This window comes from Orbicella franksi, chromosome 8, assembly GCF_964199315.1.
Source record: "Orbicella franksi chromosome 8, jaOrbFran1.1, whole genome shotgun sequence".
Classification (NCBI taxonomy): domain Eukaryota; kingdom Metazoa; phylum Cnidaria; class Anthozoa; order Scleractinia; family Merulinidae; genus Orbicella; species Orbicella franksi.
Genome location: NC_138152.1, coordinates 20,543,914 through 20,614,471, shown reverse-complemented (window position 1 = coordinate 20,614,471; position 70,558 = coordinate 20,543,914). Strand labels below are relative to the sequence as shown.

The following is a 70,558-nucleotide window of genomic DNA, read 5'->3' as shown; positions in this document are numbered from 1 at the left end:
ATGCTGCTAGCACTGTTCTAAATTTTTGGAAAATTATGCCCGAATTATGCTAGCAAAATCGACAAAAGCCTACAGGTATACATGATTATTAAAAAAAGGATCATTGGATAAAACAATTGGAGAGTTTTCATTGGCTTAGCCATCATAGCATATGAGCCATTATACTATGCTCTACAAATATGGTAAGCGCGCGCGTAGTTTTTGGAGGCGTTTTAATTTTTATTTTATCTTAGTTTTCTACTGGGGGCATTTTCAATAAACGAATTATTCGACTCGCGTTTGTTGGATATCAGATGATCGATAGCCAACTCGGCGCTACGCGTCCAGTTAGCTATTGATCATCTAATATCCAACGCGTGCTCGTGGAATAATTGTTACTTACCAAATAGACATAAAAAAATATATATATTTCCTATTTGTTTTTAGCGGAGCTCCGGCGGCCCCAAGGGCCGCCAATCGGAGCCCCGTACTCATATGGGAAAGAAAAGGAAACCCATGAGTTGATTTTCTCATGGTTATCATAGCTAGCGGTATTGCTCGTGGGCGCGTACGCACGACGACGACGACGACGACGACGACGGCGACGGCGGAGTTGCCCAACATGGCGGCCATTCTCCAAATAATAGGTTGACAGAGACATGCAGTCGTGGTTTACCGTGTACTTCCTTGATATTGGACATCCATGTTATGATCAATTGACACCTGTCAATACAAGGTATCCGCTGACCAGTATCACGTGACCATATCGCGGGCTCAGGTTTACAGCTCCTCGAGGTCACGTGTTTTCTTGAAGTTGACCGCTGACGAAGCGCTGGTTATCGATTGGATCGCGGGCTCATATTGGGTTAGTTTGTTGGAAACAGGGCAGGATTGCTCGGAAGCCAGTTTACGCTAACCCAGGATTAAAAGTTAATCGAATTATAACTTTTTCTTCTATGCAAATGTGTTTTGCTGTTTTGTTTTGTGTATATGGTGATTATTAAAACTCAAAACAGAAGGCCAAACAATATACAGAAACCTCACCGCGAAGTTACAAAACTCAAATCAAAATTCTACCTTTTTCTGGGTTAGCTTAATCGGGCTTTGAACAACCCGGCCCAGGAGCTACGCTTTTAGGCTGGCCTAAATCTATATATTATTTTATCTTATTTTGTTTTACTTTAAAACTTACGGTCAAGGCTTCCCTGACGAGTATGTTGAGGAGACGTCTTTACAAAAATTGCAGCTGCCGAAAAAAGAGACACATCTTTCTTGAGTTAAATGCCATGCGCAAAGGGAATTCGTTTGCTTAAAAAACCCTTACATACGGTGGTTGCGCCCGCAGCATGAGCGGCAGTGAAAACTGAGTTGTCCTATTGAAACAACAAAATAGTCTCTTTCTTCGCAGTTAAAAAAAAAACAATGTCATGCTCGCTTTGGCCTCTGATCTATTGCTTAAATCGAGAATTCTGGGTTTAGTTTGGCGAGCAACAATATATTTTGTTCAAAACGACACAGTTCTTATCCCACCTGGCGACAGACGTCGAAGAGTGAGTGGCCGAACACAAACGACTCATTTTGGCGTCAAATTAAAAGCACAAAATGTTTCATATTTTTCACGTTTAAAATCTGATTAGCTTTTTTGCATTAGAAATCCCTTTTCACAAATATCTAGCGCCGTTTTTATAGAGAAAAGTTGCCGGACTGCAATGTCTTTCATGTTAACAAGCACTTGGCGTAAGGACAGTACAGTTTTTCCTTCTGCTGAATCCTGATTGGTCAAATGAAATTGCAGGCGCACCAGCCAAATGCAAGGAAACTGAAAAATGTCCCCAGGGCCCGCGTTCCCCTTGACTAGTGACCGCTAGACGTGTTCCCGACCACTGGTAAGGAGAATTTGGGCTCTGCAAACAAAATTGAAACATGTATGGTGACCGCCATAGCCTTCCCTCGTCATTTCAAGCTTAAATTCAACTCAGTGCCTTTAAATAGAGTAAAACAAATAATGAAAACACAAACACTTACTTAGCACAAGGACAGCAGCCCACACACTTTTCCTGGGAGACATTTTCATGTCCGTAATGACTCTAAAATTGTTCAGATATGTTGTTGTATTAGAACACAATTTATTTAATGCATATTGAATGCATGCCTTTTAGAATGGAACTCACTTAAAACCCAGTCCAAGTTCGAAATGACACTAGTAAAAAAAGATTTACACCTAGCATTTGGAAATGGACTAAAGTTTCGTACAATGCATTACTTAAGGCAGTCAATATTTCCATGGAAACGATAAACAAAAAAAAAATAAAATAAAAATCAGAAAGCTGTATTTTGCGCGAACCAAATATGATGCAAAAAACTAATAGCAATGTCCCAAACTATGGTATATGGCATATAGAATATACAATAATAAAATCATTCTGTATGTTTGATCTCGAGTAAATCCCAAGAATAATTCAAATTATACTTTTTGCATCACAATAGTGAATAAACCGAGAGACACTATTTTTATTACGTTGCTTAAATAACCCCCAAAAGAGTCTTGAAGATAAGTTTTGAAGCCATAAAAGTTTGGTTGCTTTTGTATTTGTAATTTTCGGGCAATTTTTGTTTTGTTTTGTTTTGTTTTGTTTTGTTTTGTTTTTTAAACCCTCCATTTTACCCTCAAAGCAGGATTTGATTTTCCCTCTTAAAAAATTATTCGTCTTTTTCGCTGAAAAACAGTGGCACCGTTTTTTTCCTTTTTTTTTTTTTTTTTCACATGCACACGTATTCTAATATATTAAAACTCAGAGAAATGAAAAGTGTTTCCGTCTCTAAGATCGTGTAGCCACGCAGGTTAAAATAATAAAATTGTTATTATATTATTAAGAATGTATTAATATTTGCGCTATTATTTTATTATTGAGACAATAATATTATTTTAATAATATAATATTCTAATAATAATAATAATAATAATAATATAAAGTAATATTATTATTAGAGATTTATTTTGTTTCTGTAATCTTAGCGACCACAAGATCTTTACGATCATTCTCGTACGATATATAACCTTAACTCTTATTATGCGAGGATTTCAGATCTGCGCTTATTGAAACTGCGAGCTATTCTTCATCTGAAGATACAAATTGGCTGCTTCATCTTGAATAATTTCGTTACTCTTATCAATTGTTTGCTTGCCAACATAGTGGCATGGAAGAAGAAATTATAGTTTTTGCCCCCGCAGGGTTTTGGCCCGGACAGCCAAAACCCGAGGAGGCACCCTAGAGGTCCCCGCGTAAAAGGCGCGAAAATTTCGCCGACGCAGAAAAAATTCTCGATTTTTCAGAACACGGCTCGCAAAGGATTGCCGAAAGTTTGCTGGGGGTCAAATAAACATACCGCAATAAAGTAAATTCTCTTCGAAATGTCGGAGATCCTGATATAGAACAAATTGAAAACGATTTCAAAGATCCTGAAGATGGATTTTGCGATAAAAACAACTCAGAAGGTATCGTAAGTAATTCTGAAGTACCGGTAAATCACGATATTCGAGGTGAGTGTCGCTTCGCTCGTGTTCAATTGTGACAAAGATACTTCCGATCGCCAGTATTTTGGCATGCCGTTTATTGAGATCGCTCAATATTGTTGAGTAATCTTACGTGACGTAGAGCTCATGTCACGGCTAGATGACTTGGCAGGAATCCAAAAGTAAATGTAAATGTTTTGCAGCGTTTTCGTTGAGGACAAAGAACTTGACTCTAATTTGCATTTATAGATTAGAGGTGACAGTAACGCGATACTTGTTACCTGAGTATCAGGCCTTTCTTAGCAAGAGGGTAGGGGAAGGGGGAATTGCAGAGAAAGGCTTTTTCTTTGCCGGGTGCTTCCTCCTCCTACCCGTCTCAGAAAAAAAATCGTGACAACAAGTTCCAGATGATTTTCTCAACTGCTGTTCTGCTTTCGAGATACGTTTGGTCTTTGTTTCATCATCAAATTGAAACAGCAGTTTGTTTCTCTATAATTTTTTAACCATTTTTTCTTAAGTTCTACTGAGTGAAATCTTTGTAACAGGAGTATTAGTTCCCATGAGGGGAACTTTTTTTTTTCAGAAATTACTTTGTGTGATCTTTCAAAGGAAAACTCACGGCTGTTTGGAATGGAATGAGTTAACTAGAAAGTGTTGGTTTAGTTTACTTAGTTGAATGTTTGGATAATAACCATGATAAGATGCCTAAGTCATAGGAACATGAGTGATTAAGTTTACAAAAAAATATATAGAAGTTTTAGTTCATATAATAATGTTCAATTGTTTTCAATCGGTAGAAATAAAAAAAACCGGGGGGCAACTTTAGTGATAACTATTACTAGTGTTAATATATTCTCGGAAGACTATAAAAAAAATAACTGTTTATTGATACCGTCTTCGTTTAATTAGAAGTAGCATTGTTTGTTTTGGGAACTAAAATGACAGTTTAGAAGTCTCTGAAATATATTCCTTTCAGTGCAAAGCAATAAAGGATGCTCTGAAAGTTTTTTTTTATGTACCTTTCCTTGGCCCCGAGCTCACAATCCGAACTCTCCACACATATCTGAGCACATTTCTTTCGATTTTAGTTCAGAGAATGTGGTTGTCTGTAAAGACGTTTTATCCACACTGTACTGATGATTATCTTTGTTCCAACAGCAGTCAGTTGACAACATTTTAATGTCCCTCTTTCAGTTGAAGGAAGAGGAATCACGATCAACGAACAGCAATTTTTAACTTTTAATGATCTCTAAAATGTTTCTCGCTAGAACTTTACTTTTTTAAGTTATTTACGGTACACGTTGCAGTGTGTTCCATTCTTTAAGCCGTAATTAATATTGGTGGCAAAATAATATTTATGAACAGGATGTTGAATACTCACCGCATATTAAACGAAAGGAAGTTATTTCTACTGCATGAAGGTAGAATTTCTTATCGCTTTTCAAATACCAATTTGTGGTGACTAAAAGGTTAAAGGAAAATAAATAAGTTAAGTAATTCACCTGAAAGTCTTCTCTCTGCTGCTAGCAACTGGTCATGTCAAACGATAAGCAAAAGAAGCAATGAATTAATCATCGTACAGAAAAGTAAAGCCATTCACAGCTGTTGCCATTTTTAATAAAAATACGCTACAGGCTAGGAGCATGAACTATAATTTTACCATATAGATATTGATGAAACATCGGGACTTTTATTGTTCCTGAAATTTAATTTCTTGTCGCGTGCCGTGAAGATACTATTTTTAAGCTTTCACGTGTAAGGATATCGATGTTGTCATTGTTACGGTCATGTATAATTTCTCTTTCGACATCTAAAATTTTCTCGGGAAGCAAACGTTCTTTATCTTTATTTTCGTTTAAATGGTTTTCATTTAAATCTAAACATTTTCGCTCACGATCCCTACCTCAGTTAATCTGACCGCTGCTTTCGGTGCTTTTGAAATGAATAAAAACCTGAGACGTCTATTTCATAAAAATTGGATGTTTCATCAATATTCATACGTAATAAACAGAGCATTATCTGGCGTCTTGGAATAAGAATTTCATCTTCGCTGAGTTCATTCGCGAGAGATACCTAAGCACGACATGACAAAATTTGTATTCCCCGTGAGGCCATGCAATATCCTCTATATTTTACCAATGTGATTTTTACAATGGACTTGTTTAACACTAGGAATTTCAATTTTGTTTGTTGATAGGGGTATTCGGTATTTAAAATAACTGGTCAGTATACAAATTGTAAACAAGTAAAACAGAATATTTTTCTTCTTGTCACAGATGTTATCTTCTTCGATATCACCCATGGTATCTTCTACGTTCTACTATCATTTGACGTTTAAAGTCAATAAACAGAATTACGTTTTCCAGCTTTACGATTTCCTCGCTAATAATTCCGTCTTTAACTGCGGGTACAAAAATGCTTGCATTTCATATAGCTGTTGATTCCTCCTAAAGACACCACAACCGATTTGACCAATTTCTATATTCTCTAAGACTATTTGCTTGGCAATAAGGTGCACAGAGCATAGTACATGGAATATAAATACTGGAAAATGTTAATGAGTACAATAGCGGGAAGAAGAGTATAAAATATTACAATAAAGGAAAGCGTGAGAATTACAATAAAAAGTTTAGATTGATGATTGAGTGGGCGAATGAAAACTTCCAAACAAATTTAGAAGAGTACGAGAGCGATGTACTCGACCAAACACTGTCGCAGTTTTATGCCGAGTTACGAAAATACATCGGGGATGACTACGAGTCCGATTGCCTGAAAGTAATGCAGGTATCACTGGAGAGATATCTAAAATCAAAAGCCTATCCAAAGTCCATCATCCGAGATAGAGAGTTTCTTAGCTCCAGAAAAGTCCTGGAAGGGAAGGCCAGAAAACTGCGAGAGCAGGGCAGAGGAAAGCGACCAAACCGATCCAGAAGTTTGACAAAAGAAGAGAAAGAAGTCCTCTAGCAGAACGGCCCGTCGACCGGGATGAAATTTAAGAAACAAAACCAAAATGGTGGAACATAAACTTGTATCGTTCGCGGCTGTCATAGCTTTGTGGACTCTTGTAACTTTACTAATAAAAATAATTCGCATACTTTAGAAGTGAAAATACATACATAGCAAAAATTAGGTCATTTTGGACGCTATGTTGCGAATGCGAAGTTATTTTGTCAAAAAAGTTTCGTCCTGCCCACCCGGGCTGGGGTGTTCATATGGGAAAATTTCATCCAGGCTACCGAGATCTCGGTCGCAAAAACCGAGACTTGGGAAGCGACCAACCCGGATTCTCATTTGAACACATCGAAATATTTACGAAGGAAAGAGTGGCGAGGCGAGATCCAGTCAGAAAGCGAGCTAGCGCGGTTGACCGAACTCATATGAAGGGGCCCTAAGACAGAGACAAGAAGGAATTAGCGTGAAAACCAGACTAGTCATGTGTAAAGTGTTTGCCACAGGGAATGAGGAAAGTTGCCCCGTCATGTTGTTCAAACCATATCTGGAGAAGCAAAATGATGGAAAGCGGTCCGTTTTACCTCACTGTCTTTGACAAGTCATGCAGTTTTAAGCGTTTGGTACAAGAAAACCCCAATGGGAAAGAACGCCTGAAACACAACTATGAAAAACATGAAAGAAATCTCACCGCTGAAGGATCTGTGTCGCGAGAAGAATTTGACCAACCATAGTGTAGGAAAAACCATGATGAAGAAGCTGAAAAGTTCTGGTATCCCGAAGTGTGAAATAAAGAATACCACAGGCCGGCCACGCACCTGCCAACGGGCTTGACGATTATGACTGAGGAGAAGAACAAGAGCAGCAGATCATTTCACGAGCCATTGACAACTTTACCCGGCAAATTTCACTGCATCTTTGTGTGCTCCCGGCCATGCTTACATTTTCAGTCACTTCCGGCGTCACCTTGAACACCCCCGAGAATGATGTAGTTCAGAAGAGCACAAGTGATATAAGGCAAGAATACAAGCGTATCTTCATGGAAGAATCAGATTCTGAGTGATCTGAAAGCGTTTTGAACGTTGTAACTTTGTTTGAAAATGAACTATAACTTTATGTTGTCAAAGTTTAAAGTTTGTTAGCAGGCCTCGTTGTCCTGGTATCTTTGTGCAAAAATAAAAATTTCATTCAGCTCATTCCTGCGTTTGCGGTGATTGATTCTTTGTTATTATTATATGGCTTTGGCTTGTGGCCGATTTAACGCGCGCTCTGATTGGCTAAGAGCGAGATCTGAACCGTCATTATGCAGCCGTAATGCCCACGGGCCGATTACGGATTATGCAAATTAGGAAGAGCCCGGCTCTGAAAATTCAAGCGCATTGAAACGATGAAAGCCAATTTAAGTTTAGAGATTTTTCCTTAATAAAATTTATATAGAAGTCGTTTTTGACTTACCAGCCGGTAACCTTGGCGGGCACTAGTGAAAAACAATCAAAGTTTGCCGAGTCTTAAGTAAAGCTAAAATCGCTAAGTGAAAAACATCATTGGCAGATCTGTCATGCATCCTGAGCAGAACACAACAAAGAAACTTAAAAGATATCATCTTAGTCACATCAATTACTGAAATATTAAACTCCGTCACAGTTCTCATCAAATATATTCCCTCGCTTTACACAAGCCAGGGTAAATCAACTTCCAGGATCATCAGATGTAAACAATCGGGCGGTTTCTGTCGGTAGCAGTGTTTCTAATAACTGCAGGAAGTTTTAGACGTTCACAAGGCTTGAAAAGTTCATCCGTAAATTCCAGAATGAAGAAGGCGAAGATATGTTGTCGAAAGCGAATGCGAAGATCGAGTTATTCTGAGCAGTGCATTCTGAAGCATTAGTATTTTCTTTCACCGAAAGACCGTTGGTTTGGACTATTTTGAAGCACTTTCTGTCTTTTCCATGTGCGTTGACGTTTCGCACAAAAGTCGGAAAAACTCCCCCATCAACTTGAGGCACCACGATACTAAAACACCTTTTTGAGGCTGTGACAATCACTTTTCCCGTAAAGAAATGTGTATTTTTACGGAATACGTAATACAGTGGTGAAGTTTACTGACTGTGTAGTTTTGCCCTGGGTTTGAGACGATGAATTAATCGGTAAACGCGCACATCGCCGGATGTAAACTGACGACTTCCACTCGAATAATTTTTTTCTTTTCTTTAATTCATGGGCCATATAATACCTCGACCGTTCGGTCGTTACGGGAAAATCTCAAACCTCGGCCTACCGTATTGAACTCACTCTCGGTTATTAAGTAGCTAACATTAAATGGCTTCCTATACACCGAATGCAAAGACGGCGGACCACTCGGTCGGCGCCCGGGACGAGTCGCATGAACGCGAGGCTAGTCAGGCTTTGATGTTTTGTTTTGATGATGCTTTCCCAGAAAAGTCTTGCTTCCTCGTCGATTCGGTCCGTTTTGTTTCGCCCTCCCTACGCGTTTTTGTGTTCCTGAATGCCACCAGAAGGGAGTGAAATCTTCCACAGCAGAGAAAGTGTTTTTTTTTTTCTTTTTTTTTTTTTTTTCAGTTTCCCTGTTCGCCTCTGAGAGGAAAACAGACGAAGGAAAGAAATTCATGATCGCCGAAGGTACTGTTTGAGTTTGTTTGTTACATTTCAGGCCGGAAGATCTTAGAAAATGGGTAAGCGATCGCAATTTAGCTCCAAGTCGTTGTTATTTGGCTCAATGTTTGCACTGGTTTCAACGACGGGGCAGTTGAAGTTCATTCGCTTGGTTATTACACTGTAGTATTTGTTTCGTGCGATTCCGTGCGAGTGGACGCAGACGTAAACAACTTCTTCTTTTGAGACAGGATGTTTTTTCAAGACGAGCTTTCCTTTACCTTGGGGAAGGTACTGGCCGTGCAAATCGTGTCGGAACATCACCAGACACAACACAAGATCGTCATTTAAAGAGTTTTTTGAGATCATCTAAACTGAAATGTAGCAAACAAAGTTTATAGTTCAAACGGCGATCGTGAACTACTTTCCTTCGTCTCAACGAATTGCATTGATCGACTATTTTCCCTTAGAGGCGAACAGTGGGAGATTTCTATCCCTTCTCGTGGCATTCAAAAACACAGCAACTCGTAGGCACAGCGAAATAAAACAGATCAGATCGACGACGAAGCAAGACTTTTCTGGGGAAGCACAGTCAAAACAAAACATCAAAGCCTGACTAGCCTCGCTTTCATGCAGCTCGTCCCGGGCGGCAACCGAGTGGTCTGTCATATTTGCATTCGGTGTATGACTGATTACTCAGGAGCGCATTCGGAAATTCAGTAGTTTTTCCCTATATTTCATTAACAAGTGATCACGATGGGTCCCCGGAGGGGGGGAGTACTTCCAGAAAAATTGAGTGGAGGTGTGCGGCCCGCTTCCCAAAACCCTTACCCTATTTATGACCAAAATCTGCGATATTCCATACCCTATTTATTACCTAACCAAAAAATCGAAACCCTATTTATGACCTGACCCTTAAATCAAACCCGGTTTCAGACCTGCGTTATGATTGATTCCCTAGTTCAGATCAATGTTAAGTTACCATAAACATAATTTGTGAAGGACTTTTGTTGTTTTTCTTTTAGATAATGATATGAAGGCTAGAGTGCAAAAAGCATACCCTATTTATGACCAAATTAAGCTAAAATCTATACTGTATTTATGACCAAAACGGCTGAAAAACCATACCCTTTGGGGCCGCACATACCTGTATGGCCCATATAAGGGAGTACCTCCCGGGGATGGGTCTCGTAAAAATAAGAATTAATATCACTTGTGTTTTCAGAAGTTGCTGAAATTAAAAACACGCTGGTATTAATCCTTAATTTTACTCGGCCCCATGCGATTAACTATACAAATAAGCAGTTTTGTAATCCAGTCCGCGTTCGTAGATTCACGAACACTTCATCTTTTCACGGCGGACATTAACTACAGTTTCTCCAATGGTTCTATACAGAATACCGTAAATGTCCCACACACTCCAGGAAAGGGGTATTTTGCCTAGTATTTTGGCGTTTTGCAATTATTTCTCGAGTTCCAAGAAGACTTCCCGCAGGCTTCCAGCAATTGAGCCAGGATTTGATAGAAACCAGCGGTGCAAACGAATGTCCACGTACGAACATGCTCACCTTTTTCTTCACGTAATACTCTACAAAACATCAATTAGCTTTCAATCAATTCCCTGAGATTTTTGCCAGTTTTGTCTTTTGTCTACATTTTGTTTAGACTGTTTGTCGCTGGACGAAAACAGTTACACTCACTTGGCACAAAGCTTTCCAGTGTTATACCGTGGAATATCACACGAGTCACTTTTATTTTCTCGGCAATGCGACAAACTAGAAATTACAATGAGGTGCCTGTCCGGAGTGTTTGCCTTTATTTTTGCCATAACAGTCACAATCCTTTTTTTTAATTTTTTTCCTGTTTTGCTTCTCCAAACGGGGGGTGGCTAGATGTCTTCTTTTTAAATTGGGAAAAGAGATAGTAATAAAGACATGACGTAAGGGACTGTACAATAATTACCTGGAAGGGGGGGGAGTTGGAAAATTAGAGAGGGGGCATAGGAGAAAATGACAAAAAGAGAGAGGGGGGTTGGATGTAACATTTAATACATACAGGAGGGGGGCATTACTTTTTCATTCCTTTTTGCAAACTGGAAAAGTAGTGGAAGGGTTATTAGAGTTCAAATATAAATACTAACTTTGGAGTAAAACTGACAAATTTATCAATTCTAAGGTGTTCTGATCTATGAACTGTTGTTTTCCTATCTGTCATGCAGTAGGAAAGGAATGCCTTTGCTATATATGTTAAAACAGTGCTACTTTATTTGCACTAGGATTTAATAAAACAGGAAACTTTAACTAAAAGTTGCTAAAGTAGAACTATAATGTTACTCAATGAAAAAGAAAAATGCCGATGTTATAACACACGGCATCATAATTTAGCAGAATGAAAAACCCAACTGTTGAAATTTTAATAGCAATACAAATTTAAAGTATGGTAAATAAAACAAAGTATTATTAAATTGAGCTCTTCTAAAGAAAGGTCTTTGCAAGGGGTATGTTCCCAGTACAACGTGGACGAGACTGCATGTAAAAGTTATATACAGCACCTTCAGTTCCTCGATGCCAAAGCCAAAAAAAGAGTAAGAGAAAGGAACACTCTTCCGCTTATTTCTTGGACAATTGAAAAAAAAAATGTAAAAGCGCTTAACAACAAGCATCTGAAAATGTATCTAAAGCAATAAGGTTTTAAGATAAGTGGAAGCAAGGCAGAGTTGATTGATCGAGTTCTCACCCACGCACGTGGGACCCTTAGTGCCAGAGATGCTGTAGAAGATGAGGAATCTCCCAATTCATGCGAAGACGACACAAGCTCAGAGTCCAGTGATTCTGATGATTCTTCAAATGACTCTTATGGCATACTAGGTATGAGGGAATCAATGTGAGGAAACTTTTTCAATGGTGGGTGGGGGGGGGGGGTAGCCTTAACATTATCATCATCTAAGAGGGGATTGAAATTAATTTTTGCTTAATGAGAGGGGGGTATGACTTAGGTTTGGGGCATATTTCACCCAATTCCCGGCCCTCCCCGCCACTCCAGATAATTATTGCACAGTCCCTAACTTCCCGCGTGCTTACAAAGCACCAAAGACCGAAGAAAATAATGTGAGCATGATTTTCAGCGGTTGGCTTTTATTTTGACGCGTACACACATAGACGTGAAGAGAAAAAAAGCCATGCGAAGTCATTGAAATGAAAATCACCTGTCAAATGTCAAAAGTGAGTGTACGACGCTGCAACTGTTAAAAAACTCCGAATGGCTAAAAATATCGATCGAATATTCAATGAATATGGATAAACGACGCGAACACGGCAAAGTTTACCGTTCCTATCGACTTAAAACTTGTTTTACCGGCGATGGATTTGACAAATCTAACTGTCATGAGGAATCTTCGCCTTGATCTGAATCAGTCATATGAAATATTAACGTGGCGTTTTCGCGGCTTTGACTGATGGATGTTTTCTCCACTGTTACAAGGTACATCGTTGAATTAAAAATTAAACGTGCATGCCTCGATGCTTCTTATATTGGAACCACTGAAAAAGCCAGAGAAGCCTTGCTCTTCGCCCAAAAGAAGCTTGCTTGTTTTGCTGTCTGCATGGCTCTAGCTCCCAGGCTTTGACTACTGGTTTAACTGATGCAGCATTTGAGAAGATGGGAGATTCCGTCTTGCCGCTGCTCAGAACCAAAGACATCTTGTGCTGGTGTTCGTCTGAAACCGTCTTATAAGAATCTACGCTTTTTAGATTCTTATGCCCACTCAGTTGCGCTACATAATTAACAAGAACTTCATCATCCATCAGCCTTGAAATGCACGTTTTCCTCACAGAATGGTTGGTTACATTTCCTGGCAGCCCTGCATTTTTAGCCGCCTTCGTCAAAAATTGTGCGATCTTGTTTTTTCCGAGAGGTGCTCGATTGTACCAGACCGGATTATCAGGCGCTCTGCTATGGTTTATTTCCAGGAAAAAAAGGGACGTCGGGTTTCTTCATTTCTACAGGACGATGGCTAGCAAACTTAAGATAAAGACGAACTGGACAGCGCTCGGTATTGGTGGCGTGGGCGTTTGAACTAAAAGCCCTGCCGGCAGTGGCCGTTTCCTTGTCTTGTTTTTGATCCTCGTTCCGCTTTCCGCACAAGGACCGGCTTTTCACTAACTGGATCATCTTCTACTGCTACATCACCCCACTGAAGTCGTCGACACTCGTCTCGCGCTCTAAACCCGAAATTCAGAGACAGCACCCACCACACCGTGCGCTGGAAACTTTCGGGGTTGTCTTCCCCAAACTGACTAGTTTAAAACAACAAGTCTTCTTCATCTTCTGTTAGCTTGCAGGCAGCCTTTGGACGATTTCCTTTTGCGTTGATAACTACCAAGTCTCGTTTGCGAAGTGAGAGGACCTCCCTCGAATTGGCGAACTCTTGGTCTTTCATAACATTTGTGCTGGAGTTGTTGTCGTTCAGGTAGCGTTGGATACTTCTCTGGAGAGATGCAAGCGAACATGGCTTGTGGACCCCGTCATCTTTTTTAACGGACGTCCATAAAAAACCTGCACAGAAGTATGTTTAGCCCTTCGGGAGGAATATTTTCCAAAGCTCTCGTCTCTCTAACTGTGGAACAGTATCTTCGCCAGATGGTAAGATCGTAAGTTGTCTTTTTCTTAGTGTTATCAGGGCGAATTGAGTTGATGAAATCTTGCCTGTCTTCTTCAAATTCGTCACGATTTACAAGCGTCATTTGGATCAAAGTTTCTTTATCTGGATAGTAAAATTCGCTTTCACTGTGTTCGCTCTCATCCGAGTCCATTTTTCTTAACAGTTGTATTTTGGTAGCATATTTTTCATTGCGCGGGATGTTTACAACTAACTTTGTAACATAAATATTTTTAACGAGCGAGAGTAGGTTGGAAGATCACTATAAAGCTTTAAAATCTCGATTTTACAGATGTCATTGCCCTAATATCGTCAGACAAAGACCGATAAGCTGACCCAGGAAGTAGGAAAGGTGGGATTGATGGTCAATGTAGAGAAATACAAGCTGTTACAAATAAATTCTCGAATAAATGATGCAGTGCAAGTGAATGCGCAAGACAGAGACGACGTTGACAAATTTGTGTATTTGGGAGTCACAGTTTTCAAGGAAGGTAAAGGTACACAAGACATCCACAAGAGAGTAGTCAAAGCCCGAGGAGCGTTTGTGAGATTGAGGAAGATCTGGGGCACTAACAGCATCAGCCGACGAACCAAAATCAGGCTATATAAGACTCTGGTTAAACCAATCTTGATATGAAGTTGCGAGACATGGAAGACGAACAAAAGTGTCTAAAATAAGATCGATGTCTTCCAAAACAGATGCCTTAGATGAACACTTAAGAACGCTGGCAGGACAGAATCACCAACAAAGAAATACTAGAGATGGCCGAGATGGAAAACCTCAGGGAGGATGTCAGAAGGAGCAGACGGAAGTTCATCGGAGAGATTATGAGGAAAGGATGTGAAAATGACTGTAGGACGGCAATGACGTGGGCACCAGAAGGGCGCCAGAGAGCGGGGTATAGACCTAGAACAACACGGAGGAAAACAGCAGAGAGGAGAGAGTAAGAATTGAATATAGGAGCTGGAGTGAGGTGTCCATGTGGCGGCCGACATAGCCGGCGACAGGGTGTTGAGGCCTTATGCACCACTTGGCGTGAAGTACTTAGGTGAAGGTGCCTCTCTAGCCGAGGGTCGCCACCAACAATATCGAGCTATGAATAAAGCTGCTTTAAAGAAAAGCGCCCGTCAAGACAAGAGAAAGTACATCGATAATAGTGTAAATAAAAAGAAGCAGTGGAGGTAGCAAAGGTAACTGATAGCAGAACGCTATATAACATTACGAGATGTGTCACCTGGTAAATCCCGAGTTGAAACTAGTAAGACAAGCAATTGAACAACTGAAGAACGGCAAAGCCTCTGGCTATGATGACATATACTGGTAGAGCTATTAAAGGCAGATACACAAACAGCTTCCGGTGTGTTCTTTGTCTTGTATGAGCGCATATGGCAAGAAGAACAGATTCCGGATGACTGGTGCAGATGACTTATCGTGAAAATTCCAAAGAAGGCGACACCACCGAATGTACCAACTGAACTGGATCACGTCTCTTATCTGTTGATGTCTAAAGTGCTCACCAGAATCAATCTGACAAGAATTCAGCAAGCAGTAGACAATCGTCTAAGAAAGGAGCAAGCAGGCTTCCGTACGGGACGTTCATGTACAGAACAGATTTTCACCCTAAAGAACATAATAGAACAATGTATGGAATGGCAAGCAACCCTGAATTTTATTGACTTCGAGAAGGCTTTCGATAGTGTTGACCGTGTTACCCTATGGAAACTCTTTTAAAAGGCGTTATGGCATCTTACGGAAGCTCATCAGAATGATACAAGCTTTATACGGTGACCTCACTTGCAGCGTTCTCCATGACGGAAATCTAACACCCTGGTGTTCCGTGGAAATAGGGATTAAACAAGGATGCATGCTGTCACCTTTACTATTTCTGATTCCCCTAGGCTGGAGGATAGAGGACACAACAAGTCTCCAATGTACTAGGAAAAGATGGAAGCTGATATGTTTTTAGAGGACCTGGATTATGGTGACGACCTCTGCCTACTATGTAGCTCTGGAGCACATCTAAGCAAGAAAAAAATTAGAAAGCAACGCACGCATGGTCGGGTTAACGATCAACAGCAGAACGACCAAAATAGATGAAGACTAGTTGCAGGTGAAACTGCCAAGTCAAAATAGATGGACAGGAGATAGAGAAAATTGGCCAGTTCTTCAACTATGGCAATGTGATTGATGTGCGGGGAGGTGCAGATGTGGATGTGAAAGCACGGATTGGCAAAGCTAGACAAGCATTTACATCATTGAAGCAAATATGGAGTTCAAAAAAGATCTCTCTTAATACCAAATCAAAGCTTTACAACTCAAATGTAAAGACGGTGCTCCTTTACGGCTCTGAAAGGTGGAAACAACTCAGAAAATAGTTATAAAGCTGAGGGTTTTTACCATAAATGCTTCCGCATTATACTGGGTGTAATATGGCCACAGAAAATAACGAACTTTAAAGTGCGCAACAAAGACATCATGGTGAGCTTAACCCGGAGGAAATGGACATGGATTAGTCATGGATTAGCCATGTATAACGAAAAGGCTCTAGCGACGTTGCTATAGAAGGTTTGTTTAAGACACTAGAGAGGAAACGACAACAGGGGGGTGGGGGGCTAAAACATCCTGGAGGTTGTCAGCAGCGAAAGAACCTAAATCCATACACATTATCTGGGGCGAGACCCGGAAGGTGGCACAAGATCGTGCACGCTGAAGAGAGACTGTGAAGGCCTTAATTTTTTGTCGTTGTTGTTGTTGTTGTTGTTTTGTGAAGGCCTTGTGCCTCCCATGATGCAGTGAGGACCGATGATGATGTGAAATTACAAAATTCCCATGGCAACGTTTAAGGCAGAAGTTTATCGCTAAAATAAACAAGTCAAAAACCAACTATTGTAAGCGTAATTTGTCACCTGCGACATTAAAAGGTAAACAAATAGTGTACCTGTGAAATTAAAAAATAATTTCCCTTAGATTTTGGCAAAGTTCTAATAATTTCCCATTGCCTTTTAAATTATAAGAATTTTGACAAAACACGAGTGAACTTGTTTCCTAATTTCACTCGTCACCATTTGATTACACATACTAATTTGTCGCCAAATAAGGTGTTTCGCCATAACCCGGCTGATAAGTTAAATCTACCTCGAGTCAAAGTGTCCCACTCCCGAGCTTATCCTGGATCTTGCAACATTAAAGGACAAGGAGTCTTACTGCTCGCCCCTTTAATGTGATGCTTGCTCATTGCAGGGTTACTCCAGCAATAACCTCACCCTCACTCATTTACACAAATGGATGGAGAGAGGCAATGGAGAGTACAGTGTCTTGTCTCACAACACAAAACAAAGACTTCAGTCAAGGTTTGAATCTCAATCGTGCTGCGCGCTACCTAATCGGCCACCGCGCCCCCTACCTGTTCTAAAGCAGCGTCCAACTACGCCAGAGAAATTTGAAAACGCAGCTTTATTTCTACGGTTATGGCCACCGTCCACACTAATCCGTCACGAAAACGCGCTTCAAACCACTGGAATTTGGAAACGCTGGCTTTTCGTTCTCATTTGGACGGGAAACATTTTGAAAACGGAGCGATGACGTGATGATAATCATGTGATTTCCCTGACCGAATTTTCTCAAATTCAAAATGACTGATGATTGTTGCGTTTACCAATTCCTCCGGCGTGGTGTGGAGGGAAAACATTTGATGCAATTTCAGTGAAACCTCCGTATTTGTCCAGCGAAACAATTACCTGTGGTCCGTAAGAAAGGTAAGACTGGGCTTATCACTGCGCATGATCTTAACCTTTGTGCCGCTGACCAACCAAAATGCAGTTGAGATCATTTCACCGTTTTTCGACGGGTCTGTTGTTATTCCCATGGCAACTTGCTGGTCATACCACCTGAAACCTGTGTCCTTCACCCAATTTTTACCATCACTGTCTGGAAACCGAGTGATCAGTGTCCATCCTTTGCCGTCATCTGTCATGTGACAGTACACCAACTGAGGGAGGTGCGAGTTTAGTTTTCGTGAAACATTTTTCGGAAAGTAGGATCTTAAAATATCCGCTGCAAACTCATGTCCTTGTCAAGTATTTTTTTATTCGTATCTCAGAGCTTTGCTGCTTTACTACCGGCTTGTATACAGGTTCGATTACCTACCGCTTTTCGGCAAAGGAGCCCGCGCTCCTTCCCCGAAGGCACGGTTGAACGCGTGAGGATTACTTTGTTAGTCTTAGCCGATCAGATAACCGCCCGCTGATTTTTGTCGGGCATAAATTGATGAAAGCAACATGAGAGAGAAATTAAGAGACGTTTAAGATCAAAAGATCGAAAGATTTACAATTTCGGGAAGCGCTAGAAAAGTTAGTCGATCGTCAAAATGTCATTCAACCAACGGAGTCGGGAAAATTTGAATTTTGTGGTGCCGGAACGTCGAATAACGAACAAAATCAATGAAGAGAGGGATAAACCTAAACATCGAGCTCAAGAGAGACAACGCTCCGTTAAATTGATGTTTGATGGAAAGTGACACCCTTCTCTGGCGAGCCAGACTGAATTAAAAGCGAACCGAACTAAAAAACATTTATATGGCAAATTACAGGGTGCTTTAACCATGCAGACTTATATGTGACTTGTAACATGCTACACCATAGTCAAGCGGCTCTGCTCTACTGAAATGACAAACTCTTCCTTAGAACACAGATATAATGCCCTTCCGAATATTCAGTTTCCGTTGCTTAAAGGGTGGTTATATGGAGAACGATCAATGAGTTTTAGGGAGTCTTTTCAAAGGCAAATATTATAAATAACTGTCAACCTCTTGTCAGTGATGTTCCCACGCACGAGCCTCAATTGCAAGCTAGTTCCAGTCCAATACCGAGAATACGAAAATTGTCCATTAGCTTCTAATAATGCCTAATATATTTTTTTCTGAGATGGCTGGTTGAATCCTTTGCGGGGGAGGGGGGGTGGGGGAAGAGTGCAGTCAAAGACAAAGTGATATTATGTTTTGATCGTGGGTTGGGACATGGACATTAGCTAATGACTGGGAGAGAATTCTGACCTAGTTGCCATGCAGCATTGCTTCACTAACGTTGACTGATATCAGTTGTTTCTGCGCAAGTAAGAATCAGCAGTGACTGATGAAAATAGTGAGACAAGAGCGGATGTGCAGTAACAACTTTTCAAACACTGTGCATTGTTGATTGTACAGAATAAAAAAATTGTTTTGTTTTCTTCTGACAAGTGTTTATCCGCAAATGCGAAGGTGCGGTATGAACGAGAAGGAGTTGGGGCGAGTAGACAGTGCCACGCCCACGTCTCGTGTCATGTCCCTTGTCAAATTTCGAGAGCAAAACATACCATCAGGAGTCTAGCTTCATGGCAGAGGCCCAGATCGATAACGAATGTTTGCCCATGTTTTTCCTCAAAGAATATTCTCATAAATGCAATAGGCATTATTCACCATTGCTGCGATTTTTGTTGCCTTTAGCTGTAAATTCTGTAATATTCATCGCATTGTTTAGAAGCATCATACAAAAAATTGTCCTACAGTCGCTAAACACAAGGAGTGGTTCTTTACATTATTCTCGACTGCTGTGATTGGCCAGAAGTGTTTTCTTAGCTGTTTGATTCAACAACAGTTATTCTATTTTATCAAATTATCCTGTTCCCGCGTTGCTGGTATATGAGACTGAACAGACATTTGATAACCTTTCTGAAATCCCCACTAAAGGCACCGCTTAGAACAACACCAAAACCAGTTATACTTCTTTACGCTATCAGACACAAATTAATAATTTAACATCTGTTATGATGATGATAGTCGTACTCCAAGATGTCCATGTGTTTTCTTCTCGACGTGTTTATGTGCTTCCCTTTCCTCTTTCCTTCTTTGGTGTTCAATGGCACGTCGTTCTCTCTCAGCCTGCTTTCTCTCCTTCATTAGTTTCTCCGCTTCCCATTCAATGTCTTTTTCTGAAACAGATTCCTCGTCCCACGCTGTGGAGGATTCATCATTCCACGTTCCTAGCTCAGGCTAATAACAAAAATAAAAGACAGTATTAAAAGCTATTCTAGGTTTTTAACCAGTATTTCCAATCACCTATGTGTATCCACACCAAAAGTTTTCATTAAGCATTTAAACGTAACTGTGATAATTATTTTTTAAGGAGGGAACCACACCAATCAAGGATGATTTTCCGGAGCCTCCCTCAAAATAAAAACTGGAAAATAAAACCTAAGAAAAAAAAGTGCAGCTCCATTGACACAAATAAATTTATACGAATTCAAGATTTCGGATCTAAGATGGAAGATTTAGTTAATAGATCGTTGTTGCCATGCGCATGTTCAGTAACAGATCTAGACAGGGTTCTGCCTGATAGGAATCTACTTGTTTTATATAATATAGAAACCAAAGAATGTCAATGGAGCTATATATGCATCTGTCCTCCAATAGATCATAAGTACGAACCAATCAAAATGCAGGAATAATTTGACTTATTATAATTTGCAAACAAACTTAGCAGTTGCCATAGGCCAAGTTAAGATCAGAGTGACATCATTGTTTTGCTAAAGACAAGTTCCATTTTCTAAAGCAGCACAGTGCATTCAATTGCAGTTTGTCCACGGACCCTCCATTTTGTCTTGAATTTGTCGCGATCGCAAACTTAGCAAAATATTAACCAAGCGCGTGGGATACACATGCTTAAATGCACGGGGCTGGGGCTGGGGAAAGATCAAAATCATATTTTTGTGCCTGCTTTGCAACCGCTCTCACATGCTCGAAGAAAAATAACACTATCCAATACTTCCAGACTGATGTTTAAACCTTTACCCAGGCTAACAGTTCCTGACCCACTTTTTCTCGTGATGCAAGGAAGAGCAAGACAGGTTGCAGAGATAATAAAGTAACCACATGACAGGTTTTAAATCAATTGGAAGAATGTCAGATTAATAATTCTCACATTTTGATTGGTTCTTACCTTTGATATATTGGAGGACAGATGCATTCATGAAATCATCCTATGATGATACCCTTTACATTCAGTAAGCACGCCAATATTTTACTCAGTTGCTGCCCTCACTCGCAAAATATTGTTTTTATCACACAAAAATAAATAACCTTAAAGCTTATCTCTACTGGGGTAAATAACTTGTATCTTACTGTATGATGATATGGCTCACCTCTGTAGGGGTATAACTGATATCAAAATTCAAACGACTTGATGGATTCTCTGTTCGTGGATGATAATTGTCATCAGAATGGACCTTTTTCTTCTTCACAACAATCTGTAAACAGTTTTTTTCAGCAAAACAGATTTTCTCAGTTATTTAGTACCATCTACGTTGTACGGACTGAAGTAGATGTACCTATTTATTATTTATATAGACATGAGTGTTTCACTGGAAAATACACCATTCGTAAAGTTTGTAGGTAACTACATCCAGGGCCCAAATGCATATTTTCCATATCCTCACTAGTGAAGATATTGATGACTTCACTTCCGGCCTTTTCATGGTTGTTTGCGTGCAAACAGTCATTCTGTCTATATAATAAAAAGAAAATTACATGGTGGCTTGAAGAAATGAATTTTAGTTTCTCATGCAACATTTTACTCAGTTGCTGCCGTCATTTTACCACTTGAAAATAAAATATATATTTTCGCACTGTCGTGAAATATCCTCTATTTATGATTTGAAGTTTGAACAATGCAAGTACACAATCAAATTCACGAATTAGTTTGGTCATTCCACATCGTGCAATTTGATTCATTATATTGTGAATGATTATGACCTGCAATGTCAGTACTCTTCAACCCTGATCCTAACCCCCAGGGAACAAGTGACTCGCATTTCAGGTTACAATAACTAACACAGACACTTAATTGAACAAGGGTGTTCGGACTGCCTTAATGATATTGCTCTAATTCCTTTGAATAAGTTTACAAACCAAGCCACAGCAAGGTACTGTAGGTGAAAGTTGATTTTGCCTTTGACGTCACAAACTACATGTATCTTAAATTATTAATATACATACTAAAATGTAATATTCACTATAACTTATTTAAACAATAAAAAGATAATCTCTCATTTTGATTGGTTTTAGACATGATCAATTGCAGGACAGACCTACAGAGGAGATGACGTCATTAAATATTCTTTTTGGTATCTTTTGTAAACAATGCCATGTGCTCTAACAGACAACAGAAGGCGTCAAAATGTGGTAAGAACATCAGTGGCACTTTTTTTGTTCTCACCACATTTTTCATCACCTATGACCAATTTCTGACCACAAATATGATAACATATGGAACATAGAATATATAAATTGTCAAAATTACACAAAATAGCCAACAGAAAAAACAAAATTAATCTCACTGGCAAAATATGGGATCAAAATCCCCCAGCAACTACCCAAGGAGATGGCATTTTCAACCCACTGTTCAAAGTAAAAATTTTTGTCTGTTCGATAACAGACTGCAACTGCTGCAAGTTGTTCAGTTTATGCCACTGAAAGAAGCTAGTGAGGATACAGAAAATATGCTACTTTGGCCGTCCCGGAGGTAGTTTTGTATGAAATTTACAAGCTTTGTACATGTATTTTCCAGCAAAACACATATCAATGCCTATATAATAAATACAGTGGAACCTGGTTAATCCGGTAACCAATGGGCCACAAAAATGTGGCCATATGAACAGGGTGGCCATGTTAAAGGGGTTTTTCTGAGGTGGCTCAAAGCAGTTTTCTGGGGTTTTTTTTAGACTTAAAGAACTAGGTGCGATTTGAATGGTTGTGCTATTTTTCTTGAGGTAACTCTCCACTCTTCCTTTGATTGTGTTTAAGTCATAAATTAAAGTTGCACTGTCCTGTTGCATAGCAACAAACCTGACCCACTTTTTACCATCAATTGCATCTATTTAAAAACTAAGCCAGTGACCCCATATGTTTTTGACAAGAATCTTTTTATTACACACAGAGGAAGAAACAAGCAAAATTATAAAAAAATTCTGTGGTCAGGAGTAGATTTTTCTGAAATTAGCAAAAAGGAAATTTCCAAGTTGGAGAAATTCCACCCCACAGTTTTTTTTTTAATATATATATAATTTTGCACATGCATTCCACTTTTGCTGTTGAATAATTTTTTTGCATTAAAAAAGTACGGTCACCAGATCAGTTTTTTGTGATATTACCTTCCTGGATTAGGAATTTTCTGCGCCTGTTCCTACCCGCAATTTTAAATCTCGACCTTGCAAGATCGCACTTTACACACACGGGAAGGCAGTCTGCTGATCAGTAAAGCCGGCAATTCCATGCAAATGGATGAGAATCACGCGAATAGTGTTTTGAATTCTTTTTTGCTGTTGTCATTAGCTGCATAAGCATTAGAAGAACAGTACCATAAATACCCAAAGGTGAGATTGGCCAAGTACAAAGAATGAAGAAAAACTGGAGAGTATTTTTTTCCTGTTGTTTTTTAGATTGATAGCTGGTGCAATCGATCGCAACATCAACATCACAATATTCATTTACGTTCCAGCACAGTGGTTTAAAAGGATGTTTTCCCTTTGAAATTGCTTAAAGGATGCATGTTTCCAAAGGTAAAAATACCGCAAACAGCCAACTAAACTTGGCGGAAACAAAGTTTTACAAAGTAGGCCTCAAACTGCCATGTTTGTTTTGAGTTTTGCAAACTTAAATCTCGCGCATTATCCTGCAATCCCTCAGGTGATCGCATGATGCCTCACACTGAAGGGCATGCTAGAGCCCAGGCATCTCACGGAAAGTGTGGTTTTCTGTTGGCTGAGGAACGAAAGAAGCAGAAAACGTTTTTCTCACACATGGCTGGGAGTCTGGGCACAGGTGTGCAGGGGGTTTCAGGTCACATGGTTTGCATAAGGTTTCAGTTTTTGTTTTGCCATCCGCCATTGCCTGACCTGCCCCACCCACCCACCCACCCGTGAAGTACTTGTAGAATGTGTTAAGGGGTGAAATTATTCTCTACCCACTTTTTTGTGCCATTTGTTATGAAGAGCAGACATGAATATTTAAGTCTCTGGAAACTTCTAGAATGTCAAGTCATGCAATGTTTGTGCCAGAACTTTCTACTGTCACACTATGGAACATTTTAGAACATTCTACCACATGATGTAATTATAATGTAATGCTACATAAATAGAAGCTCCAAGAATGTTCTAGAATATTAGTTAAATGTATATAAAGAGTCAGGTAGGTAATACAGAGCCCGTTAGTAGTTCTCGGCAGAGACCGAGTGGAGAAGCTATAGAGTCCCGTTGTTGTTCTTGGTAGAGACCGAGTGGAAAAGGTATAGAGTGCTATTGTTATTGTAAAAGCTATTGAGGAACTTTGTTCAAGGTCAAGTGGACCATAAGGAGATTTCTTTGGAGACACCGAGATTTATTGTGAGTTCGTGTCAGTAGTGACTAAAGTTTAGCAGTAGACTTAACTTAGTTTGGTAGTAGATTGTATTGTTCAGAAATCACCCCTTTGTAGCTAAGATTACATTACGTAGTGTTAAATAAATAAGTTGGGTTCATAGAAGAGTTTCGTAGTATATCTTTCTGGTGGTCAAGCAATACCGTAACTTATTGTAAGACTATTATGTTCTTAATATGTTAATAAAGGTCAGGCTGTGTGGTTCGGCTTGGCTTGGCCCCAGCGGTGTGTCAGAATATTACTATTTTGAGCCACATAAATAAGAAAATGAGTGACTGAACTTTTGTTTGGGCCAGATTAAAAAGGCCGTAATAACAAGGAGGGCATATTAACGGGGTGGCCATAAGGCAGGGTTCCACTGTAGTAAATGTTTCATATATTCCATCATTTACTATGCAAAACACCCTTAACAGTGGAAAGGGCAGGTAAGGTAAGCTGGGGTAGTGGGTGGGGGGGGGGGGGTGGTGAACTCTAAAGGAGTTTGAAGAAGAGAAGGCAGGAAATGGATTTCAAGGTGGCTGAAACCAAGAGAAAGAACTTTGTGACATTGGACAACATTTTGCAATAGGAAAAAGCACCATGAGATCTGAACCATTGCCTTTTTAAAATTTTAAAAATCTTTGTATTTTTACCTTTTTGATTTTTAAAATCTTACAGGACTCCTATGATAACAGTACTTTCAAGCACTGATGGATTAATCCTGTTTAAAAATTTCTTTTTCATTATTATTATTATTATTATTATTATTATTATTATTATTTGAAGGGGTGGGAACTGGATGTGAAAGGTAAAGAAAGTGGGAGAGTTTGCATTGGACTGCCAATGCTCTTCCCATCCTCTCACTCTTCCACCCTCCCACTTTACTATCAGTGGATTTGTCCAATTTAGCACAAGGAAACTTACAGTTATATATTTATTACTCATCAAACCCTCCATGTATAGCAATAAGCATGTATGTAAAGTTCTCACTTACTTTCTTTGGTTTTTGAAAGACAGGTGTCATATCATGGAAAAGATCCTCATCAACTGGTGTCTGCTGTGAATTGGACGATGGTTCAACCTTCACACTAAATTCCTCCACTGGACCCCATTCTTCCCATTCTTCACCTCCTGGTGCCTGCTGCAGATGGGTAGTAAGTTATAGATCAGAAGATGAAGCCACTATTTATTTATACATGATTTGTGTTTAGAACTAGAAGTTTGTGGACTTTGTAAATTAAAGTCAAACTCAATTTTCTTTTGTTGGCAACTTTTAACTTTTCCTTCAACATTGTTTTTTTCTTTTTGGATAGACAGTATGCATCAAGAAAAATTTTAAATTTCTTGCTTACTTTGTACCTTCAGCACAGCTTCAGCTCGCTCAAGTTGGCCAAAATGTTTGAGGGGTTGATGTGATAGTGTGAAAATGTATTTGCACGTTTCTGGATAGGAGGGTCCCTTAGCAAATATGAACTGCCTCTGGATGTCGCAAAAATGAGGTCTTGCCAGTGGTGGAGTGAGATAAGAGACTGGGTGGCAGACATATTTCATTGTTAATAAGACATAACCAGATCTACACATCAGATAGCAGTTAGTTTTGTTTCAGTAGTAAATTAGACTTTAGTAATTGGTTTGCTCATCTTGCACTATTCACTTCACAAATTAAGGGGTAGAACATGTTTCTTTACTTCGAAAATGTCCCATGTTATTAAAATTTGCTGTCCATTGAATGTGTTTAATGTTCTTGATAATCCATGTGTGTGAGGATTAATGTCCCACCTTTTTTATGCCAGATGACCACAAGACACATTTACTATTTCCCTTTTCTCAACTGAGCCTGTGGTGTTATTACAGACTGTGTGTCCGTTGGGTGTGGCAAATTATACTGTGAGCACAAAGAACTAGACCTCTTTACAGAAAATTCTCAATTTACTGCCAGTAATATAACCAACTGCCAAATAACTTGAGACCAATTAATAATAAAAACAGATTCCTTGGGCAGGTTCCCACTTGCTCAAAGCAATAATTGTCAAACAATGAACAGATACATGGTGCAAAGGAAGTTTGCAAAATCCCTACAAAAAAACATCCTGTTTGACTGATGCTAGCCTCCTACGCACATGCTCTTTAGGCTCATCATGCCATCTTCCTCCCCCACGAACGTCTGCTGAAACAAACAGTACGTATACAGTCTTTTCCCTTTGCCCATAAAGATCAGCTGAAGATCACATGGAAATTACTTTAGAGCTAGTCAATGCTGGGTCATTGTATAATAAAAAGCCAATCATGAACTGAACAGTCAAGCTCCCTTGGAGTGGTATAAACTACAACATGTACTGTGGCATGTCATGTTGAATTCAGCAGCAACGCTTTCACAGTAAGTAAATATGCAATTTTTCTGACCAGTCCATGTTTGTACATTGACGAACATTTCATCTTTTGCATTGCATAATATACCACTGATAGTTTCTTGAGAAGGACTTAAACAATACAGTAAAAACTTGTGTAGATAAACCTGGATTTTTTTTCAAGTTATCCTTAACAGGTTCTGGTATAAATGTATGACAGGTTCTTATATAAATGGGGTATAAATAGGGAAGCTTAAAAGGTTGGAAAAATCCAGGTTCTTATACCTGAGTTTTCACTGTATATTGTAAATGTCTCACACACTTGTTGAAAGGCCATGATAGTATGGGCGCTTGTATTTTGGTGTAACGTGATCATTTCTCAAGTGCCAAGCAGACTTAATTCCTGCAACCTTGGCTTCCAGCATTTGAGAGGAACTAACTAAACTAATGTCGCATATGAGCACATCCTTCTTTCTCTTCACAAAATGCTCTGACCATAGCTTCTTGCTGACAAGGATTTAAATTGGCAGTGTTAATGTCCACACACTCAATGAAAGACTCTGGTATCATTGGTATCCATTGAAGTCTCTTGCAAAATTTCTCCGGGTCCAAAATTTGCTGCCTTGATCAGGAAAGGCACTGTGATTGGGCTACGTAAATAGCCCTGTGTTTCAGCAGACATTCATAGGCAGGGAAGATTGCATGGGGAGCCAAAAGAGAACTGTGTAGGAGGCTAATAAGATGCAGACCAGTTTGATAAAGTCAAACCTCTCAAAAAATGGACATGTTGCAATTGGGGACAGGAAACTAAACAGAAACAAAGACCAATGACCCAAGGTACAGATCAATTTGCGTGACCTTTTACAACAAAAAATTGGGGTTTTGTATACACCCTTTGTCAGTTGTTGATTAACTAGCTGTAGTCAAGAAGTTATTTTGGCAGTTGGGACACACCTTCATGGCCAAATTTGCTGTTGTGGAGAAATTAAGTGGAGGCTTTCATTTATTTGGAACTACTATGAGGCTTTGCTGATGTCAATATAGTGATTTCAAGTGTCGGGGATGGTCGAATAGTGGCGAAAAACAAAAGCAAAAAAATTCTAGGACCAGAAATCAGCCCCACAGTACACAGTATAGATACTGTACTTGGGGAGTATTAGATGTAATTAGTGGAGATACACGTCCACAGTAACTAGAAACACGAGCTAATAATTGCCTCGCTGGTGACCACCCTAACATTAAAAGTAAGAGAATACTTCATTATTTAGGTAGCCATCAAATTATGTCAAGTCCGGTCATAACAGTGATCACCTAAAAGATGAAATACGATTCTTACCATCTGCAAGCATTAAAATGCAAAGTTATAAATAATAATCAAATTATTACATACGATACAATATATTTCAGGTATAAGATCTAGTGATACGTCTGATGGAGACCTAAAATTCAGTATTTAAACGTTTGCACCCTTAATCCCTTTCAACAGCTTTAGTAAAATTAAAAGGATCAATATTTCCATACCTGGTCGATAGGAGAAGAATCGTTACCAATAGTGACTTGCAAGTTGTCGCTTTCGTTTTGGCTAGATTTTCTATGTCTGCCTCGAAAGAAAATCCTCTTAATAAAACTGATAAAAAAGGAGAAGCAGCTAAAGAAACGACGAAAATTGAAATGGATTATTTTCATTATTATTATTAATACTACCGAGGTACTACCGTAAATGTTGTGAGTTTTGTGAGTTTTGTGAAGGAAACGAATGACTGGCCAGCGGTACATCCCAACTCAGGTTTTCCAACATGGCTGCTCTAACAGTCAGCTGCTCTACCTCCCCGACGGTAAATTTAGGTTAGTAAGCGACGGGAGTCGGAAGAAATGGAAAAGTTCTGATTCCTCCGGCTCCGTAGACTACGAGTAGTCCCTCTTTCGCTTAGTCCGTCGTGTGTCACGCGAAAGAAAACCGCGAGAAACAAATGGCCGCGCGAAATCCTGGGGGCGAGGAGCGCTCCTCGCCCCCAGGATTTCACGCGGCCATTTTTTTTCTCGCGGTTTTCTTTCGCGTCACGAACGACGGACTAAGCAAAAGAGGGACTACTCGTAGTCTACCGGCTCCGCCGATTCCGTTGAGCTTATGACTTCGCTTAGGACTACGTAAGTTGTCAACTATTGTTCTGGTGCTGAGGTAAGACGAAAAATTTTAAATTAAGATTCTAGTTGGTACAGAAACGTCAGAGAGCCGAAGGTTATATAAGTGGTGCAATTTTAGGCCTCACGGAATGGTTTGCAGTACATCAGCAGGAAAAAATTTATGACATGCGCAGTTGAACCGTTTCTCGGAAACACTTGCTTCAGTCAAATTATTGTAAACTTTTTGGCTGAATATCGTCTTCCGACGCGAAGTTTTTGGCCCATAGACGTGCTAAGAAGGAAGAATGGGACACGGCTGAAAGTTCTACCGTTTTAATTTTTTCTCTTTCGTCGCGTAAGTGGCAGAAATACGTATTTTTTTACTTTTTTGCCGTCCTCAGCGGGCAGAGGCGGTGATGTCGAAAAACCGAAACGGTGAAATTGGAGATTTGCCTTCTAGTTTCCTGGATAATGAAGGTCTGGAGGCCTAGACTGATTGCTCTTGAAGTTATTTCAACTTTTTCCCCGCGCGTCCAAGATATTGTAGTGAAATAAATATTGAATGCACTAAGCGCACGGAGACAGCTTGGGAGATGTTAAATTCGAGGCTACGAGAGGTGAGTTCACGCTCCATTCTTTCAGGTAAATGCAAATAGTTACCCCCTGTTAGTATTGATTAGTAAGCCACAACAACTGTTTGGTATTCCAGTAATGATTTTTTCCAGCATAATAGGCACTTTCATTTTTAATGTTCTGAATAAAGGTGGTCTGGTTTAGACATCCCGCTGTTGATAACATTTTCATATTTTGGGAGGGAATAAAATTATTCAGTCTGTTGTGCGTTTTATCAGTTACATCAGGTTTTAATAAACACTGCTCTGCTTTACATTCCACTATATTAGGCTACTTTCGATTCCTTTCTACCTTGTTTTTTCTCTCATGCAACATGGTACCTCATGTACATTAGTACACTGCTTTATGTTATTTTATCTTATACAAGCTACACTCTTGTGTAATTTTAAGCAAACTTTACGTTAAAAATTACCAATACTTACATTTTTACTGTGAAAATTATGCGGCTTACTTATCATGCTAGTTTTAAACAACTGCCCCATATGAATGATAATGAAAAACAATTATGTATGTTCAAATCCATTGTAAACTGCCGACTGTACAACTTTACAGCAATCATGCATTATAATCACTCAGAAGTATTTTTATATTCACATTCACTGTAAACTGCTGACTGTACAACTCTACAGTAATCATGCATTACATTATAATCACTCAGAAGTATTTTGATATTTATGATCACTATTATTTACACTGCAACAATTTGTATTTTACAAATGGGTAAGACTCCCCACAAACTAATTACTTTATCTGAATCTCAGATAGAACATAGTTGAAGTGCATTTGTTTAGTATGAAATTGTTACAATTGAAAATAATCTTTTTGTGAAAGTACCTTTTTAGAAAGAGCCACCCCATATTTGACTTTCATTCTTCTTGTATAGGAAACTGGGTGGTATGCATGTCCAATGTGGATGGAAGATCAATGTTCAAAGACTGTACAATGTTTGGCAGGTTTTGTACGAAGAACTGGCATTCTCTTGGTAAGTCATGTGTTGAAAGTTCCTGTCCATAACCCCATACCTCAGTAGCTGCAAGTTGCATAAGAGATGGAACCTTTCCAGCTGTTCTGAATTCTGTAATGACAGTTGGCCGGAATGACCTCTGGTTTTCCAATTGTGATGTGCCTTTGGTGGAAGCTTTCCACTGCAGTTCAAGTTTGCGGCCTTCAGCTTTGAGGGACTGGATCATGCTTGAGGTGTTGCTATTTAGTTTCCTTGCTTCCCAAGCTTTGGGATATACATCTTTTGCAGTCAGTGGCCCATGGTTTTCACATTTTCGGATCATATTTAACTTCTTTCTTGCCTCTTGCAAAAGGTCTGAGGTCAGCATGTTTGCATATGCCTTCATTCTCTCTTCATGTACTTCTCTTGCTGCTTCAGTGGTGTGGTTGTTGTTTTTTCCACTGTGAAGTATGTTCTCAACAAATGTTATCGAGGCTTGTTTTGACAGCTCTGACATGTTGTTTTGAAGATAAAGTTGTGAAAGGTTGAACTGCCTTTCAGCAATTACATTGTTCACAGGAATACTGAAAATGTGTTTGGCATAGAACTCGAAAAGGTGGGGGTTAGCTTCTTTACTGATGAGACTACTCTGTGGTGATGTTGCAACTCTTTTGATATCATTCAGTAGTTTTGGTTCCTTCAAGTTCCAGATTTCTGCCCATTTAACTAAACCAGTTCTGTCCTTACAAACCAATGTGTGAAGATTTTGTCCGTGGACATAGAAATTTTGCACTGACCTGCTTTCTTTTTCTCTTTCAGTTGACAGCATGACAGGAATTTCAAGAGCCTTCAAAACAGAATACCAGAAAGAACTTTGGTATCTTGGATCAGCTCCAATTCCAAATAACTTGGGGAAGGACAACCACTCTGATCCATGGTCTTTAACAACTTTAAGTGCTTCTTGCAACATTGGCCTCTGCACTTCCTGACGAAAGTGGTTGATGGCTGCAGGATCCTTCAGTGACATCTTCATCTGCTGCTCAGTTAAAGGAAAATATGCTGATGGAGACATCAACATTTTACTTAATGTTTCATGATGTTTAAGGACAGTTGCTGGCCATAATCGTGCCAGGTATCCACTGGAGAAGCCAAGTTCTTGATCTGTTGCTTGTGATGCATTGAGAGATGGAATAAGAAACTTGTCAAGAAACTCATACAAAAACTTAATTTCCACTTGAATCATTGGACAGGAGCTCAACTTGATAACATTCTGCCACACTGTGTAGTGGCTGTCTGACTTTGGCATTCTTTCCAGGACACTCTCTCCAAGTTGTAGACAGGCTTTACCATACTTCAAGTGCCATTGAAGTGTCTCATAATAGTATGTCCACCTCGTGTCAATAAAGGACTGGGGAAGGGGTGGCTCTTTACTTAAGATTCCTAGTGATACATACATTGATTTGTACTGACTTGGGCGTTCATGATGAAGCCAAGATACCTTATAAAGTAGTTGCAATACATGGTTGTTATTCATGTCACCCTTGGCCCCAAACCCAGCTTGGCACATCCTTCTTAACATAATGTTCAGGACGTGGGGGTAACATCCAACAAAGAACATGTCCTTTTCAAAAACCCTTGAATTATTTGCTATTAAACCATTAGCCTTCCCCTTCTGGGTTGAGGCATTATCCCCAACCAAACCTGAAACATTAGTTATGCCATATTCATCATGAACAACATGATATTCTACATCAGACTGGTGTTTTCCTGACCCACTCGCTGTCAAACTGTTACCAAGGACATATGCCCTGGATTCATTGATCTCTGGGCACCAGGTGTGGACACCTACAATGTGCCGCTCTTCGCCACCTTTGTTGGAGTCATCACTCCATACATGGAAATCATATTGGCTACTTGCAAATCTTTTGCGTAATATCAGTTTATCGGCCTCCCCTAATAGGATATTCCAGTCTGCCAGTGTGGATGGCGAGACAACAACATTTGTTGGGGGGCTACAGTTGAATAAAATACTGAAAATTAGATGTAATGCAATGGGTGTCTTTTGGCTAGAAAGCAAACATGCATGCTGTAAATATCTCATGCAGGCCATAAACATGACTGTTCTACGATTTGTTCCATTTTTGCCATGAGAAAATGTGTCCACAAGGGAATACCTAGGTTTCTTTACATTTTCATCATTTTCCTTTAATTGTCTTTTCAGCTTTGTGGAAGCAGATTTTGTCCCTCGTAGTTTGTTACCGACTTGTTTCGTTTTCAATTCAGTAGACTTCAAAGTTCTTTCACGCTTCTTTGCTTCACTTTGTAACTTCAAGACATCTTTCCTTAGGTCATTGTTAATTCTTCTCAAAAATACTGTAAATATGAAAATGTCATAATTAAAAACTGTTCCTTACTATGATAAATAGGGCCTTACAAGTTTTACTTGTATTTTGTTTTGTTTTTTAAACAATAAATTTAAGGATAGAAAAACTTAAGTATACAGTGTACTTGTGTGGATTTCTGAAAGTTACTGTTTCCTCGGCGGTCCGCTTATATCGAGTCGAGATGTTGACTTGCGAATTTACAAAACGAAAGGCAGACAAACCCTTTGGGGAAAAATTGCATTCTCACAAAATTTACGACTAGACTAAAATTTGTCGGTCGCTTTTGGTTAAAAGGCTGTTAACATGAACCTACGAAAGTACCTGAAGTACTGGCGTAATACACGAAAGCCGGCCGGCCACAGAAAATTAAAAATAACCTAAATATCTATCTAATTTTGAACATTTTGCAATGGTTCGAGCAAGCAGACTTTTTTAAAAGAGCATTTAGCTGCGATTCAAATCTTGTTTACTGCGTACCCAGCTATGAAGGAGCCCTTTTTTCGCGAAGCGGTGATATCCAGTCCAGAGTATGTTATTAAATTTTTGTCTGCTTCGGAACTCGGTGTCCAACTCGATCGCCAAAATCGCCGCTTCAAGTTTGGTATTTTGACACAGCCGTGTCCTATGTGACCATACCATTTAGTTTGCTTCATTTTACAAACTTTTTAAAACTATTTTCGTTTTAAGTATTCCTTGACCCCTTGTAGTGGTAATATATTATTACGTTAAATAAGTTTGAGTTTAAAAAATTTAGTGACAACATCGAAACTCGCATTAATTGACATCGCCACGAATTTTTAATGTATTTGTGGGAAAGCGGCTTTTACTGGTAATTCAGAAGCTTTAAGAAACACTTTTTAGGAGATTTATAGACGGCTTGATGACTACTTGAGCAGACACTTACCTATACTTCGTCGTAGAGTTTGTATTGTCCTCTTCAGGCCGGCACTTTCACACTGTAGGCGTTTACAGTCTCGCTCGAGTTTGTCGATTTTTTCCTCGCTCGACAGGTTTTTCAATTCTACTCGGACACTGCTTGCAGCTATTTTTTTCACGTTTTCATCGGTAATTTCTTTCTTCTTCTTTACTGACGGTTGATTTAACCGGGAAAAATGACTGCCGTGAACTCTTTTTCGTCCCATCTGCTCGACATTTTGTTGCAATTTTAAAATAATTTGCTTGAGTGAGCTTGAATGTAAACATCAGCGAGTTGAGCCCGCGTATCCCTACGAACAGCAGTTTCCCAAAAAAAAGTACTCTGCGCATGTCACAAAAAATTGGGCATCAGCGGTCCAAGGGGTAGGATACCGTTCCGTGAGGCCTAAATTTCGTTCAGAAAGAAGTCTATGACCCTGGACAATAACGCCTTCGAACTACACTCCTGCAAACTTAAAGCGGGTAGCACCAAATTAAGGTAATTTTAGGTCTCTTTCCCTCTAGCGAACAGGCTCCCGGCGAAGCGCGAAATCGATCTTAAGTTTCGCACTCATCGGCTCGCTTCGCTTGCCCAAATTTTTCCATCCTCGCCGGGAACCTGTTTGCGGACTATTTCCGTCAAGCTGTTGATTATAGCAGTTTGTAGCGAGTGAAGCTAGTCGAGAATTGCGGAAAATTGTCCTCCCTTTGTATCGGGAATTACGGTTTAAATGGATCAATTTTAGTTTCTGAGCAACCGAGGTCGAATCATGGTAATAGACGTCGGATCAATTTTAGTTTCTGGGCAACCGAGGTCGAATCATGGTAATGGACCTTGATATCCATATCGACCTACATTACTAATCGACCTCAGTTCGTCGTGTTCGATTTTCGGTAATAGAGCTCCAAAAGAATCGAGTGCTATACCGACTGATCGTGCTCGATAGACAGACGAACCTCGGATCACGAATCGACCTCAGTTGCTTTCGAGCTTGATGAGCAAGCGGGGCCGTTCATTTCCGGGGGGATCCGTACGATGCTATATCGAGCTCGATCACTTTGTTTGAGTTCGATTGAATTTTTATGAAGCCGAAATTGTATCGAGCACGAATGTATTTTATTTTTTATCGAGCTCGATTTGTTTTCAAGCTCGATAACGATTTAATCGAAGTCGAAAAGGGGACTGGTGCGGAGGAGTAAAGAAGCTCTCGCAAAGGGACTGATACCAAGTGAGCTGCGGATCAGACAAACCGAGGTTCATTAGTAATGGAGGTCAATATGGATATCGACGTCGATTACCATGATTCGACCTCAGTTGCCCAGAAACTAAAATTGATCCTATGCTAATCGACCTCCATTACTAATCACCTTCGGTTCGTCGCGTTCGATTTGTGGCAATAGAGTTCGAAAAGAATAAAGGACGGTATCGACTGATCGTGCTCGGTAGACGGACGACATAGACAATCGGGATCAATTTTAGTTTCTGGGCAACCGAGGTCGAATCATGGTAATCGACCTCGATATCCATATCGACCTACATTACTAATCGACCTCAGTTCGTCGTGTTCGATTTTCGGTAATAGAGCTCCAAAAGAATCGAGTGCTATACCGACTGATCGTGCTCGGTAGACAGACGAACCTCGGATCACGAAATCGACCTCAGTTGCTTTCGAGCTTAATGAGCAAGCGGGGCCGTTCATTTCTGGGGGGATCCGTACGATGCTATATCGAGCTCGATCACTTTGTTTGAGTTCGATTGAATTTTTATGAAGCCGAAATTGTATCGAGCACGAATGGATTTTATTTTTTATCGAGTTCGATTTGTTTTCAAGCTCGATAACGATTTAATCGAAGTCGAAAAGGGGACTGGTGCGGAGGAGTAAAGAAGCTCTCGTATGGCAAGCCAATTGTAGCAATATTCAATACCTAAATTCAATTTCAATTCAATGAAATTCAATTTCAATTCAATGAAATTCAATTTCAATTCAATGAAATTCAATTTCAATTCAATGAAAATTCAATTTCAATTCAATGAAAATTCAATTTCAATTCAATGAAAATTCAATTTCAATTCAGTGAAAATTCAATTTCAATTCAATGAAAATTCAATTTCAATTCAATGAAAATTCAATTTCAATTCAATGAAAATTCAATTTCAATTCAATGAAAATTCAGTTTCAATTCAATGAAAATTCAGTTTCAATTCAATGAAAGTTCAATTTCAATGCAACGAAATTTATTCAATGAAGAAAGTAAATCACGATTCAAAGAAAGTATATATAGTTACTCATCCCGTTGAAAATCACTTCCGGTTAGTGACCGGAAATGGTAAGTTGCATCCGGGGTAGTTAGAATACGGGAGCTGTATGCTTTAATTTTTCCGCGGGAACATTTTACTGGCAATATGGCGCGTGCCGAATCAGAGTTTGACGCGGAAAAGGATTTACCCAAATTTTTGTCGTCTGTGCTGGATAGGACAGAGGAATATATAAGCAGCAATGAAACAAACATCAAAGACTTGCAAGTACAATTTGTAGTTCTCGATAGAACTGTAAGTCTTTTGCGTTCTATTGCCTTTGACATTGAGCAAGATCGGATGGAGTGGGAGTCCCTAGCTACAGCCTTTTTAGAAGTACTACGGGCTATCGAAAATCACATCAAAACTCTAGCAGTAGAACCTTCATTAATTTCACGAAGTGAATGCGAAACCCTCAGAACGGGAAATCCTGGGAGACCTCAGTTCTACGTACCTGCCGAAACGTTAGAAGATCTTCTTGGACTTGGATTCTCAATGGCAAAAATTTCTCGGATGTTTGGCGTGTCTCGCTGGACAATTTATCGCAGAATACAGTCATATGGCTTGCAAAACACGGTGCAGTTTAGTTTGTTGTCGGATGCGGAATTGGACGAGTTAGTTCTCGAATATATGGGTCGTCATGGATTTACAACAGGGCGAACATACTTAGCCGGGTACCTTAAGTCAGTTGGACTGAGGGTTCAAAGGAGAAGAATTCGTGAGTGTTTGGCAAGGGTGGATCCGGCGAATACTGCCTTGAGGTGGGGGATTGTTGTTTCTCGTAGGCAATACTCGGTCCCGTGGCCAAATTCTCTATGGCATTTAGATGGGCACCACTCTCTTATTCGCTGGGGTCTTGTAATCCATGGGTGCATAGATGGTTTTTCCAGACGGATTATGTTTCTCAGATGCAGTAATAACAATCTTTCGCAAACTGTTCTGGAACTTTTTCTGAAAGCAATTGAAAATGATGCGTTGTGGCCATCACGTATTCGTGTGGATTATGGTGTCGAGAATGTACAAGTTTGTGATGCTATGGTGGAAGCAAGAGGTGAAGGTCGGGGGAGTTTTATAGCAGGTCCCTCCACCAGAAATCAGAGAATTGAAAGACTCTGGAGGGACGTGTTCAGGTGCGTGTGCCATCTTTTCTATTACGTGTTTTATGCATTGGAAGATACAAGCTTGCTCAACATCGAGAACCCAACGGATCTATTTGCGCTGCATTTGACATTCATCCCAAGAATAAACCTTGCACTTCGCGAATATATGGAGGCTTTTAACCATCACAAGGTAAGGACAGCAAACCATTGGTCTCCGTATCAGATGTGGGTAAATGGCATGCTAAACAAGGAGAACCCCTTACCACATGGGCAACTAGACGAGGATCCCAATGATCTGGAATTCTACGGTGTTGACCCTGACGGGCCATCTCCATTTGAAGATAGCAATAACAATGTTGTTGTTCCCCCAGTCACATTACCAGTTGAACATCAGTCAGTTCAAGCGAAAGTTCTGGAGCAGATAGACCCACTGGCGTCATCAACACAAATGGGCATGGATATATACACTAAAATTCACCAGATAGTAAAAGAAAGGATTGAAAACATTTAACAACACTATACCTTATTGACAAATTGTGCAGCTATGTGCAGTTGCTGTGTGGGATGTGCAGAGATAAAAAAATCAGGAACAATCATGTAACAGGATCCAATATGGCTGCAAGATTGCCAATCAAGTTCAGTACACAACGTACTTAAGTAACTTCAATTTGTTTTATTTCAGTAAAATACAACAGTAACATCAGCAGTTATCTCTGGTGGAACAGATATTATCCTCGCATTTCAATGGATATGACACTGTGATAGAATTAATTAGTGAAAGTTCTTGTGACTAAAAACACTTACAAATAATGTCAACTTTTTGTAACCTATAATCAGAACATTACAGCTTTCCAAAATATGCATTTGCAAAGGCCAAATCATAAAGATTAAATAGTTGCTCCTCACTTGGCAGCAATGAACCATTTGTACATCTTGGTAAGCTCAAGGTATTTGCACAGGTGTTAGCAGTAGGTAGAAAAGGGCATTCTGTGTGGGGGTTTGTGCCATGACTTGTTGCCTCAACGAACTCTATAGAAGGTGCTACCCTAAACCCTAGTAGGGGCTCTTCGTCACTGCCAGTAACAAATTGAAGTATATGCCCCAAAGTGATTGCACCCCTTTGCCCACTTGCTGCAAGTCTGGTGTATTTAGAGAACAACTCATAAATTTCTGTTTCGAAACGGCGTGCATTGCTACCCTCTTCAGAAAAATTTGGTGAAAGAAGGGCCATCAACTTTCTTCTCGATAAAGCATAACTTTGGGAAGGTCTGAAAAGATGAAGGAAGTTAGGTATAGCATTCCCTATTTCATAAAGCCCCAGATTTTTAAAACCAATTCGAAGCTTTGCAATACAAGGGCTTGATGGCTCTTGGGAAGAAAAAAGTGCTTGGAGGTTATCTTCTTTCACAAATCTGGGGATACTGCCATTCTGCAAAGTGCTAAGGGCCATAATAAGCCCAATGGTTGAATAATCATTAGCAAGATGGTCTTTAAGACCATTGTCAAAGTATGTAGCTTTAATATCTCGTAAACATAGGCGAAAGAACTCTTTTCGAGGGCCACCATAATCCTCAGCACACTCACCATAAAATCCAACTGAGAGTGTTAGTCTGGGGTCTTTTAAAAATTGCACTTCATCCATTGCTGATTTTAAAACATCTTGTCGATTGATTAAGATGAAGTTGGTTTCACCCTCTAGACTTTCAGAAACATCTTGCACATCCAGTGGCCTTCCGCTTACAATCACACTTTGTGCATAACGTAAAATTTCTACAGGATTCTCAATGCCATTGGCTCTACAGTAATTTACACAACGCTTTGCAAGCAAATCCACTGATGGATCTTCAGTGTTATCAGCTAGTGTCTCCTCCCCTGCTGACTGAAATCCTGTACTACCCTCCTCAGAAATGGGTACTGATTGCATTTCACTTTGCTTCTGTTGTTCAGAAACTGGTTGACTCAACATTTCTGCCAAAAAAGTAAAATTACAGGATAAATAAATATTTGCTGACAACTTGCCTTGTGAGGAACAAGCCAGAAGCGTTGTACTATGACTACAGAAGGAGATGGATTTTTATGCCAACAAGAGTTTTTACCATGGGCAACTGTTACACACATTGCCGGTTTACTATTAGCACTAGAAATATGATCTGCAAAAATTTTAAAATGAAAAAAAGATCTCTTACTCTATTTTACAGAATTCAAGTACTGTAGTAAAAATGAAGAAATGTTACCATGGTAACAATTTAGTTTTGGCATTAAAACTTTGCCTCAAATAACTCTAGCAAAGGAAGAAAGGCAATTTCAAATTGTCTTAAGTGTCACTCTACAGAGCAATGCTGGCACACCAGGAAATTATTACACTAATAGGCACACAATCTACATTGTTTCGATTTCCACAAATGTATGAGACTATGTTTAACCTTTGGGGGCCAAACAACCCATTTTCAATTTAACAAAGTTTTCATTCTTGTTTATAATTTATTCTCCACATCCAGGACTAGCAAATTAACAACGTTGTCCCCTCCTTGTCTTAGGTTCCCTGGGGATGGTCCATGATACCTTGACATACAAAAAAGGCAGCAAATTTAATGTTTTAATGTTAGTATTGTTTTTTTTAAATTGTGTTAACTAGGCCCAAATTAATGACAGCAATAACATACTTACCAGGCAAATCATCATGATCTGATGAGCTATTTACGTCACCATCGCATATTAAACAGTTCAGTCCACTTTTCAGTTTAACATAAATAGCTCCTTGTCCGCAGAGCAGTTTCACTTGCTTGTACGAGTACTCTCCACAACTGACAGGTATGCTTAACTTCCGCCGGTTAGCACGAAGAAACACAAAATCCCCATTACCGACTAATGGATGTTTTAGTCTAACTGCATCGCCAATTTTGGATCGAATTTCTGCCTCTCCATCCGTGCTCACTAAATTAACAAATCCTCGAAGCAAAATGTTGTCATGGTTAATTGACAAATTTTCTTCGTCGTCATCGTCGTCCTCCACATACATAAGAGCAAATTCAAACGGTTTAGGCTGTTCTGGAGTTGTTTTTTGTTTCTTTGCTCCACTACTACTAGGCACGGTAGAAGGTGATGCTGCTCGAAGTCGTTCCCGTTGACTCAAGCGAGAACACAATCCTGTACTTCGACTTCTTTGCAACATGGACCGAGCTCGTTCGACAGCACTGGAAACGTTGCTCGTTGAACTGAAGTTATTTCCTGATACTCCTTGTGTAACTGAATCCGTAACGTTCCCATTTGAGCTGGAACTACTACTGGCTAAGACTTGCGAAACCAGTCGCGAGCATTCACCCAGCGAATCTGCAAGATTTCGAAGACTTTCCTCCATTTTGTCGGCTAAAATGGCGGGAGGAGATTTGGCCGATTCCCGGATGTTCCACCCAAGATGCTTTGCGCATTGAATAAATTTTCATTGAATTGAAATTGAATTTTCATTGAATTGAAATTGAATTTTCATTGAATTGAAATTGAATTTTCATTGAATTGAAATTGAATTTTCACTGAATTGAAATTGAATTTTCATTGAATTGAAATTGAATTTTCATTGAATTGAAATTGAATTTTCATTGAATTGAAATTGAATTTAGGTATTGAATATTGCTACAATTGGCTTGCCATACTCTCGCAAAGGGACTGATACCAAGTGAGCTGCGGATCAGACTGAATTAACACATATTGGTAAAATTCGGAGGATAATTGTGTCTAAGGATATAATTCCATGTTAACCGAAAAGCAAGTGCGCTTTTAAATCTTCCCGGCTGTTTGTGATATTCCCTTTTAAAATTTAATTTTCAGCACCGCTATGGCCAATTCTAGGGCTTGCCACAAGTTGCTCGCAACTTTTTGGCAACTTTTTGGCAACTTTTCGTATTTCGAGCAACTTTTTTTGTTTCGAGCAAGTTTTTACATTCCGAGTAATTTCTAGTTTTCTAGACATTAGAGCAGCTTTTAGTGCTTTAATTGGCCATGCTTCCATATTTTACAATGTTTCAGTAGACAATCCGTGAATTTCTTTAATTTAAAAAAAAATTAAAATTTTTTTAAAGTTTTTTACTTTTTTAAAAATGTTTTCTAATTTTATTTTTTAATTTTTTAAAGTGTTTTTTAAAAAGTTTTAAAAACAAATTAAAAATTTTGATTTTGATGCGTAGTATTTACTCATACGTAATGTGAACAAATTTATTTAACGACGCTGGTTACAACGCAAAGTTGCACAAAAATGCTTCGAAATGTTACTTTTGCTGTACAGATTGCATATTTTTGCATCGGAGCAAATAAAAGAAGAGCGAAACAAAAAATGTTTCTGCTATTTTTAGCAACTTTTGCGCAACTTTCGTTACAAAAAGCAACTTTTGACTTCATTTTGAGCAACTTTTGGGCAACTTTTTGAGAAATTTCGTGCAACTGTTTTGGAAATCTCGAGCAACTTGTGGCGAGCCATACCCAATTCATACACTTTAATAATCAGCCTTTAGATAAAATTGCTTAATGAACTGGCAACCCTGTGTAACTGCTTCCCCCACTACAAGGCAAGGCACATGGCAAAACGCAAGTCTGTTTTATATTTCCTTTCCTCATTTGAAATGGACACTTTTCCTAAAGGTGCATGCAGCACAAAACTGAACACTTCAAAATACATGGTGGAATACAGAGCATGTACCTTAACAATGAACTATTGTTCATGCTGAACTCGAGATTACCATAACCTACTAAAATTAAATGTTAATTCTAAATCTACGATAAGTAATCTGTACCTTATTTATTCGAATCAATTCAAAGTCAGCCAACTTAGCTATTTAAAAACACCTAAATTTCACTTTCTGAAAACTGTAAATGGCAGTGTTGGAAAGCTAAGCTAAGCATATGCAATAGATTTTGGAATCTTGATAGAATTAAAAAATGACATATGCCGCTTACGTTATTCTGTGTCAACCTACATTCAATTCTGCATGAACTCCTAGTTGGGGGGGGGGGAGGGAGCGATCTGTGAGTAAAAGTTCCGCGCAGAGGCATCTTAAGCTCGTGATAATGCATGTACTAAAGCGTATGCACGACGTTCGACCAATTCATTGACAAGCTTACGAGATATTCATGGCTTGACAAAATTTGGGCACGTACATAATTGGCATTTTAATATTTGAATAAAATTCTTTTCTTCGAGTATTCATAGGTAATGTTCCATTAATCTATATTTGTTGAAAACAAATAAAAACAAGTGATTTCTTAAAATATTACAATGCTTCAAAATTATTATACAAACGTGTCCATTTCAACTCATTTTGTGTTTCTGATGTTGATATTCGGAAAGTACAAAGTTTGCAACTCTCCGACAATTTTGTGTCAAAGAATTCAGCGCAGATATAGAAATTCATGAGCTGGCACTGCAGAGAGTCATAAGTTATAAAGCTTAAAGTTATAAGACCTTTCCCGCATTCCACTTCAGTACGTACGAACAATAGCACCAGAGCGAGATTGGGAAAGGTCTATTTTAGCGCTCCGCTTCCGTCATGATAAGCTAGAGGTTGACTATGATTGATCGTTTTCATACAAAATCGTTAAGTGCATTCTTATATTCCATCCTAAATCTCGGTCACAAAATCGCGTTTTGTCCAATTCGGCAGTACCGTGAAGTGCAATTAAACTCGACGTTCATAAACTTACATCCCTCCGCCATGTCTTCTTAAAATTTGAGATCAAACGCATCGGAAGCAGCCAAGAAATAAGAGTTTTAATGAATGGCGAATATGACGCAAAATTTGGTCTTACGATTTTATTATTCATGGCTAAGCGTACCCCACGGCCTTAAAGATGCTTTCCAATCCGTAATGCGCAGTCTCAGTACATTAATATTTATAAACATAAGTCTCAGTCGATGGAATGCGAATCGATGTTATTCGCTACGAGCCATTTACCTTATCTTTGAGGTAAATTTTCCCATCAGCTTCATTGATTTTCACAGCTGCGAAGTTGTTTCATCAAGTGATATGAGAAAGAACGAAGCATAAAGCTTCGCACCCATAATGGCGGTTAGCGTTTTATTGAAACTTTCAGTTTAATTCAGGCAGGTAGTTGCGAAATATTCACCTTTTTTACGCAAACAAAGTCTCGAGAGTGCGCACCACGGACTGGAAATCACCTTTAAAGCTTACAACTTAAAGTGCTGCGTCGGTAACTACATATTGAGGGGGCAAAATTGCGAGAAAATTTTGCATAATTTGCCTGTGATGCCCCCCTCTCCACTGACGCCACATGCGTTCGTCTAGATAAGATTGAAGATCAGCTTTTCTAATACCTCTACGTGTTTTTTGTTCCAGCTTAAGACTATTCCAGCAGGACTCTATCTCCTGTGTATGGACGCCAGTGTAAAATGGGGTTGACAGGCCTGCACGACTCTCAAGCGCGTGTTTTAGCCTTTTATAGTTTGGCTCTCACAAGTATATCTTTGAGCGAACGCCTTCTTTTGTATGAAACGAGGGGCGGATCCGTGTAGATTTCGCTCAGTAATGGTTGTTGTTCTATTAAATGCCATTTTTTCATTAGGATTTGTTTTAGGTTTGGCACTGATGGTTGATATTGTGTGACAAAAGGCAAGATTCGTTTGTTTTCTCTCTGTTTTGGTTGGAGGGCTAGTTTCCTCTCTTCAAAGTTCACTTCAGAGAGGGTTGCTTGAATAAGATTCTCTGGGTAACCTCTCTCAATAAGGTGTGACTTGAAGGTTTTGATCTTCTCTTCAAATATTTTCTTAGAAGAGTTCGTTCTGAGAAGTCTTAAAGCCTCTCCTTTGATGAAACCTTTTTTAACTCCCAGTGGGTGGGATGAAGTAAAGTGTATATATTGGAACGCTTCAGTAGGCTTGAAGTGGGTACGCACATCAAGAACTGAGTCTTTTTTGAATCTTTCGCCTTTAGAAATGTTCGTATCCAGGAATGTCGTTTCCGTTTCAGAAACCTCAGCCGTGAATTTTATTGTCGGGTGGTGGTTGTTTGCTTGTTCAATGAACTGTAATATTTCAGCCCTGTTTATAGTCCAGAGTGAAAATATGTCGTCTATATATCGTTTCCAGACGAGCGGTTGAAATGCGCTTTGGCTTAGGATTTCTGTTTCTACCTTACTCATGAAGATGTTAGCAAATGCTACTGCCATCTTTGTGCCCATGGCTGTGCCATGTATTTGGAGGTAGTTTTTTCCAGCGAACTGGAATGAGTTTTCCTGTAGAATTAGCCTTAGCGATTGCTCTAGTAGTGGTGTTGGGATAGGAGGTTTGTTTACGTAGAATGTTTTGTATGCTCTGTATACTGTTTGGGTTCCCTCCTCTTGTGGTATGTTCGTATAGAGGCTCGTTACGTCCATTGAAACAAGTATAACGTCCGCTGGGACTTTCGTTTTTTCTATGAAATTAATGAAGTCTGTTGAATCTTTGAGATAAGACTTCTGTTGTTTTGCAATAGGCTCACCATAAATAAAAAACACTGACTGAAAAACACATTTTTTTAAATATTACTTTAAATAAATTACCTGTATGTGTGGTGGAACAGGGCGGTCTGGGTGGTGGAGAGAGGCAGTTACACAGGGATTTCCCCTTCACTAAGCAAATTTTCACTAAGGCTGATTATGAAACAAAGAATAACGTGTATAAATTTGGCGTAGCGAATTTGACAAAGTTAAAAAAAAAACAGAGAACAGAAAATCGAATTATCAGAGGGAATAACAAAAAAAACCAGAAAATCGAATTATCACAGGGAAAAACAAAAACAGCCGGGCAGACAAAAAAGCACACTTGCCAGAGCCTTTTCGATGAACAAGCATCTAAAACCATTATATTCTTAGACAATGATACTCATCCTCCGTATTTTATATTACCAAATTATGTGCAGTGTGTAAGCTTTCAGTGTTAATCTAATTGGCCTGGTATTCTGTGCGAAAAACAATTGCTAACCACTTGGTAAAAAGGTCTAATGTGAATAAAAAAGTAGCAAACCCTTTACGAGAAGTAACCTGATTAGGAAAGGGTAAACAAATGCCAGAATTTCCTACCTTATTCGACTTTTCTTGTACATTTACAAGATGCAGTTCGGTAAAGGTCAGTCTACTCCGCAGCTCACTTGATACCAGTCCCCTTGCGAGAGCTTCGTTTATTCCTCTGCACCAGTCCCCCTTTCGCTCTCGATTACAACATTATCAATCGAGCTCGATGAAAAGTACGTTCAAGCACGAATCCAGTCGTGCTCGATATAAAAATTCAGTCGAGCTCGAAGAAAAGATCGAGCTCAAATAGCATGGCCCGGATCCCCCCCAGAAAAGAACGGCACCCCTTGCTCAATGAGCTCAGAGGCAACTGAGCTCGAGTTGTGATCTGAGGTTCGTCTGTCTACCGAGCACGATCAGTCGATACTGTCCTAGATTCTTCTCGAGCTCAGTTGCCACAAATCAAACACGACAAACCGAGGTTCATTAGTAATGGAGGTCGATATGGATATCGACGTCGATTACCATTATTCGACCTCAGTTGCCCAGAAACTAAAATTGATCCGACAATCGAACGTTCGGAAATCGAACTTAATCGAACCCAATCAAACTCAGTCCGTGGTTGAGTTCGGCAATCGAACCAAATCGAACACCGAGCTTTGTGTGAGCTCGATCTCCGAACAATCGAACTCAATTGAACAAATCGGACCTAACCAAACTAAATTCATTAGATTGTTTTTGCTTGGGTTCGGCAGCCAAATTCAATCAAACAAAATCCAGTGGATTGCGTTCAATTGTTCCCTGAATAAATTCACTTAAACAAAGATTATGTTTTGTGGTCTCAAAAAGACAAAAAACACGTGTTACACTGAAGAAACTCAAGCGTCAAAAAATGTGTTCTTGATTTTCAACACCAGTTTTACCAAAAAAAAAAACAAGAGTTCAGAAATCAAAAGTTTGACTTGGTTCAATTGTCCAATTATTTTTGTGTGAGTTCGATTTGGTTCGATTGCCAAATTCAATCAAACTCAATTCATGGATTGTGTTTGATTTAGTTCGATTGAGTTCAATTGAAATACAGTTTGATTGGGTGCGATTGACTATGCTGGGTGCATAGAGAACGTTAATGAGGTGAAATGCAAACTTGAATGCATCCTTTTTTTTCAGTAAAGAGATATAAGCTAAACTACAGAAGAGCCTCTGCATGGAAGGCAAATCCCAGTGGTGATTAAATTACAACAGTACAGTGAACTAGCTGCCAAACATGTTTTATTGTAATTACTTGATCTGTTATGTTAGGATGAAAGCTCTGCAGGATTACTGGAAACACGCACTGTTTCTTGGATGTTTGGGAACATTGTGTATAGCGATTTCTGTTTTAATCCATCGTGGAATACATGGGAGGTATGGAATAGGATTCCACGGACTGAGCCTCGTCTGTTTAGGATTGCTTCCTTTGGTTGTGTTATTTGTTTTACGTCAAAGGCAAGTAACACTTTGGTGGTGTCCGTCAAGCACTGTATCTCTGTTACTTTCAACATGTTTAGTTTTATATTATCTTACAAGTAATGGCCTTTGGTGCGCGCAGCATCCAAACGTGACACAAGAATTGTGTGCAAAACTTGTTCAGTTTGCGTCGTTTGCGACATCTTCAAACGTGACCTCATGGTGGTTAACTCTGGGCGACCTTTTAGCCGTGCAACGCGGCCGTGACATGCCAATCCCATGGGAGCACGACATCGATGTTTGTATCACAGCTGATCAATTTCCAGCGTTTGAAGAAGCCCTCAGGTCGCATACTGGTCATTTCCAACCTGAGGCAGAGTGTCTTAAGCAGGGGCACTGGTATCTACCGATTGACATGTTGAAACATGGGCTGACAACTAGAGAAGCAGAAGGTGTAAATGTGGACATTTGGACTTGCCCACAACTTTCTGGAAACATAACGCGTGTGTTGTATTGTAATGGCTTAATGAATGTCCCTGGCTCTCTTGAGGATAGACATGCTATATTGACAAAACATTATGGAAATTACTTTATAGTCAAATACGCACACCACGATGTAATGTGCAGAATTTGGAATGGCTGAAAATTTGATTTATTGTCTATTTACTGTAAGTGTTTTTTTTTTCTTTTTTCATTTCTTAACATGTTATTAAAATGCTCTCTGAGATTCCTTTCATGCATTTTTTAGAATAGTTTCTGTCAGCTTAATTGGTTCCATGAAGACATGATTGATCATCGCTGTCTTATACACAACTTAAGCAGTTGTGAAATTAAAGCCTGAAAAAAATTCAGGCCTGAACGGTATTCATACCCACACCCATGACCTCTGCGATACTGCTGCAGTGCTCTACCAACTAACCAGCAAGCAAGCCAACTAGGAGCTGGTCACATGGTGAGTTCCAGGAGGCAGGGGGTGACTCTATTGTTTTCCAGTATTGATTCGTGACCGACTAATCGCTACTAGCGTGACGTCACCTAGCAACGAGTGAGCACTTCAAGTAGTCTATTCACATTACACCATTGAAGAAGGGCAACAGAGGTTAAGAAAGACAAAAAAAAAAAACAGGCCTAAGATCACTTTTGTTCACTAACTAATTGTAGGTGTGTACAATTTGTTGTTGCTTTTGTCTGTGTGCATTATATCTGTTTTAGTTTTGTGCCCGCGTAATGGTGTATTCTTGTTGAATTTTGTTGTGGGTAAGTGGAGGGACCACCATCTTGAGAACAAGACAAGAGAAGTCAAGGTAAAACATTTGCATTTTCTCTCTTAAATGTCTCACCAATAGTCTTGTTAATAGGAGGTTTTAGTTTCTTTCACAGGACCCCTCTGATAACAGTGTTGAATACACTGATCCATGGGTCATCCTGTTTAAATATTGGTTGTTGTTGTTGTTGTTGTTATTATTATTATTATGCATGATAATATATGTTTAATCCACGTGTCTTTCTGTGTTGATTGAATCAGCGGTTCCTCTCATCAATCTGTTTTCAGAGTGTTGGGATGTTGTTTATTTCTTGATTTCCACCAAAATTTTCCTGCAGTGTGATCGGTTTTGTTTGTTTTGGAGCACCTTTGATAGTAGTTATCAGGCCTTTGAATTCAATTCTTTGTGTTTCAACTTCATTTGCCTTTTGTGTTTTAATTGTGTCCGCTATATGGTGAAATTTATTGGCTTTAATCTTACAGCAGCTTTCTTTGCTCCAGGCTTTTGTTTTATTATTATTTTGTTTCATTATTATTGAAGGTTTGTAAACATATTTACAGACTGGTCTATTTTTAGGCTTCTTTTCCCGCGACATAGGTCAGTTCCGGTCTTCATGAGCATGCATCCGTAAGAAAAAAAAATGGCTGTTTGTCTTTTTAATCTTCCGATGAAACGATGACATCAGTTAAAAATTAAGTCCGTGCTTGTGATTGGCCACTGAGGTTCCTGTAATGTCTGATTGTCTTTGCTGGCTTTTTTCATGTCTAGTTAATAATAATAATAGTAACAAATATTTATACGGGATAGCCCTTCAGTGTAAGAGTACTGTTATCAAAGGGGTCCTGTCTAGATAACATAAGGATAAAAACTAAAATAAGATAAGAATGACTTCAAACTTATTAACTACACTATACAAAAATTTGATCTAAAGACTCCCTAAATAGTACCCTACTGCTAATTTGCTTGATTTTTAAAGGTAAAGAATTAAAAGCTGAAGCACCCAAAAGGTAAAAACTTTTCTGAGCAAAGTCAAGTAATTTCACTTCGTCCGAGCAATGGTGGTCCTTCTGTAGGACTTATTGCTGTTCACTGCAATTGCAGTGTCAGTGTTGTGGTTTTCAAATTTACAACAAAGTTCAAATTAGAGTTAGCCTGAGTAAGCTGTTTTAGGTTTTCTGTTTGTCACTAACATCTTGGTGTACAATTTTGGTGTAAAATATAGCATTTAAATAATTACATTTACGGTGACAACAATTTTGCTTTATGATTTATCTTTTGTCATAACCTGATGACTTGGCTTATTCCTGAACAATGCCATACCTTGAATGTTGCTGTAGCCAGAGTATTCCAGGTTCTCAGTCAGTGGGTATGATCGCAAAAAGCAGCTGGGCGACAAGCAACGAGTGGGGTCTGGTAGAGAAAGAGACCGAGAACCTGGAAAGGGTTAATTATGCTGCAACTGTCCTGCATTGCCATGTTGTAATGGCTCCTATTTCTTAAGCCTCCAAGACTTTCAAGGCTGTGTTGTAGTCTTTTCATCCCTAGTTAAATTCCCATCATATTCCAACTAAAAAGCAACCTTCCGCTAAATGTCACTAAATAGATATTGCTGCATAGCATTCAAAATAAATGACAGCAACTGCTAAGAAATGTATTAGAGTGCTGAAATGCTGTAAAAACAATCAGACATTTATTCTTATTAGTTATATTTATTAATTTAAACAAGTTTTATGCCTACATGTATTAGCTCTTTTTATTTATTCTACTTTTATAATCATATCCTGCCCTTCACAGGTCCACATCAGCCTATAGTTTCAATTATGACTATATGTACCATTTAGTCCATCAAATAATTGTGCTTGCACCGCATCTTTGTCTAATTGCATCATGCCATTAAATGCTTCAGCTACAACTGAAATATTCCCCAGTGGAGCGGTATTCCCCAATTTTCAAATTTTCAAGCAGATTCCGTGTATTGCTGAAAATATTTGAAGGATCATAAGCACAATAGTGGCTCCATTTGACTTGAAAAATATGCTTGGATATCTGTTCTTGGACATTATCTGTTCCTATCTTCTCGACAGAACAGATAATGTCCACAGAAAAATATTATATAAATATGCCATTTTTTTGGCACCAAATGAAGGCTACTTTTCATAAAACCTGCATTACCAAATAAAGGAATGATTGATTGACTGAGTCAGTTTTTCCCTCAGACACTGGAGGTCCATAAGTTTCATTCTCCTTCAGTGTGCTTAGCAACTACACTCTCATTCTGTTCATATCTTGCCATATATGCCCTGCCTGATCCATCGTTATTGGTTTCATTTGTGGTTAGTGTGATAGCAGTCAGCACTGAAAACCTTGATGCATGTTAGCTCCAGAGAATTTCCCCTATTTTGTTCTGTTTTGTGTCTTCATTGGTCGATGTTCAGTTATCCTTGTGTAAAAATGGTTGAATTTCACCACTTTAGCTTTCTTTTCTGTATCAGGTATTTAAGTCAACGAGGTTGGTGGTATCTATTGTAGTTGCTGATATAACAGAAAAGTCACATTTTTTACCTTCACTCCAAGTGTAACTATCATAAATTTGAGATCTCAAATTAATTCCAAATTAAACTTGTCAATTGATTTAAACTGGCAATGAAGCTGTGGTAAGCCTTTGCATGACTTTGTGCCTTTAAAGAAAATATCTTGAGCTGTCATAATCAATGGGAGTTTAACTGGAGGAGTGGAAGGGTGCCTAAGGGGTGCAAAAATGAAGCAGGAACTTGGAAATTTGACAACATGATTGAACATATGAAAAAAAAATTGTAGTTCTCATATGCATGTCTTGACAGGTGATGTAGAAATTTTTAAAAATCAAAACTAAGGTGGGTTTAAAAGTCCATGCCAGTTTATCATCCAGGGGGCACAAGCCTTCAAAGGGTAAATGTTCATCAGAATCCCTAAGTCAACAGGTCAACAGATTCTGATGGATCTATTGGGTTAAAAGCATTCATGGATTTTTAAAATATCCAATTCCAAACTAGAAATCAGGGAAAAGCTAATCACAGTTAGGCCGCTGGCCAGGAACTATGTATAATATTTGTTGCAAACGTAGCAAGCCTGTTCCTGGCAATCCGATTGTGGCAAGTGTCAAGATTAAGATTGCGATAGTAGAATATCAAAATAAGAAAAAAAAATGTGCAGGGGACTTGACCCTGAAAATAAAAATCTAAGCACATTTGCTAATTTTAAAAGAATGTGCGTATTGACCAATCACATCAGAGACCATGGACCGGTGTAGCTAGAGTACTAAATAAAGAGTTCTGATCAGTGAGTTATTTTAGATGGTTTCTGGCAATGGCAGAGTAATGATCTCAAGAAAAGATGTGATTATTTCATCTCCCCTAAGTTATCTCTGTCTAATCTCTTACGTAGACTTGAAAACTATGCATCAATTCCCTCTAGCCAGTTGTAACTAATTGATACTCATAAATGACATTGATGCATGAGTAATCAATGGGTAATCAACAAGTAATCAACTGAGTAGTCATTGATTATTGACGATGATCAATGAGTAACCAATGACTAATGTGTGACCAAAAGTGTTGTGGCCTATCGATTATTCATCAGTTTCTCATATCTGTCATTGATTATTCTTGATTAGGTTAAGATTATTTTTCTTAGTCATCCATCACCTATTGATTACGTACTGGCCCATTGTGTACACATATATTATTATGCTATTATAATTTTCCTGTATTTTTCTTCATTGTAGTCCATTTTTCTGTTACAAATCTTAATGTGAATGGTTCGCAACGATAATAATAATAATAATAATAATAATAATAATAATGATAATGGACCATTTAACAATTATTCCATGAAACCGCGTTGGATATGAAGTGATAAATAACCAACGAGCGCGTAGCGCGAGTTGGTTATGATCACTTCATATCCAACAAGGTCGAATGGAATAATTGTTTTAGTATATTCTTAATCGGGTTTTTGCCGCCGATTTTTATTTCAACAATTTTACAGAGCGGAAAATTTTTAAACTTGGCGCACTGTTTTCCATATAAGGTAAAACTCCGACTAATGGCTCATAGTCGGAGTTTTTGAGCCAATCAGAGAGCTAGAAATGCAATAGTCGGAGCTGAGAATATACTAAAATGATATAAAAAATAAACTTTATTGAGTGCCTTTTCATACAAACTTGAATCTTACATGTAGCTGGTAAGATTATTAATAATGATAATGATAATGATAATAATAAGCAAATAGGAATTGTTTGTGCAAGGTTAAACATGGAAAGTAACTGAATTCATAGGAATCCAAGACTCGTCTCGCATCTATTACAATGTATAGGATATCTATGACGGTCAGTGTAAAACACAGACAGATAGCAGATTACTGACTATTGAAGTATATATCGTGTTATTTCCATTATCTTGAGGTGCTAACCATAAATAGGGCTATTCAGGGTATTGATAGTAGTTGATAGTGAAAGTCTGAACTCCAGTTAGCCTGAATATCACTCCGGGATAGCCTAAATAACGCTCCGGTTAGCTTGTTTATGGTTAGCTATCAATGATGGAAATGGTAACACGATTCAGTTCAAAAGTCTGCAGTCTGCAGTCTGCATTTTACCCTCAGTCTGTATTTTACCCCTGGTCTGCAGTCCGCAGTCCACAGTCTGTATTTCACTCCGACCGCATCTATGAGAAAAAAAAAACGGCATGCAGAAGTTTTTCCCCGCGACCCCGCAAGACAGCGCGCGCGTTCCCAAATGTTTTTAAATTTTGTGTTTGTATTTGTTTACACTGTCATCAGAGGTCGAGCAGTCCGAACTACGTAGTTTAGACAAGAAACTCGATGCCGAAGAGTATCTATTTCTATCTCATGGAGAAACTATTTCTTCATGAGAAATCGTGTATTCGCATATCTTTGTATGGACGTTATGAATTGAATAAAGAAATCACACTCGTGTACCCATACTTTTAGGTCTGATTAAGGAGTTCGAACGCCACCACCTTAGTTTTCTGTGAAGAACGAAATCTGGGAATAAAGGACAGTTACCCGATTAAACTGACGGTGAACGACTGGAAGGAATGGATTACTCTTCTTAGTCGCTAGCCTTCACTCATTTTCAGTCACTTTCATTTTTCTTTCTTTTTTTCCTTTTTTATGTTGTTGTTTTGTTTCTATTTTCCGAGCTGATACCAGTTTATTTTTGTTTGATTTAATTTTTTAAAATTTTATTTTACATATTTTTCGCGTAATTATGATGATTATTCGATGTTCCGGGATGTTCCGGAATGTTCCATGTTCCTGGTTTTATCGACGGCCAATAATTTTCGAGAAATGCAGCTTTCGAAGTAGCGTCGACAAATTCAGGATTAGACCGGATCGGACCGGACCGGACCACGGATCGGATCACGGAACAGATCGCGGAACGGATCATGGATCGGATCAGGGAAAAAATTTCAAAATTCAAGATTCAAAATTCAGAATTTTGCTGAGCAAATTACACTTTATTTAATTCAGGTGTGATATTCCTTTATTCCTTTATAATATCAAAGGTAAACTGTCATAAAACGAGTCAGCATGGTAATAATAGGACGAATGTATGAATCGAAACACAAAACCCAAATCACACTAAACAAATTAAACACCCGATGATTTCAAACAATTTCCGTTTTTGATACAAGTCTATACCTTTACAAGATGTGAGTTTGGAATACGATATTTCGCACTAGAATAAAACGAAACAAACCATTTGTATTTCAAAGAAATATAGCTGTTTTACAAAAAATTCTAGGAAAAACATCGATAGTCTGAACGATAACGCAACCCGAGAATAAACAACATTTTAGGAACTACGTCACGATATTTAGAGTCATTTTTATGGTCGTTGTCACATATTGGCACGTGAGAATTAGCACCTATTGTATGTTATATTCTGTGTACGCATATTTAAGTAGGCTAGCACATGCAAATCTAGAAAAGCACACACATCCACGACGTGTGTATGAACAAGGAGAATAAACCTCTTCTACAACACCCTACATTGGTGGCAGCGTTTTACAAGAATAATTTCTAAAGTTAAATCAAGAGAGGCCAGCAGAAGCGAATTATGGCAACAGCAACGTCTTTTGCGTCGCCACAGATGAACTGGGACGCTCCAGATCCGATAACTGCATTCGCAAGATTCAAACAAAAATGTCAGCTTATGTTCTCAAGCGTTCTCACAGACGCCGATGACGAAGAAAAAGTGAGCTATATTTTACTCTGGTCGGGTGAAAAAGGCCTGGATTTATACAACAGTTGGACATTCACAAAGGAGGAAGATAGGAAAAAGCCTGCCATTATTTTCGAACGGTTCGAGAATCAATTGGAACCGAAGACGAGTCATCAAATTCACAGATACACACTACAAGCAGGGTGGTAAAGGGGGGGTCCCAATCACGAATCACGGGCCTATTCTCCTTCAAATCACGAATCACGTACGTTTTTCAGAGTGTTTCACGAATCACGTATTAAACTTTCTGCACAATTCCTGAAACTGTGCCACAATATATACCTCATCGCTACATACGCGGGACTTGATTTCCGCGATTTGACCGGCCAGCGAAAACTTGTTTTTAACGCTTTTAAATTTATTTTAATGCTTTTAACGTTTTTTTGGCCAAACCGTAAAATTAAGTTCCGCTAAATATGCCCCATCTATTTTTACGAAATTAAGTTCCCGCGAAAATAAGTAACAAGGATTAAGGAGGGTCTGAATGGGGGGTCCACATGTCGGTTGTCGGTTAAAATTTCCTTACTTTGTCGGTTGTCGGTTAAACTTCTCGACCTTTGTCGGTTGTCGGTAAACCTCAGTGTTTTTTTTTTTTTTGTCGCTAGTCGGTAATTTTTTCCTCGTTTTGTCGGTAGTCAGTAATATTTTTCGCCCTTTGTCGCTAGTTGGTTAACCCCATTCAGACCCTCGTTAAGGTATGACATGCTATGCTTTATATCACCCCCGTCATATGACAAGGCCTCCTAGCGCGAGCTCAGATGTCGACATCCCGTACACGAACGCTGCGAACGGATAACAAAAATACACACGCTGAATGTAGACATAACGTACATACGTGAGCAATTAATTGCATGCGCACATTTGTGTATATACACAATGATACCGACAATGGCTTTAATGGTATAAACGCCTAAACGCGCTCTTATTTACATCAAGCACATACGGGTTCACCAACAAAGATACAAATTATGCTCAGTGAATGCTTACCTTGAAGCATCCCACTGCCTTCAATAAGCTTTGGAAACTCGTGTTTCCAGGCATCCTGGGTTCTTAAAGAAAACGCCTCTACTCCGCTCGAAGCCTTCTGAACACGGGCAATGGACATTTCAAAACTTTTCTCTAGACCTTTGCTAACTGCGATGTCCGCGAGTCCCGTAAACTGCATAAGGTGGTGTTTAAAATTACGGAGCTCCTTGTGATCATTTTCCGAAATCGGCACATTAAACTTCTCTTTATGGAGTGGCTGACTTGAAGTTTGACCAGACTCCGTTACCAAGAAAAAAGACACGACAGCTCTAACTGTTTTTTCCGACGAAATTTCCAAATCTCTAGTCGTTGCCATTTGCAAAAGATGCTAAACGCGAAACGCTTAACACGTGTAGAGTTAACAATTAGCTATATTAGCTTCATCACCATGTATCATGCTGCGCGCTTATTGTGAAATAATAATCTCTTAACTTGAGACTAGTAGTTACATGCAGGGGCGTATCCTGCAGGCCTCACAAAAAAAAAGACGAGTTAATACTGTCTAATATTTATCAATTCTGGTTTGTTTTTTATAAATGGATTCACGAGGATTTTGATTTTCACGTATATTTCCGCCTGAATCACGTATCACGGTGCTCAAACAAGGCCGATCACGCGTCACGTTAGAGCAATAACTCACGGGTCACGACCAGATTTGGGCTGGTTTCACGCGTCACGGGCGAATTTTTGCTCAAATCACGCGTCACGCACAACCCCTTTACCACCCTGTACAAGGAATGCGACAAGAACAAGGCGAGCCAGTGGATGGTTTTATCTCAAGATTAAAAAATCTAGCAGCAAAATGTCAATTTCGCGACAACGCCGAAGTCGAAGACAGAGTTTTGGATCAGCTCATTTGGAGGTCAAGAAATCCCGATGTCCAGAAGTCTCTCATAAGCCGAGACAAATCATTGACCCTTGCAGCGGCTATTGAGACCGCAAGAAGCCACGAAGCGACAAGTAAACATATGAAGACACTGGCAGGAAGTAGCGAAAGCCATCAAGAGGGTAGAAGTATAGATGCCATTTATAAGGAACAAGAAAAGGAATTCTGTAACAACTGCGGAAAACAACACCCGAGGAACAAATGTCCAGCCTACGGTACATTATGTCGAAAATGCGGCAAAGCTAATCATTGACAATCTGTCTGCCGATCCAGCAAACGGAAACAACTTAACCAAGGAAGAAAGCCGGCCTTCAAAAAAATTATTCACACGATTGAGGACAGGGGCGACGAGGACAATGATGAAATTCTGACAATCAGTACCATCGAGGTTAACACCATAGAAGACACGCAACATTCGACACACGACACACGTGATGAAGTCTTTGCAACACTTGAGATAACTCAGCCAGAAAAGAAGCGGAAAATTAATCTCCAGTGCAAGGTAGACACAGGTGCACAGAGCAATGTTCTGCCTATCAGGCTACTTCGCATAATCACCCCAGAGAAGTTTGACGACGAAGGAAACCCCAAACCAGAAGCACTGGAAAAGAATGAAGCTGTCCTTTCAGCATATGGTGGCTCTGTAATCAAGCAGCTTGGCACAAAAACATCCCTTGCAAGTACAAAGAGAAGAAGATCAACTGCATTTTCTACGTCACAGACACTTAAGGGCCAGCTATTCTCGGTCTAAAAGCGTGCACTGTACTAGAACTGGTCACCCTTCACTGTACACTAAGAACAAATCAATTAGACCAGGCTGATCCAACTAGCAGTTTCAATGCCCTAGCTCAAAATTCGGGTACTTGCAAGAAAAGCTCGAGTTACATCGGAAGTCATGTACCACTGGAAGAGCGGCCATCAATCACAAGTAAACAAGAGCTGATGGAGATGTACCCAGAATGTTTCAATGGCACAGTTGGATGTTTTGACGACTATACGTATCACATCACACTGGATCCTGAAGTATCACCAGTGGTCCACGCACCCCGCAAAGGAGCCATTGCCATTGCAGATGACGTCACAGTCCATGGAAAGAACGACCAAGAGCATGACTTACACCTACACGAAACCATGGAACGTACCAGAAAGGCTGGTATCAAGCTCAATGACGAGAAGTGCGTTATCAAAACAGAGGAGTGCAATTTCTTTGGTATGCTTTACACACCAGACGGCGTCAAGCCCAGCCCAGATAAAGTCAGAGCCATAGAAAATTTAGAACCACCCAAAGACAAGAAGGAGCTTCACACCTTTTTGGGGATGGCAACTTATAAATTACATGAGCTCATTCATCCCCAACTAGCTGAACACACTGCCCCCTTAAGAAACCTCTTAAAGGAGAACGTTGACTTTGCATGGAATCCATCACATTCGAAAGCCTTTGAGAAGGTGAAGTCACTGATATGTACCACAACGACCCTGGCGTACTATGACAGAAATGAACCAGTTGTCCTTCACGTTGACGCATCAATGAAGAGCTTGGGCGCAGCTCTCTTCCAAAACAACAAGCCAATAGCCTTTGCATCGAGAGCACTTACCCCTGCGGAGACCAGATATGCTAATATCGAACGGGAACTATTAGCCGTGGTCTATGGCTGCGAAAAATTCCATTCGTACCCCTATGGAAGATCGTTTGTGGTTAACACAGACCATCGCCCCCTAGAACAGATCCATAAAAAGAACCTGATGCAAGCACCTCCACGCCTTCAAAGAATGCTGTTGCGTCTACAACCCTATGACTGCGTTATTAAATATCTTCCAGGAAGAGAAATGGTTACAGCCGACGCCCTGTCACGCCTGTTGCCGTTGGATGAATTTGAAGTATCAGACATGAATGTGAAAGTTCACCACCTAATCAGAATCACCCCAGCTAAAATGAGAGAGTTCAAAGAGGAAACTGCAAAGGATGAAACCCTGCAGCTTCTATCCCGTCAGGCGTTAAAACCGTACTGGCCCCTACGAGATGACATATCAGTAGAAGATGGGCTGATACTTCTTGGAAGCCGTGTTATAGTACCTGAATCCTTGAGAGGCAACATCTTGCAGCAAATCCAGGGAGGGCACTTTAGTATAGAAAAATGCAAACTACGAGCGAAATCCTGTGTTTATTGGCCAAACGTATACAAAGAAGTAGAAAACCTTGTAAAATCATGTTGCGTTTGCCAGATGTACCACAATTCTCAACAAAAGGAGCCTATGATACCATCAGAGATCCCTTCAAGACCGTGGCAAACATTGAGCGCAGACCTGTTCTACGTCCAACAGTCGGGGTTCCTCATAGTTGTCGACTACTACTCCAAGTTCCCATTTGTCAAGAAGCTTCACAACCTCACAACCGGAACCGTTGTTAATGAGATGAAAATGCTATTCGCAGAAAATGGAATCCCAGAATCTCTTCAATGCGACAACGGTACTCAGTTTACATCCGGCGAGTTCCAACAACTGGCAAGCCAATATGGATTTGAAATTGTGACGTCATCTCCCCATTACCCACGTCGCCATGGGTTCGTTGAACGCCAAGTCCAAACGGTTAAGAAGACGATCCTAAAATGCAGAGAAACAAAAGAACACATAGATCTAGCCCTGTTAGCTCTACGAACAACGCCCCTGAGCTCCAGTATACCATCACTGGCTGAATTACTGAATGGCCGAGTATTCAAATCCACGCTTCCTGGTAAGATCAAGCCATCAAAGAACCAAGAAGAAGTTAGAAATTGGCTCAAAGCGAGACAAGACAACCAGTGTTACTATTACAACAGACACACCAAAGAACTCCCTGGACTACACAGGGACCAAGCCATCTATGTACAAGACCCCGTGAGAAAGACATGGAATCCTGCTAGAGTCATAGATCAGGGAGAGACACCTCGCTCATATCTTATAGAAACTGGAACTGGTGCTCAACTACGAAGAAATAGAATCCATCTTAGACCAAATAATGCTTCCAACAACTTAGCAAACAACTTGTCGAGTTGCATTCCTCAAGGAAGTATGACTGCACAATCTTCAAGCGGCAATCAACGAGAGTCTACCACAGCAGGCAATTCAGCAAACAACCCATCAAATGACAATCTGATTATACGGCCCTCAAGCGCCAACCCACAATGTCCCACCTTAACAGAAGCGGAGAAAGGACCAAGAAAATCTCGCGCGGGACGTGAAATCCGAGCACCGGAAAGACTTAATCTCTGACGCTTGCTTTAGTAGTTATTATTAGCATGCATGAACACTAGACAGAAAATCCCTATATATTCTGATTTTATTCATTGTCAACGTATATACAAGATACGTGTACCTGAGACATTGGCCCGAATGAATATTTTGTTTTTGTTTGTTTTCATTTCAACTAACATAGATTTTTTTAAGAGAGGGGGATGTCACATATTGGCACGTGAGAATTAGCACCTATTGTATGTTATATTCTGTGTACGCATATTTAAGTAGGCTAGCACATTATGCAAATCTAGAAAAGCACACACATCCACGCGGTGTGTATGAACAAGAAGAATAAACCTCTTCGACAACACACTACAAGAGTTGCCTTTAAATAGAATAAAGCCTTAAAATGATCCTGTTCTAGGGTAGAAAACACCTAAGGGGCAAGAACAAATCAAAACGAAATGAGGATCGTTAAGGATGGTAAAGATTAACAACGACTGCAAATGACGAACTTGAAAAAACTAGGCTAGTTTTTACAAGATGCGTAAACTGTGACGTAGCTCCTTTAAAGCAAGTCATGTCCTTGAGCTTTCGTAAGTAAGTTTTCTCATTACTGCGCCTTTCAATAACATGCGGACTGTAAAATGCAAAGCTCAACCGACAAAAGCGTTTTTCGCTGCCGTCAATCAAGTGATCGGCGGCTCCTCCCAGCTTCCAACTACTGCCGAGCGCGCGGTAATCAAATCGTTGAGCATAGTTCAGACAACGAAACAGTACTCGGTAGTAGTCGGAAGCTGGGAGGAGCCGCCGAAAATTTGATTGACGGTAGCGAAAAACGCATTTGTCCGTTTGAGCTTTGAATTTTAGAGTCCGCATGTTACTACTAAGGCGGAGTAACTGTAACGCCAACGGTAACGCTCACATATGACACGAAAATGTAGCCGAAAATTAGCTACTGATACTATAACAACAATTTCAAAAACGAGAATGGGAGTTCAAGCAAGCTTCGAGTCAACTAACGTTCAAATATAACTACATCTGCCTGTTCATTACAATTTAAATTCGTCGTAAATTAGGCGCTTATGTGGCTCTTTAAGTGACCTCTTGTCATTCTCTGTAATTAACATGTCATTGCTTACGTCAAATTCGGGATTCTTATTTTCATTTAACATATTTTAGTTTTCAACTTTTATTGTTTATTTATTATTACTTTATAAACGATTTGATTTTTTTTTTGGATTTGTCTTCCTTTAAAACTTTGTTTTTTTTTCTGTGATCCGATCCGTGATCCGATCCATGATCCGGTCCGTGATCCGGTTCGTGATCCGATCCGTGATCCGATCCGTTGTCCGGTCCGGTCCGGTCCGGTCCTGGTTCTGTCGACGCCGGCTTTCGAAGCGACCAGCATCCGCGGCCGGGATTTCGTGTGCCAAGGTGCATCAGTCACGCTGTTTGTCCACGCTGATTGGATGCATTGTTTCAAACCGTTGTAACACAACACCACCATATGTTGTAAGACGAAAGTCTCGTTTCACGTGACCAAACTCGGTCGTTATGTAACAGTAGATGTCGGCAGTCACGTTTCGCTGAGGGTCTCTGTAAAGTGAGGACCGGATGGCGGCTAATTGCGGCGGATGGCGGATGGAAAAATGCGGATGATAAAATACAGATGGTAAAATGAGGATGACAAAATGTGGATGTCAAAACCCGCATGACAAAATGTGAATGATAATATAGGGACGAGAGGAAATAAGTTAACGATATTTTCTTACAGTCTGAGTTGTAGAGTCAGGCCTAGAGAATTCATAGATCGAAACATTTTTTACACCGGTTATGGAAAAAGTGAAATTAAAAAAAAAAACACGAAATTACTCTAATCAAGGAAGAGTAATTATTCGAATTTTCGGGTAACGGTTAACGGTTATTTAATAATCGGGAACAACTGCTAGGTATAGTAAAGTATAGTGAAGTTTAAGTGGACTGAACAGATTAGGAGGCTTAACTTAGAAGCATGTTGTGTTTTCGAGACCTCCATTTTCCTGGTGCCTTTGCCTATGTTCGGCTGTAAATCGTCATTGTCGAAATACGTTGATATTTTAGAGTACAATACTAAGGAAACTGATTACAGAGTTAACTGCATAGTTATTTAGACAATAACAATTGTATTATCGTTACGTCAGAGTTACTTGTGGGAACTCGTTGTGGTTCTCAAATTGTTGGTGTTATTTTTTTAGAAAGTAAAGATTTGTTAATGGATGGTATATAACGTATTATGACGGACCTTTTAGGCGTAGAAACAATTTGAGGTTGATGGAACCAAACAGGTCACCATTAGGGCCATGGCTATGATCGGATTTCCCATGGAGAAGGAAGTCAAATTCCTTGGAGCCTTCTGTGCTTCTTTCAGCTATCTACAGTCTGAAATTGTCCTCCGGAATTAACATGCTTTGTTTTTGACATACCGTAAAATTTCGGTAATAAGCCCTAGGCTTATATAACTTTGTCAGGGGTTTTGACTGTACAACTGCATATGAGTTCAGCTTCCAAAAGAAAATCAGAGTTTGTCAGGATAAAATACTGATGTTCTTGCTTACTAAATCTGAATGTGCAGTTCCAGAAGATATTCACACCCAAACAGCCATTCATGGCCAGTCTTTAGAAATTCCAAATTAAAGTATCAGGAAGAGAAAGCTCTAATAGAGAAAAACTTCTATGTGGGGTATGAATCTTTTCTTGAAGAAAACGATGTCTGAGAAATCATTAATTACAAAATAATGTTTAAGATCTTACCTGGTAATTCCAACTTTCAGAAAATTTTGTAATCTAGACCGTCTGGCCAGTTCATATATTTGACAAGTTGACACTGGGCATGTTTGTAAATTTGTGGGCTTCAACATCACATTACCATGTAGCAGCATTGGTCAACTAAAAACAGCATAATTTGATTAATTAATATACACTGTACATTATTACATTGAAATATTGGTGTAGATCGTTGCACACCAACAGATACAGAAACTACTGGCAGCTGAATCATAACAAGTGAAAAACCGTGCATGAGACATTTACATGTAACAGTCTTCCACCTCAGAACCATCACAGATATGATATGATATTTTTAAGCTCTCTGAAATTTCAGATTATTCAAGATTAACATGCATGTATATCATTAAGGGCAACCGTAAAACACTGAATCCGGAAACCGGAATCCGGAACCGGAAACTAGCATCCATAATCAGATATTATGAATGATGATAGAAATAATTCACTTCAGCAATGTCTAATAAATAAATATGGGGAAAAACTATTTTGCTGTTAGTTATTTTCTTGGCTTTACTTCAGCCACAAACTGTAATTGCTAAAAAAAATTTGACTAGTTCCGAACAACCCTTAGCTATACATCTGGCCCGATTGTTCAAAAGCTGGATAAAGCTATCCATTGGGTAAATCACTATCCAGTCAGGGTTAGTGATTTTTCGGGTGGATAGAGTTAGTCATAGACTACGAGCAGGCTCTAGTATCTGTCTCTAGTGCCTGAGAAAGCTAAATAAGTGTCTAGTGTTTTTCTGCATTGGCATGTGAGCGAGTGCCTTCATGCGGCTTTGCCACTCAAGCCCCCGGCCCAAACACGAAAGCCTGCTCATAGGCTAAGTTACCCATCTTTTATTCAACCTGGCCCTGGTGAGAGCGGGGTTCTTGTCTAGATCAAATTGCTCTGAGAAGACTGGTGAGTAGCACAATAACAACAAGCTATTGTGGTAAGTTTCTGGCAGTCTTTTAGCATCTTTTAACATGTGGTCCGATCTGTTAGCAAGCGAGAAGCAGTCAGAAGTAAGTGTGCAACATTTCTATCAATTGCTTTAATATTATGGCCGCCAAGAATATGAAATGATGATTTGTCACAGTATCAGTGTGGAAATAGTGTTGATCTGCAATTAGTTATGTACCTGTTGAAAAAAATCAAATCTTATATTAAGATGAGCCAGGTTAGCCTTTGGACTTCAAAAGTGGGGGGCATGACCGTCAATGTACAGGGGGCTGCCACTCACAGACATCCTGCTCTCTATGACACTTTCTTTCTTGTTCAGTATCTACCAGACATAAAGGGTAAATTTATACCTCCGGTAAATTGCAGATCACTTATTAAACAAAATGGCAACAAGAAGATCTTTTAAATCTTATAACCGCGCTTTTAAAATTTAACTGTTTTGTTAATACTACAGTCACAACGCAGTGCACATTCCAAAGCAGTCCTTGATGATTCATTGATTACTGTAAACACATCACTTGTTCAACACAAACTGTGTTATAACTTATTGCACCATCACTCTTAGCCTTTGTGAAATCTATGATGACGTAATGGTCTTAATCTGGAAGTTCGCTCGGGATACGCCCATGAATGATACAAAGGAAACGAGTGTCACGCTGTTAATAAGGCTTTTAATAAACAACTTTCTTCCTGAAACATCAAAATTTAATTTGTTTGTGCTTTGAAGTAGTCACGCAAGTCACGCAATCAGAGGGTTTACGCTATCCACGGCTAATCTTAGAACGGTTGTGTTTTTTCTCCTAGCACTGACTTAAACGTTGCAAGTTCTGGCAAGCTCCTTGTTTACCTCAGCAAATACTTAATTTTTCTTCAAATCTCTTGACTCGCTGCGATGAAATAGCCAAAGAATTAGCTTCATTTGCCGAAACCCACAAGAAATACTCGCAATATTGCACATAAATTAATGACCGCTGCTTCTGGCAAAATAGACTTGCAAAGTAAACACCATCTTATTTGTCACGTAGCAAAAATGAAAGCTGCAACGTCAGCGCATTCCATGGCTGACGTAATACCCTTTTTAAGCATTTTTAGCGTATTTATTATTTCCCTTCGAATCCAACGCTTCAATAAAACCAAAAGAAAATATACATTATACACAAATAAAGAAAACAGTATCCGTAACAAAGTCCTTGTATTAATGTTTCAACAGCTTTTGGCGAATAAACATCACAGGTTACGTGATTCAAAATTTGGCTGAGAGGAAGTTTGGGTCTGGTCACCGACAAAAAAAACAAACAAACAAAAAAACACGGGTAGAACATGAACCGCGCTCGGCCCATGGCCACGCGGTTAATTACCAGCAAGCTTATTTTAGATGCTCTCAGGGTGCTTGGAATAAAATTATGACGCACTTTTCTAAGATTCTCATAATCATTATTCATAGCTCTCACTAGAAATAACGGATAGGGAATTTTTTTTTCAGTTTGAGGTCCTTTTTACTTGGCCGCTTGTTTTTTACAGGCAAAAACCTCAGCAAAACAATTTTCGAGTATTTGAAGACCTTGTTTTCTTTGATTTGTGGTTTCTGGATTCCGGTTTGGTTCTGGATTCCGGATTCCGGTTTCTGGGTTTTAGGGTTGCCCCATCTTTAACAGTGTGTTTGCTTTACATTCAGTTTACACATGGCTGTTATCCAGCATAGGCAGACTTATAAGTTTGCCTTCAAAAATAAATAGCGAAAACTATTGCATTTTTCATCACCTATTCTTGTGATAAAATGACACAAAATCCAAGTACAAGAAGTCAAAAGCATAAAAAAACTTACCCGGTAATGCTTACAGTTCCTCTTACTGTCTGCATATGCCGTCCATAAACTGGTACTGCCTGGACAATGTACTCATTATTTTTCTGATCACACCTTTTAAAACGTCACTGTTCTATAATTTGTCCTGAAAAAGTAATACATGAAATGTTATGCCTTTGGCACTCACAAATACCTTTACATGATGTACAATGTACACCACATCAACATTCACAATTCTTTTCACTTTCATTGTAACTTTGTTGTGTCATTTTCCCTAACTTGAAGACAGGACTTCCACATTAGGTGATAATTTGCCTCTGGAATCTCTATGAATTCACAGGCAGTGATAACAATTAAATCGTGACTAATTTTAGCAAAGGAGGCATTCAAATGTCAGATTTTAATGTTAAGTTTACATATGTATAACTTTACATTACTCTTTGTATATATAACCTCTAATTGCACCTGTAGACAGAAGGTGTGCTGGGGGAAGAGATGTTCTAAACTTTCTGAACTTTTCCCCCTTACCTGTAATAGGATGACTATTATGAACTACGATTCGCAACCAACACCAACATCAGATTATGTATACACGTGTATATTTTGCTGTCTCCTGTAATCATAAAAAAATAAAAATTTAAAACCCTCCATAAAGTTCATACTCAATAACACTGCTACATGTAGCGCTGTTACTGGGAATTAATTTAAGTGAAACTGTTGAAACAGCTCTGTCAAAATTGTTTCTAGCAGTTAAGGCAGGATAACAGAATATACACAAAGTACACAGCAAAGGCCAGAGATACACACATGTTGGTTATTAGTTAGGAGTTTGTGAGCTTCTGTGCTAGGTATGGTGGAAAATAATGGACTATCAAAAATGCATAACGAGCCAGACGTTCTTAGCAACCAAAAAACAAACCTGGGATCCCGTGGAGATGTAGAACTTTTAGTCCTACATCTCCACGGGATATCCAGTGGCTTACAACATTCCAGTGTAATCATATCCCTGTCGGTGATCGTTTATGTTCCACAAAACGCGTCACTGAAGTTTTGCACGAATGTGTCATAATCCTAAAGTGTGAAATTATATTTACTGTAACACAATTCCATCGTGTCAGAAAGAAACAAAACATTTTAATAGTCCGCGATTCGGGAAATCGCGCGACTTATGTGAAGAATTTAGATTAAAAGAAAAAATAACGTTAAAACAATGTGTTTTCTAGGTTAGGGCGCAACCGCCAGTTTAAAACTTAGACGCTTTGATACATTTCTTACTCTTGTAAAGCTACGGAGCACGTATAGATTAAACGTTTTCGCTAATCTCAGTTATCACTGTTATTCAGTAAGCAAAGTGACTATGTCCAGCAGCCCAGAAATGCCCGAGAGTCAGAAATGTTCTCAGATTTTCCACGGAAAGCCTGATTCAAACCTGATTAGGGTATTCTCTCTCTACATGTTTGTTGCTTAGCGATTCCAAAAATAATCTGAATTTTCTGGTAGTCAAATTCTAAGATCATGTGCACCGACACTTTGAAAATCAGTTAATGTTATGGGCAGTCAGGAAATTATCTCAAAAATTGTGACAAAGCTCTCAAGAACGATAGAAATCTCGAGTATATAATCTAATTGTTTACGAAAAATGCCAAGCGATTCTAGAAACAGCATGACGGAAAAATCACGATTTTGTTACATATCCCGAAGCACTCAGCAACTGTAGTGCATGGACGTCAGCCTGGATGAACCAGGAAAGGATATGTAACATGTTCCTACAATGTCACGCACGACGGAAAAATAATTATGACGATTTTGTTACATATCCCGAAGCACTCAGCAACTGTATTGCATGGACTTCAGCCTGGGTGAACCAGAAAGGATATGTAACATGTTCCTACAATGCCACGCACGACGGAAAAATAATTATGACGATTTTGTTACATATCCCGAAGCACTCAGCAACTGTATTGCATGGACTTCAGCCTGGGTGAACCAGAAAAGGATATGTAACATGTTCCTATAATGTCAAGCACGACGGGAAAATGACGATTTTGTTGCTGCTTTTGTTTCCTATAGTGTCACACATTACTGAAAAATTATGTGGTTTTTGTAAAATATCCTGTAACACTCGGTAACGTAGAAATACTGCGAGGACGTTTGCGTTGGCAAACCAGAGCGGATTTATAATATGTGGCTATATGCTGATTTTACTATATAACTGGATTCGTCTTTCAGAAAAGTGGTGCACCATGGACTTCAGTCTAGAGTCTAACCCACGAATGAAAATAGTGATTTAACATTTTAGTAGCTATCTAGTCCCCATACAATCTAAAAGCATGACAGTGGGTGTAAGTCATGATATAAATAAAATATTAATCAGAAGACTTAACTTGGTGCGTTTGGCTTGTTGAGTTTTGAAGCTGTTGTCTTGATTCCATGTTCTAGGAGGTTGGTCACGGGCAGCGCAAGCTGAAACACTTTCTGGTTCTCTCCGTCGTTCTTGGGTGAATGAATTCATGTATAAATCAATCGTGGCTGGCGGTTTCGTTTGGTTTTCAACAACTGTTTTAGGTTTTAAAATGATGTCGGGTTCATTCGAAGTCGAAGTCTTTTTTATATATGACCGCGCAATATTCCCGCGTTATGAAAATTTATTATAAAATATTAATTATGTGGCCAGATCATATCTGAAAATGACCAGGTTACTTTTGTGCACAATTACTCTCACTGAAAGCAATTATCGCTAACCACAATAGAACCGCAAAAGTCTCGCGATGACAGCAACCTAACAGATAAATGAGGTCACCCCATAGCAACCGGACCTGGCAAATTATAAAAATATCATTTACATACATTTATTACATATGATATTATGCTTTAAGCTGATATAATGCACACTCTGATTGGCTAATTCTAGCACATTTACATTTACATGGTATACGTCGGTAAAATCATAAAACATCACTTGCGACTAAAATAAAAAATTAAAATAAAAAGAAATGCCTAATTCATAATAATTTAAAAATACTAAACGCTAAAATCGATCTAATTCTTTACTTGAAAATTATTCTCCGGTAATGCCCATGGGCCAGTTACGAGCATGCTAAAAGGTCCCAACACAAAGTAAAAGGAAATTAAGAAAACTATTGCTTCTTTCCTGAAAATTGTAGCGACTGAAAACAATGATTGAACACTCTGAGAGTGCATTGTATCACCCTGACGAGATAAAATTTAAGGAGAATAAAGAATTCACAAAGTTATATCACAAACGAATTGGTACTGGACAGGACAAAGGAAACAGCCAGGAAGAAACTGAAACTTTCTTCAATGAGCAAAAAAGTATGCATGCACCGCCAGTAATGTAAATGGACACACACTAGGCCCCGATGTACTGTAAGTTTTATCTTTAATGCAAGCGAAATCTCCCCGTAACGTGAACTAGATACAACCAAGATGGCGGACACATGAAGACTGATCGCGCGGGCTTTTATAACACAATGAACGCCGCTGACCGACCGACTACAGCGGAGTGCCGCTGGACAACCAGCCTACTGGCGTGGCTTCTTTCCTTCTTAAACAAATAAGCATGCAAACAAAGAAACACTAGGCGATAAGTCGATATGAAATACACTCACAGGTTATGTACGAGAAATCTACTGTATGAAGAACAGTCTTTAAGTTTCGAACCGGATAAGAAAACAAACTTAACAAATGCTGAGAGACAGCTATATGTCTAGAATTGTCCGGCTACGGCTAAAGGATTAGAATCGACCGGGCTACTTCAACTCTACTACATAGTCCTGAAGACGTTGCGGGAGACGCCGTTGCCGAGTTGGGTGCTTGTTCACTGCAGGGCTAACACTTGGAGAGGGGGCAGTTATAACCTCGACGTCATCCGGCGAACCGGGTTGGCTATCCTCACCGTATCTCGGGACATCTTCTGCCGGGACAAAAGCGGAAGGTGGGGACGATAACTCGATAGGGATCCCTGGGGCAGGTGGAGGTAACGGGGGGCTTTCTGGGGAAGGTTCCTCGTCGTTAGGGGGTCCTCGATCATCAGTAGGAGGGCTCTGGTCGACACCGACGTCAAGATCGCAGTCGCTGGACTCTTCTTCACTGGGGCGCCAAGGCGTGTGTACTCGGAAGGGAGCGACCTTGTAGCACTCATTCCTCTTTACACGGTAGGAAACGTTCCGTAGCTGTGAGCCAACAAACTTGCGAACATTGCACCACTCACCGTCCACTAAGACAACGAGGTATCGGTCACGACTTTGGGACTTATTACGATCACAGTAGAGGTAAACTAAGTCACCAAAAGTTATTGAAGGGGAGCTGCGCAAGTCACTACGTGGGGCTTTCGACGTTTCACTGTGGGGATGGTTTACCAGTCTTTGTAGATGCTGCTCGCGTATTAGTGCCTGATCCGTTAAGGGAATCTGAGAGTTGGTAAACTGATCTCTCTGAGTCCACATTTCTCTAGAGGATAGGCCGTGGCAGCAGATTCTTGAGTTCAGGTGGGCAGTGGCTACGGACAGAGTCCTAGGAGAGACAGGGCCACCTTCCGGTTGCAACCGCTGGAGCTCGTGTTCCAACTCTTGGATTGCTTTTTCAGCGACAGGGTTCTTGTTCTGATTCTTCACGCGACCTATTTCAAGGCTAATCTTGTGTTACAATAGGGCTTGGTCATTCACGAGAGCTCTGAAGGCGGGCACTGGATCACACCGAATGACAGCGTTAGGCCCATCAAGGGGTCGCAGGCCGACGCATAATTGGATTGACCCATCCCGTAAGGTCCCATGCTTCTCGTCTACCACGAGGAGGGTCGAAGTATAGGAGGTAACGCACTTTCGGATCACCAAAATGAGTTGGCGAGACTGCTTCAGGATATCGGCTGCGAAGGAAACACCCACTGCTGCTGGAGGATCAGAAATTGACAGTTCTATAACAGCATGGGGGACGTGGCGAAGTGCAGCGCAAAGATGACAACCAAGAGAAACGCGCTCTATGGCCTTGTCTAGGTCAAGGGCGTTAAAGTAGCGGCTGACAACTTTCTTAAGCTGGAGACACGATGGATGAGACAGCCTGAGCTGTAGGGCGGTTAGTAAACCATCTAAGACCTGTCTGGGCACTACGATACAATCACGCGAAGGAGCCAAAGGCTCAGTCTTTTTCACGACTAAGAGGCCATAACTGGAGATGGAGGCGACAGACAAGTACCTTTTCACGTCCTTAATGTTAATAAGCTTCTTGGAAGGACGAGTCCCTTGTATTAGGTGGGCATGCGTTCGACGTAAGTCCGCGCACTCAGATTGAATAGACAACCAAGTTTTTCGACTTGTGAAAGGGAGGTTTTTCTGACCAGATAGGACGTCCTGGGCAGATAGGTGTCGGACGACAGACTCCTCAGCCTGGGTCATGAATTTGTACACCTGACAACAGGGATCAAAGCAGTCCGGTGTATTGCGGCTTGCAAAGTCAGAAGGTAGGATCGCAGCACCGGCAACATGCCTCACGTTGGCTTGGAAGCGGCTGACAGTTGACAAGTAAGTCGACACTCGCGGGCTAGCAGAAAACTCTCCCCTACACATTTTCTCGAAGGTCTGGACACAAGACTTACTGTCGGTGAGCACGCAAGCCTTGTGTTTAGATTGTATTAAGTAGGGGCTAAAGTGTTTTATTGCAACACCAATTGCAAGTGCCTCAACGTAGCACGGTAACCAGGATAATTGGTGACTACGCAACTTTGCACTAAAGAAACCAGCGAGGGCTAGCTTGTCACCCCGCGAGATGTAGAGAGTGGCTGCGATGCCGGGTCCCTGACAGCAGCGTCGGTCACGATCCATAACTGGTCATCTGGCTAAGGGAGAGTAATTGTTTGGCTAGACGCCACGGCAGCTTGAGCAGACTTGAAGGCTTCAGTAAGATGTTCGGACCAGACAATGTCATCCTGAGACTGTTTCCCGGCTACAGCCTCGTCAAGGGGGGCCAACAG

General features: G+C 39.7%; 6 protein-coding genes, 1 long non-coding RNA gene and 1 pseudogene across 8 annotated transcripts in view; 2 read left to right on the top strand and 6 right to left on the bottom strand.

Annotated features, from left to right (window-relative positions):
• LOC145494229 (insulin-like growth factor-binding protein complex acid labile subunit) overlaps positions 1-4,957 on the bottom strand; it is a 10,390-nt gene extending 5,433 nt beyond the window's left edge. Inside the window, exons 1-3 of the mRNA XM_081473683.1 lie at positions 4,875-4,957; positions 2,005-2,066; positions 1,172-1,225 (exon numbers count right to left, since the gene is read on the bottom strand). Of these exons, the coding sequence (XP_081329809.1) occupies positions 1,172-1,225; positions 2,005-2,066; positions 4,875-4,879 (121 nt within the window). The 5' untranslated portion in view covers positions 4,880-4,957. The remainder of the gene's footprint in view (positions 1-1,171; positions 1,226-2,004; positions 2,067-4,874) is intronic.
• A 10,581-nt stretch (positions 4,958-15,538) lies between these two features.
• LOC145496284 (uncharacterized) lies at positions 15,539-28,662 on the bottom strand. Of its 2 annotated transcripts, XM_081475982.1 has the most exons (5): positions 28,200-28,662; positions 28,006-28,081; positions 25,131-25,277; positions 20,887-20,991; positions 15,539-19,738 (listed from the first exon to the last, which is right to left on the bottom strand). In XM_081475982.1, the coding sequence occupies exons 1-5, from the start codon at positions 28,280-28,282 to the stop codon at positions 19,511-19,513; spliced, it is 639 nt and encodes a 212-aa protein (XP_081332108.1). In that variant the 5' UTR covers positions 28,283-28,662; the 3' UTR covers positions 15,539-19,510. The 2 variants fall into 2 exon arrangements, with proteins under 2 accessions (XP_081332108.1, XP_081332107.1); XM_081475981.1 differs by having other exon boundaries at positions 15,540-19,738; positions 28,006-28,662.
• Positions 28,663-30,107: 1,445 nt separating this feature from the next.
• LOC145494228 (uncharacterized) lies at positions 30,108-33,717 on the bottom strand. Its single transcript, XM_081473682.1, has 2 exons — positions 33,473-33,717; positions 30,108-32,557 (listed from the first exon to the last, which is right to left on the bottom strand). The coding sequence occupies exons 1-2, from the start codon at positions 33,708-33,710 to the stop codon at positions 30,108-30,110; spliced, it is 2,688 nt and encodes an 895-aa protein (XP_081329808.1). The 5' UTR covers positions 33,711-33,717.
• A 115-nt stretch (positions 33,718-33,832) lies between these two features.
• On the top strand, positions 33,833-47,060 carry LOC145496283 (uncharacterized). The gene is made up of 2 exons (XM_081475980.1): positions 33,833-33,982; positions 46,174-47,060. The coding sequence occupies exons 1-2, from the start codon at positions 33,915-33,917 to the stop codon at positions 46,961-46,963; spliced, it is 858 nt and encodes a 285-aa protein (XP_081332106.1). The 5' UTR covers positions 33,833-33,914; the 3' UTR covers positions 46,964-47,060.
• LOC145496281 (uncharacterized) lies at positions 35,750-37,390 on the top strand. Its single transcript, XM_081475978.1, has one exon. It carries the CDS (start codon positions 35,888-35,890, stop codon positions 37,388-37,390), a length of 1,503 nt encoding a protein of 500 aa, XP_081332104.1. The 5' UTR covers positions 35,750-35,887.
• LOC145496282 (uncharacterized) lies at positions 37,712-39,987 on the bottom strand. The gene is made up of 2 exons (XM_081475979.1): positions 39,547-39,987; positions 37,712-38,847 (listed from the first exon to the last, which is right to left on the bottom strand). Exons 1-2 carry the CDS (start codon positions 39,896-39,898, stop codon positions 37,721-37,723), a joined length of 1,479 nt encoding a protein of 492 aa, XP_081332105.1. The 5' UTR covers positions 39,899-39,987; the 3' UTR covers positions 37,712-37,720.
• A 14,735-nt stretch (positions 47,061-61,795) lies between the features above and the next one.
• LOC145494599 (uncharacterized) lies at positions 61,796-65,606 on the bottom strand. Its single transcript, XR_014050271.1, has 3 exons — positions 65,101-65,606; positions 64,594-64,717; positions 61,796-61,924 (listed from the first exon to the last, which is right to left on the bottom strand). It is a non-coding gene; the product is annotated as an uncharacterized LOC145494599 (long non-coding RNA).
• A 2,134-nt stretch (positions 65,607-67,740) lies between these two features.
• LOC145495264 (uncharacterized) overlaps positions 67,741-70,558 on the bottom strand; it is a 6,289-nt pseudogene continuing 3,471 nt past the window's right edge.

What these genes read in the sequence shown, in the direction of transcription:
- LOC145494228 (XM_081473682.1), bottom strand. Translation starts at nt 33,710, where the DNA reads ATGGGACGAAAAAGAGTTCACGGCAGTCATTTTTCCCGGTTAAATCAA. An exon ending in AACTCTACGACGAAGTATAG is followed by an intron (nt 32,558 to 33,472) that starts GTAAGTGTCTGC and finishes TCATATTTACAG; the next exon opens with TATTTTTGAGAAGAATTAAC.
- LOC145496281 (XM_081475978.1), top strand. Translation starts at nt 35,888, where the DNA reads ATGGCGCGTGCCGAATCAGAGTTTGACGCGGAAAAGGATTTACCCAAA.
- LOC145496282 (XM_081475979.1), bottom strand. Translation starts at nt 39,898, where the DNA reads ATGTATGTGGAGGACGACGATGACGACGAAGAAAATTTGTCAATTAAC. An exon ending in AGATCATGATGATTTGCCTG is followed by an intron (nt 38,848 to 39,546) that starts GTAAGTATGTTA and finishes CTTTTTTGGCAG; the next exon opens with AAATGTTGAGTCAACCAGTT.
- LOC145496284 (XM_081475981.1), bottom strand. Translation starts at nt 28,260, where the DNA reads ATGTACCGCTGGCCAGTCATTCGTTTCCTTCACAAAACTCACAAAACT. An exon ending in ATTCTTCTCCTATCGACCAG is followed by an intron (nt 25,278 to 28,005) that starts GTATGGAAATAT and finishes ACCCATCTGCAG; the next exon opens with CAGGCACCAGGAGGTGAAGA. An exon ending in TCTTTCAAAAACCAAAGAAA is followed by an intron (nt 20,992 to 25,130) that starts GTAAGTGAGAAC and finishes AACTGTTTACAG; the next exon opens with ATTGTTGTGAAGAAGAAAAA.
- LOC145496283 (XM_081475980.1), top strand. Translation starts at nt 33,915, where the DNA reads ATGACCCTGGACAATAACGCCTTCGAACTACACTCCTGCAAACTTAAA. An exon ending in GCGGGTAGCACCAAATTAAG is followed by an intron (nt 33,983 to 46,173) that starts GTAATTTTAGGT and finishes CTGTTATGTTAG; the next exon opens with GATGAAAGCTCTGCAGGATT.